General features: G+C 51.0%; 1 protein-coding gene across 2 annotated transcripts; it reads left to right on the forward strand.

Moving 5' to 3' along the window:
- Positions 1-9,375: 9,375 nt before the first annotated feature.
- Positions 9,376-52,811, forward strand: MNT (MAX network transcriptional repressor; the record flags this gene model as incomplete). Of its 2 annotated transcripts, none has more annotated exons than XM_082008499.1 (6): positions 9,376-9,448; positions 24,966-25,536; positions 28,554-28,595; positions 29,304-29,415; positions 50,189-50,381; positions 51,993-52,811. In XM_082008499.1, the coding sequence occupies 6 exons, from the start codon at positions 9,376-9,378 to the stop codon at positions 52,706-52,708; spliced, it is 1,707 nt and encodes a 568-aa protein (XP_081864625.1). In that variant the 3' UTR covers positions 52,709-52,811. The 2 variants fall into 2 exon arrangements, with proteins under 2 accessions (XP_081864625.1, XP_081864626.1); XM_082008500.1 differs by having other exon boundaries at positions 9,376-9,445.
- Positions 52,812-65,371: the final 12,560 nt, after the last annotated feature.

Raw genomic sequence — 65,371 nt, forward strand, 5'->3', positions numbered from 1 at the left:
ACTTGCAGGGAGCAGCAAATATTTTTCCTCGCATTCTCTCTAGACCAGTTTCTGCGTCCCTCAGAGGTCACAGACTCCCCAGAGAGGAGCCTGATGTCTGAGAAACGCTACTTTGAACAAGTCCAAACGCCACTATTCAGCAACACTCTAATAATCTCACCTAAATACACCAGCTTCCATCCATCAATGATTGGCCCTCCGTATGAAAACCCCTCGGTGATTGTAGTCACACAATGCCGGCTAGCGAACTGGCCTTTACCAAGACGGTGCATTATCCTTACACAATAAGTTAGTGACACCGTGTCTGAGGCTGACATTTACAGTGGGGACACTGACAGTGATTGTTGAGCACTGGACATCGATGGCTGCTCACGGCGCTTTGCATCCTGCCCCGATCACGCCTGCTTACCCTTAGCTTTACCATCAACACAGCGACAGAGACCACTCCCTGGGCAGGAATCGCACGACTGGGGCAGCGGCTGGGGCTCTGCAGGGAAGGACCTGAAGCAGAGGTCAGCTTCTTTGTTGTGTGTGGAAAACAGAGGGCGGCCTCTCCAGCGGCAGCATGGGCTCTCTGCGTACCGATACCTCCTCGCTCAGTTAAATCCAGGCCTCTCTTACACGACGCATCCCTCTCTGTCGCCCGAGTGGATAAGGTTCACTCGCCCGAGCTCTCGCATCCTCCTTTCTTGGCTGTTTCACCAGCATATTCTCTTCCGGTCGGTTTGGTTGTATTTTAGTTGTAGACTTACGCAGCTTTTAGTGGCTTTGCATGAAAGACAAGGACTAACGTGATGTATACAGATCTCTCAAACGCGATGTATTAATTTAGCAGTCTCAGATAGAAACTGTCCCCCCTATGTTACTGTAGAAAGTTAAGTACAGTGCCATAAACGATTACCTGATTGGCTGATCAGTCTGTAAACGTCTGCAGAATTGAAATAATATCAGCATGCAGGAGTGCTGACGTTATGATGGCTTTGAAATAGAAAATTAGGGAAAACCTTTATTTCATTGCACTCACTGCCGTTTACCATTAGATTTCGAAGCTAGTCATTGCCTACCAGGCAGGCTCCGAGTGTAATAGCGCGTGTGTAAAAAGCTCAGCAAGCCCCGGCCCGGGGGGTCGCAGCGGGCCCGCGGCCGAGCGGCCGGAGCGGGCCCCGGCCCGGGGGGTCGCAGCGGGCCCGCGGCCGAGCGGCCGGAGCGGGCCCCGGCCCGGGGGGTCGCAGCGGGCCCCGGGCCGCTCACGCTGCTGCTGCCTGCAGCGGCTGCCGCCACGCCCCCAGCGCGCGGCGGTGCGCGGGAGCGGCGCGCGGAGCCGGTGCGGCGGCGGGGGGCTCCACCTGGCGGCGGCTGCGCGGCACTGCCGGCCCCGGGGCGGGCCCGGCGCCACGGCCGCGGTGGGCCGCGGAGGGACGAGAAGCGTGGAAGGCGGCGCGGCGGAGCAGGGGGGCTCCCCGGGGCTCCCCAAGGCTGCCCCGGCCTTTGCCGTCTCGCCACGGAAGCACCTTTGCACCAGGGAGGTTCGGCAAGTATGTCGTTAACCCTTTTCTTCGGGTTTCGGGGTTCACTCTCGCAGGAGAGCACGGTTGGGCTTGGTGGGTCAAAACCGCCCCGCACCTTTCTGCTCCGGAATCCTTTTATTTGGCACAGCTTTTAACACAGTTAGGAGGCGACTCGAAGCAACGTAGAGAAAAACCCCAGTTCTCCCAGGAGAATCCTCGGATCTCTCCGCGTACTTCGTGGATGAAGGTCTGTGGTAGGTGCGTTACCACAGACAATAGTTTGCAGCGGACTGGGGAGATGTGTCCAGCGTTCAGTTCTTAGCTGTTGCTCCCCAAACCCCGCAGACCTTAGCATGCGGTCTGTGGATCTTGAGTCGACCTTCCCCCCCCGTTTACCAACAATTCCAGCAGCATTTTCTGCAGCTGACCGCACTCTTGCCGTTTCCTCCTTCTCCTGCAAACCACGGAAGGTCAGGGTTTTACCTGCTGAGAACTCTCCGGAGCTACTACCAACAGCCTCGCGCTTTAGCACAGACAGCCTCGCGCTTTAGCACAGACAGCATCACATTCTGAGGATGGGTTTGTGTAAGGAGAAGCTGTTTGCTGCACAGGCGGAAAGGAAATAAGCAGAATAACAGGAAGAAGGAGATTGCTGAGTCTTTAGCAGTTATGCAGACCTGAACGGACGCTCAGATTGCACAAGTGAAGACTACAGGATTTAGCAGCGTGCCCCAAAAAGCCAACACTGAGTGTGAACACTGGGAGCCCAAGAGGTACTTCTGAATGCCAGAACGACTTTTCGGTTCGGTTTAGCTGAAGCAGTCTCTCTCAGGCACTTCTGTAGCAGCGTATGCCAGATATTTTAGAAATACTACAAACGGCGTTAGGGAGAAGGTAGCCAGGAAGAAACGCACAGTAATGGTGACGGACCTGTCACGCTGCTGCAGGCCCTACACGTAGTTGCCTGAGTAGCTAAGGCTGGTTTGGCAGTAATAGAGATTTTACAAATGTATATTGTACTGCTGTGACTGACACTAAGGCTCTACAGAGCTCTGGTGTCCACAAGAGTGACTGAAAAATGAGGAGTGAAGAAAAACTTCCTGTAATGTTTCGGGGGGGTTAATGTTAATACACCTTACAGTCAGAAACTTGGAACAACTAGGTTTGTTTGGCTTACCCAAAAGATGGAAAGACAATTGCATTACAAAATACAAGCAGTCTTCTGGGAGGAAACACAAGGTACTGATCAGTTCCTTAAGCCAGCAGAGAAAGCTGTAACGAGGCCGAGTGGCTGGAAGCTGCATTCAGGCTGCTTCAAAGGAAAAACTAAGCACTGTTTTTTACTGGAGTGTAGTCAGCCACTGGGACAAATTGCCTGTGGATGTGCTGACTTCTCCTGCTCGTGGTATTTCCAGAGCACAACTAGGTATTTTTCAGCAGATACACCTTAGAATAATACAAGCTGTCCTTACGTCATGCCAAAATGCTGAACCACTATGGAGATTACTGGGTAAAACCAGGAGGAATCTGGAGAGTGTCGGCACTTCCCGGTGCTGCCCAAGGGTGGGTGTTGGGTGCTGCTGCGGGGAGGAGCAGGGAAGTTTTCAGCTGTATCTGCAGATCCATGTGAGACCCATTCATCGCACAAGTCCTGCCTAACCACTCTTTATGATTAAATATTTACAATAAGAATGTATTCATCATTAAAGCCATAATAAAAGGATTACAGAGAAAGTCAGAATGGTTCAGTCAGGAAAGAACACTAATTATATTCCCCCTTGTGGGTTTTTCTGCATTCAATACTTGAATTTCAAAATGAAAATATTGAGATAAACTCCCGCTTTCATGTGAGTACAGTTAATGTAATTTCTTATTCAGTGTGAAGCCTGAAAAAGAAGAATAAACACTCGTCTAATCATTTACGTTCAGTCATAATTTGGGCCCTGAGCAATGAGGTATTTAAGCAGCCGATAAAACTTTAGGCAGTCAAGTATTCCCACTGACTCCAGAAGGATTATTCAGAGGCCCGAAGTGAAAAGTTGTTTATTCAGAGTAGGGGAAGAGCAGAACAGAGCATTCCGTGTGCTCTGGAAGCTGAGCTGTGGTGCCTGAGCTGGGGAGGCGGATGATGAGAGCTTACGGTCTGGGGAGCAGAAAGCAGAGCTCAGTCCCCGCACAGCCACCGGCGTGCAGGGGGTGATTCCGTGCCTAGCAGGGATTTGTATGATCTAGGAAAAGTCACATCGCTTTGACTAGTACTTCCCCAGTGATGCAACCTGATGCAAGTGAGTGTGAGAGTGTGGCACAAAATCCACAGCAACCCGGGTTGCTCATCCAATTTTTATTTGAACTTTTATAAATAGTATGAAGAGTGAAAATCATTTAACTTTAGAAAGTAATATAGCTGGGGTTCTAAAAGATATTTGATGAGCTTACGTTACCCAAGGTGCTCTAAAACCAACTGTAGTTCGAATTAAATACAAATAATTTTGTCTGGGATGTAACCATTTATCTTGCTATCAAAAAGCTCCCATTTAGGCGTTATTTTTTCTACCAACAGGCACAACTAGGAAGTGATATTCCATAAAAGCTCCTTCCTGATGAGAAAAAAATGGGAAAACAGGTAACTGCTCCATGCACATCAGACACTGCTGCACAGGGGGACTGTCCACAAGCAGCAGCTGAGCGGCGAGGGCCAGGGGCAAGAGCGTCGGACAGAGATGCAGAGACCAGGCTGCTCCCCAGCTGCAGTGTGCAGGCAACGTGGTTCCTCCAGGGCTGTACCACGAGTTTTAAAGAACATCCGCATGCCAACAGTGTCAACACCCAACAGCTGCTCCTCGGCAGCCTCAAACCACCTCCTGCTCCCAGCACCTCCCGCCAGGAAATGAACGTGAGTAATTTCTGAACTGGGGGGAAAGTCTCAGTGATGAATATTGCCAGAAAGCTAAGCTTACTGATGGCCACGTGATGCAAAAATTCTGAGGATGGGTTTGTGTAAGGAGAAGCTGTTTGCTGCACAGGCGGAAAGGAAATAAGCAGAATAACAGGAAGAAGGAGATTGCTGAGTCTTTAGCAGTTATGCAGTTATTCTTCCAAATTTGCACAGCTGAAGTTGGTTTTCTTTAAACATCCATCACATTCGCAGTATAGGATATGATGTTTAGGATTTTAGGTGATCCTTGTGGCATTTCGTGTATAGGTGGCATGGTAAGGTAGTGTCTGTCATCCTCAAAATGGCAGTTTTTCATCTCCTTTGAAGTCTTGTCTTTTTCTTTTTTCTCTCTTTTTTTGTGGAAGGGCAGATATAAGGAAAGATAATGGGACCTATAACCGCTGCTTGTTTTCCCTGCGCTATCAATATATGAATATCATGATCATAATTATATCTAAATAAATCTAAACCCATTCAAACTTCATATAATGCCATCAATAACCCTGAAAATAAAGAAATGCATTTTACTGAGTACAGTAAGACTTTGTATTTGTTGTGCTATTCAAAATGCTTAAATGTTTTTTCACAACCCAGCTTCACGTTTAAGATACTATCCAAATTCGCTACTCATAGTGCATGGGAGCAATTTCATTCATGCTCAACTCCATTGATTTTAAACTTACTACAGCCAGAATATAGTACAGATTAAAATCTGTACCATCTGGATATCATCCAGTATCATCTAAAGGATGGACTGAACAGGCAAGAAAGAAGTTAAAATGCCCTCAGCCTTCCCTCAAAACAGGTAAAAAGACACACTTCTGAACCTATATAGGCTGGTAAAGGAAATAAAAGCTTTAAATTCTCGTAAGTTACATCTAATCTTTGGAGAAGATGAAAAAACATTAGTCAAAGGATTTGACTGAAAGTTTCACATCCACAGATGGAGTGGAGGGTCCTCCTGCCCGCCGCAGAGACGGGCTCCAGACGCGTCCCAGAGGAAGCAGCAGTGCCGCCAGCTGCGCAGCAGAAGCCGCAGGAGCCCTCTCCCCCTGGGAAGGCTGCTCCAGCCTGCAAGAGATTCCTGACGGTGGGTTGTTGTCAGGAGTAGCCCAGACACCAGATAAGGAAGAGCGCCGTAACCCGGAGCAGAGTCCAGGAGGCTGGGCGGCCTGAGGGGAAGGATGGCTCTGACTTCAGACCAAGCTGAAGCTGAAGCTGCTTCTCAGTGTCCTCAGCCCCCAAAGTGTTTGCGTTTGGCTGCGTGGTAGATAGCCCAGCGTCTGCTCTTCACAAGCGTGGGGCATCACAGGGTAGACATTGGACCTCTTTTTACTTTTAGCACGTATGCAAAGTTTTAAAAACTCTCCTTAAGTGTTCACAAAGTCGATCCAAACAATGTAAGTGTTCTGGTTTATTGCTGTCCCTAGTAACAGGGTCAAATGATTCAGCGAAAACCTTTCTTAGCATAATCCTCCAGAGGTAGATGAATACGTAGTTGATGGATTTTGGGTGTGTTCCCAAGCTGCTGCATCGGCTGGGTCCAAAATCTCACAATAAATGAATTTAATCAGGAAACATTGCCCTGATATGAATGTTTAATGGCACTGATTTATACTTTCAGCTGCCAAACTCAGGAGCTAGCTTAGCATTTGAGAGCCCACAGAGCTCAAGATTTTAGAACAAACAACTCTCTTTGGAAATTAAAGTGTTGCAAGAGATGTTACTAGGCAGGCAGAAAGAAAGTTTTGCCTCCCACTAAAGCAGTTAACCCAGCACAGGACTAAACTATTCAAATGTATCTGAAAATGTTTCTTTTAAAAGCTGTGTTCTAACGAGCGTACTCCTTTAGACCACTGGCTGTTGTAATTTTCAGTAAGTTCCTCTACTGATTCATTTTTGTTGTCTTGGATTTTTTACCTCACCTGCTAAAAACGGAGAGTTTGTAGCACTTGTGGGAGCGCCGAGCCAGCAGCTGGTCTCCGAGCTGAACTGTAAAGCCGCAGGCAGGTACTGCGGCTCTCTGCAAGGGCGCAAGTTCTGTGGTTAAGAGGTATTGTTTGTAAAGCGAGTTCGATCGCAGAGTAGCTATTCCTTCTTAAAACTGGGGCCATCTAGAAGAACACTCTGTAAACCTGCGTGGTTTGTAGGTTTACGCATAGTGTGAAAGACAAGAGAGGGGCGGTTGCAGAAAGAATCTGTGGTCTACTGCACTTACACACATAGACCTGGTCTACAAAACTGCTGCCCACACCACCAACTTAGACTGCAACAAACGTTTGTCCCAGCTGTGGATTTCATCCCTTGTTCCTCTCTGACAGACAGACAAAGTCACTTTGTTGTTGTTGTTATCTGTTGTCTGAATGCACTGCTTTTTGACGCACCACATTGACCAGTCTGACATCTGATGTCTGATAGTCCTGTCATACACACGGCCAAAATAGCATGAGTTGCAGGCTGTCCTACCCAAAGCTCTGCTGGTGTTCTTCAGGTTTGGTTTGCAAGGTGCCGTTCGATCCTTGGCTCCTCTGCTATGATCAGACAAATCTGATTTTTTGAAGGAGCATATACAACACGTGCAAAATATATCTAAATATGTCCAGGTTACAATGGGAAGGACGTAGAAAACGTAGGATTAAGTTTGCCCTAGAGTAGCTTTTACTTTTTATCCTTAAGGATATATGCATCGTCTGACTGACTTACATTAGTAATCATACTATTTTTATAAAGGCCTCCTGATGAGTTCAGTACGCTGCCTGGACGTCTGCTCTGAAGAATCGGGGCTGGATGATGAAAGCCATCCCTGTTGTTAAAACTCTTTCATTTGTTGCAGGAGTTGTGAGGAGTGGGTTGAGGTGGTTTGCAGGAAGAGGACAGATGACTGAAGAACGGCCGAGAAGCTCGTTGAAAAACGAAGCTAATGGAGTCCCTCTATTAGCTACAACTGCCGATGGTACCCGGTGAGTTACTTCAGCCAGGCTTTCACAGTCATTATTGACAGCTTCCACTCGTAAGTGATGACGATACATTCATTAATGTTGTGAGGTATTCAGATAACACAAGAGGCATAATACAGATAACACAGGTTCATGGCAAAGCCCAGGAAGAAATTACTACTTCCAGCTGCAGAAAAAAGATCTGATGAGTGTGCAGTAAGTAGGGCCACCAGCCACGTGCTGAGTGAGGGGGACAAGACAACGTCCAACAACCTGCTGGTGCAGGTGGTGTGGAATAGCTGCATCCTTGGAAGCCAGTCCCAGGCTCCACAACCCAGTACGGCCCAGCTCACGAGAGCTTGGTTTTGCCACCTTCAGTGGCCATTCCTCAGTGTAGGTTTTGGTCTGTGAATTCCTTAATTTTTTTAAATAGAATGAAAGTTCTCACATGAAAATATTTTTTTTCAACCCCATTCCTTCTGTGAGAAGCGTTACTTCTTCTAATCAGTTTCTTTTTTCTTTACTTCAGTATCTTTTTCCCAGACTAAAAACCAAAGTCAATCAGAGGCAGATACTTAGCCTGGAAAACTTCAGTGTGGATAATTAAAGTTTAGTTTGGTTTAGTAAGCTACCGAAAAAAGGGCATCCCAAAGGAAAACGTTAGCTGGCGTTAACTGTAGGAAGCGCTTTCAGCTCCCCTGAGAGGCACTGCCAAAAGAGCAGGCAGCACTCGCGATGACTTTCTGTAGACGCTTTTCAAAAGGCTCCCTCGTTCTTTGCTTCTGCCCGACAAAAAGGGCTTGGCTCTCGCTCTGCGTGCGGCCACCCCACCGGGCACGGGCCGGGGAGGCCGACACGCCACAGCCCTTCGTCGCGCGCGCAGGGAGCCTGCGGCCGAGACCAGCCGGGGAAAAGTTCTGCTGAAACAGCGCCGAGGCCAGAGCTTGGGAAAAAATCTGCCCGAGAAAAACTGCGCGGAGAGCCCAGCCCCGGGCGCCCGCAGTCGTGGCATTTCAGGTGGGGTCCGGATTCCGCGCTGGCGAGCCGAGCGCATGAAGGGCGCGCATGGAGGAATAATAATTTTATTTTCTTGGCTCCGGGGTAGCCGGGGGCAAGTCCGCCCGCTGGAGGTAGGGAATACAAGGCAGACACGCCGCCCACGCCTCTGACGCGCGTGGGCGTGCACGCGTGTTCTGTGCTGGCGCCGAGCCCCGCCGGGGAGCGGAGCCCGACGGCGCTGCGGCGAGCGGCCGTGCCCCCACGGCCCGCGGCGGGGCGGCGCCTCGGCCGGGCCGGGATGACGGCCGCGCGCCGGCAGCCGCGCGCCCTGCGGGCACTTACGCGGAAAGCGAGTTTCGGTGAACCGCTGCTCCCGGGCCCTGCGGCGGCCGGCGGCGGGGCGCAGGGCCGCGACCCGCGGGGCGCCGGCGGGTGGGGCACCGTGCGGCCCCTTTAAGGCGCGCGGCGGCGGCGCGGGGCGCCCATGTGGAGGTGCTCCATGCCTTGTTGTCCTCCGCGCCCATTGGCCCGCGCAGCGGTGACATATTGTAATGGACCGCGAGCGCACTGCGGGGGGAGGGTCGCCGGGAAAACCCGGCGACCGGAGCGCTGCGCCGCCGGCCCGGCCTGGTCCCGGCCGCGCCCGCCGACCTCCCGCGCCCAGCGCCCGCCCCGGTGCGAGCCGGCCTTGGCCACCGCCCCGTGCGGCCGTCGGGGCCGTCGGGCCGCCCCCGCGTGGCGGCGGGCCGGAGAGGCCGCCCCGTCCCGTCCCGCCCCGTCCCGTCCGGGCGGCGCTGCACGCTCCGCGCCGCGTCTTGCCGCCGCCCGCCGCGTAGTAGCGGGGCCGCGCCAGCGCCCGCCTGTTGTGTTTCTGTTGCCGCCCGCCATCTTGTCGCCAGCGCTGCTGCCGTCGGGGCGAGCCGCGGGGCGGCGCGGCGCCTGCGGCCGGGCCCGCGCGACCGGGGAGGCGGCGGCGGCGGCGGCCGGGGCCCGCGCCATGAGCATCGAGACGCTGCTGGAGGCGGCGCGGTTCCTGGAGTGGCAGGCGCAGCAGCAGCAGACCGCACGTGGTAAGGGGCCGGCCGCGCCGCGCCGGGGCCGCCGCCTGACAGCCCGCGGCCGGCCGAGGCGGCGCGGGGACGGGGGCGGGGGCGGCGCTGGCCCGGCCGCGGCGGCAGCTCGGGGGGCGCGGGCGGAGCCGCGGCGCTGCCGGTGCGAGGCGCCGCCGCCGGGGCCGGGGGGCGGCGGCGGGGGAAGCCCGCGGCGGGCGGGCGGCTGCCGCCGCTCGGGGAAGTGACAGTGCGAGGGGGGAGGGGGAGCGCGGCACCGCCCCGGCGGGGGCTCCGCGCGGGCGGGGCGGCCCCGAGCGCGCCGGGCCCCGGTCCTCGGGCCGCGCCGGTGGGCGCCGGCCGCCCCCGCCCCTCCCGCGGGCGCGCCGCCGCCGCGCGCTGCGTGTCCCCGCGCCGCGGGCGGGGCGGGGGCGGGACCGCGCCGCGTGACGCGCCAGGCACCGCCCGCCACCACGTGCACGCGGCCCCGCCCCGCCCGCGCGCGGTGAGCGGCGCCCGCCCCGGCCGGGAGCTCCGCCCCCCGCCCCGCCCCGCCGGCGTCCGTCCCCCCGGCCCGGCCCGGCCGTGCCCTGCCCGGGCTCCCGCCCGCCGCGGGGCCGCGCTGGGGAAGCCGCGCGGCCGCTGCCCCGTCCCGCCGCGCCGTGGCCGCTCCCCCGGCGCGGCAGCGCTGCCTGCCCTGCTCCTCTCCCGGCCGGCCCTCGGCGGCGCGGCCCCGCGGTACCGCCGCCTGCTCTCGCGGAACGGCCCCTGCCCGCGCCGCTGTCGGATCGTCTCGTCCCTCCCGCCTGCCCGCGGCGGTGGGGCCGGGATGCAGCGTTCGCTCGGTGAGACGAGCGTGCACCTGCGGCAGGAGCGGGCGGGAACAGCTCTTTGTGTGTCGCTGCCGGCTGTCGCTGCAGCCCATTGTTGCGGTGATGAGTCATGCAGGAGATAGTAGATGTGATGGAGCGAGACAGCTCGGAGCCGGGCAGGGGCGAGCGGCTTCCTGAGTAAGAAACAAAACCGTGGGTTACAGCAGTCCTCGTCCCCTCGCCTGGCACCCGCACCCAGGCGAGGTGGGTGCTGGCCCCGAGCAGGGTGGATGACAGGGCTCCCTGCGCCTGTTTTTTGAGCCTGTGGCAATTTCATCACCTTTCTCGTCAGACGTGCTCAATGGCTGTTAATATTCGCAGCTTTCCGGCTCACAGATGGGGATTGTGCTCTGGGTATAGCAGAGGTTAAACATTGGAGAACCGGTATTAAGCTGGGTTGTTCATTACATCTGCTGCTGCTGGAAAAGATTTTAATTATTATCCAGCTACCCCACATTACGAGAACGTTTTGTAAACGGGTGCAACAAGTGAGGATCTGGGATCCGCAGGAAGAAGTATCGACTGCAGGGCAGGAGGGGCAGAAGTGACTTAGCTGCAGCGTGTTGGGTGACCTCTGAAGGCAGAGATAATTTCTAAGCGGGACATGGGCAAGGCAACGCACCAAAAAAACAGAAATTGGGTGGGCTTTCTAGTTACAAGGAGCAGAACGCAAGGGTGTGCAGAAGTGCTGTTTTGTACCAAAGCCTACTCCAGGTAGGACCTCCTGGGTGGGTTGCATGGCACCCAGCGCAGCCCTGCCTCGGCTGTGACCCGGTGCTGTGTGTTCTGCTGTGGTACGCACAGTTACCCTTTTTGCTGCAACAGACGTGTCGGGGCTGAACTGGCTGGTGGAGTGGCAGCGTCAGTGCAAACGTGGCTACTTCAGGGAAGTCGTGAGCACCAGGAAGACGTGTGGCATGAGAGGGAGGAGCCCGTCGTTTGAACTTTGGGTAACAGGAAGATGTCAGGGGAACGCAGAAGCAGAGAAATAGCTGGGAAAGACTGCTTGGGCAACAATAAAGTATTCTAGATTGGCTTCCTTCCCTCGCTGCCTTCTTCCTCCCCTCCTTTAGATGTGTGTTCAGAGAAGTTTTTTGATCTGCATTACACCCACGGTTACACTGTGCAACTGGGGGTCCAGTCTGGCCTTAAAATCAATCCAATTTGGGAACAGAGTTAAAAAATCTAAAATAAAACTGATGTAAGGCTGCTGGGTCGAAAGCTGACAGCAGTGCGGCAGAGTGCCAGGCCTTGGGAAGGGAGCAGGCCGGGAACCTGCTGGGGAGTCCCTGCTAGCATGAGGGTGAGCGTGGTCTGTGGTCATTCCCTGTGGGTCTGCTGAGCAGCTGTCCAGGCCCTCCAACAACCAGATGGTAAAATACCATAAATACTTAAGCTGTTGCTTTTTCAGACCTGGGGATAAAGGAGGAAAAAGTCTTCCATTCAGCCAGGTGTTCATCATCCTGTCTTTATGAGGAAGAAAACTGGTAGAAGGAAAAACCAGAAAGCTTTAGGAGAAACGAGGGCAGAAGGGCTTTAGGAGGGATGAGGGTTAAGGTATGGCCGGTCCCCTTCATGGGCGTTCCCAGAGGCGTGGAGTGCTGCAGCACTTGCACATGAAAACGCAGCGTGTGAGGCACGGCCCCTCGTTCCGCCTGCATGGAGAACGCTGCGGCCGCTTCCCAGCGGGACAGAGGTGGTGGAGGACTGTCTGTGTGCGGTTTGCGACTGAGGAGGAGAGCTTTCTGAAAAGAGGAGGTGCAGAAGGATTCCTTGAAAGCAGACAGCGCTTGGGTCTTCATGTTCTCCTTGGACTCGCTGGGAGGTCAGGCCAGCAGCTCTTGCTGCTGCTTTGTACTTCGTTTTGTGGTTGGTAGTTACTGGGGTGCAGCTGGAATAACCTCCAGCACTGGGGAGTGGTGCAGGGTACAGCTGCTGGGAGAGCTCCATGGACTCACCTGAAATGAAATCACGTTCATCAGCGGGGAGAGCGGCGGCTGCAAAGCTGTGAGATTGGCGCCTACCCCAACACCTGCGCTCTCCTTCCACTTCGTGCGCGTAGCGCGCGCCGCTCTGCCTGACACCGGAGACCCCTGAAGCGCCAGGAGACGGCCAGGGGCGCAGGCAGGGCGGTGGTGTCCCTGGGCACCCGCGTGCCGCGTTTCGCGGGTCTGCGAATAAAGCAGCGCTCAACTTTGGAGTCTGGTCCCGCTGTATTCTTCGAGGTGCTGATTTCCATGAGCACACGCGTGGCGTCCAGCCGCTTCTAAACCTGACACAAGCGCCACAGAACGTCCCGTTTCCCCAGCTGTAACCGATGCCTTTGCTCGGGCCTGGTTCGTTTTCTGGCAGGTACACACGAGGCTCCTTCGGCCTCTTCCACCAGCGGAAAATTAGACCACATAAGGCTTTGCTTTTCTTAATATACAGCCAGAGCAAGTCTTGCCCTGTGCCTTCAGCTGTCTGAGGGCCGTTTATTGCTTTGGGGCGTTGTTTGCGACACTCTCTGGGTTTGCATGTGTGGCTGGGCTGGAGCCCTGTCGTGGGCCACTCTGACCCACCACGGGGACCCCAGGCGGCTTTTAGTGTGGAGCCTGCGCTGCGCCAGCCTGTACGCAGCCGTGTCACTCCTGGTGTCCCTCCTGGTGTCCCTAGGTGACCAGGCACTGCCTACAGTATGGTTCAAACTGTGTTCGCAAGATGTTTACCCAAAAGCCCGTTGAATATTACATTTTATATGTATTAATATTTCAGAGAGCATTATTTCATATTGCTGAAAAAAGCAGGTTCTAAATACATCAGCCTGAGACGTACCCATACGAGTAACAGCTTGATAGAGTGTAGTGACGTGGTACAGTCATGATTGGGACCTCGGGGGCAAAAGAGGCACCAGTGCTATGGGGATCCTTGAGTTGTGCCGCCCGTTAATAAAGCGGAGTTCAGGCTTTGCTAAAACATGTACTGGAATTCGAAGGGCGCAGCACAAGTGTTCGGTTGTTATCTCCAATAAGTACGCTGGGAGCAAATGGAATGCAAGTAACGGACTTAAATTAGAGGGAATTGTATGCTTATTAATTAAACAACTACCCAGGTACATCTAATGATTTTTACATCTATAGAGTCCTCTTGATGACACTGCCACAACATAAACATTTCTGCTATTTACTGACTTAAAGGAGCATTTTTTGGAGGCTCTTTTGATTGCGTGCTCATTGCACATCCCAGTGTGATCCTGCAAGTATGCTTGGGTTTTGTGCTGGGCTTGTATGACTCGGAGTTAGTTTCTTACAAATGCATATGATGGGCTTATGTAGATGTGCAGAGACATGTACCAAAAATGAAACTTCAGTGCTTTGGCTCGTCACCCGTGCTCGTGTTTGTACGCTCAGCAGACCTGTTCTCGTATGTGACGACAAATGTAAATTATGTAAATGATGGTACTAGTAATAATTTTATTTGGATATTATTAATTTATGGGGAGAAAAACAGATTTGGGAGAGGCAAGGGGGATACTTGATGTTATGCATTTCTTCTTATAACATTAATGCCACAGGAATGCAAACAATAACAGACACACCCTGGACGTCCACCATGTTGGCCATGTACTTCAGCGTTTCTCATTGGTTTGGGAGTCAGGATTTCGAAGCGCTCTTGTCTCTTCCACGTCTGTGCTTTCAGGCTTCATAATGTTGCTGCTGATAACCCTTTTTCCTGTAAACAAGAGGCTCACACGCATGTAAATACATATGTTTACACATGCACAAACCCGCAAACTGAGATCCTTTTTCTGTCTGTTATTTGCAAACTCCAGAGACATTTGACTTGAATTAGGGGGTAGCTGATTTCTTTGAATTTAGGTTAATCCAAGAATGTTTCATGATCTAAGGAAACAAATTTATTTATAATTGCAAGTAACTAATATTTGTTTTCGTAGGGTCTTTCCCATAGATACTCGTTTACGCCCCGCTCGGCTTGTGCGCTCTCCTTCGCATGATGCTGCTCAATTACGTTTATAAGCCTTTCATTTTTTTGAACGTTGCCAGCAAGGGTGGTGACCGAACAGTAAGCATGGTTCTGGTCTTCTCCCATCTCGTCTGACTGCCATTTTGGCACACGTCTTAATTGCATGGGATTGCTAACAAGATATGTGGTGACCAGAAGGATTTCCTTTGGCTGTAGTACCACCCACCTGGTGCTGATGGGGGAGGAAGAGGAGCAGCTCACACCCAGCATCTGTGTTTTGGCAACGGCTTGGTGCTGCGCTCGCTGTGGTCCTCCTCCAGTGTCTCTCAGCAGGTCTCGTCAGCATGATGTTGAGATGCATCTCCAGAAACCCCGTGGGCTTTTAGGCCAGAGCTGCCTTGTGCCTGGCCAGCGCAGGATGCGCGCAGGTCCTGGGCGTCTCCGTGTGCGTGTGCCCGTGTCCTCGGTCATTGTTGGTGTGCGGCAGGCAGCACGTCTGCCTGGATTTCTTTCAGGAGAAGTTAAAGTGCCTCCTGACAAATAGGTGTTTATCTTTTTTTTTTTTTTTAATTAAAAAAAAGTCTTCCAGGTACATGAGGGCTGTGCTGCAGCCCTGGAGGATGCCAGTGCCACAGTGGCAGGTGGAAATAGCTCTGCTAGACGTGAACACAAGCGTCACTTTCTGGAGTCTGCATAGGCCTGCTGAAACCACAGAATAAACTGACAGCAGCAGACTGGCTTCTGGAAAATAATTGCCTCACGTAATCCTAACCTATCATGTTACTCAAGTGCTAGGTTAGCTGCTGTGCTCACCTTTTCTTTTTTTTTCCCCTTTCTTTTTTTTCTTGTTTTTGTTTTTTCCCCCTTTATGATGAGTGCAAACCTGGTGTAGGCAGTCAGGCCTGGTGGTGGAGGGTAAGGGAGTCATGCTGGCTGCAGCAGAGGACCCCTTCCAAACCTGATGTTGTCTGCACAATTCATATCTCCTGATGCACTGAAGTAACTTTTTTATCTGACTGTTGTGCGAAGCAGCACTGGTCGTAGGTCAGCAGCAGGGCTGCAAGTTGGCTTTCCTTAGCCCCGCTGGTGCCTTTTTCTGTACTGTGGGGCACGTCAGTTGAATTTTGTCTATAAAATGCTGAACTTCCCAAAGCCTGACAAAGGTATGTAAACATCAAGACTTTTTTTTTTCTTTTTAAATTGAAGAGAGCTCTGATCCTCTCAGTGGCATCTTGTGTCCGTGAGTCCCACACTGTAATCATATTCAAGATGTGAAAGGGCTTCTTCGTTTTTAACTTGTTGCTTTTCAAGTGTTTGAGATACGTAGTGTGGGGGAGCACGCTGGCTGCCCACCCTGCATGCTGGTCCAGGGGCTGCAGTTCAGGGCAGAGCCACGTGTGCAGCTGCAGTCTGAGGGAAGAAGTAAAACTGCGCATAAGTTGTCCTTCATTTCCCATCTTCACCCACTCCTGTCTCCTCTACACATACAGGCATACAGGTATGCTTAGAAAGGGAATGATAATACAAATACAAAATACGTCATATAGAGTTTGCCAGGAAAAAAAAAAAAAGCAAAGTTCCCTTCCACTTGCTGATAAATTGTACGTTTCACCAAGGGACCTCAAACCATTTTATAGTCCTTAGTTGAATTTTGCCGCAGTGACTTCTGAAGGTCACTGATGGAAGTGCTGAGGTGCAGGGCTGTGAAATGCCTTACCTAAACTTGATAAGGCAAGAAGTAAAGTTGAGCTTTCTGCTTCCCCGTCTCCTGCCTAGCTGGATGTGGAGGTTGGAGTATAGAAAGCCCCAGACTCACTGAATATTACAACATCTCCTGACTGGAAGCTGCCTGTGTCATGTTGTAGAGGACGGGACAGAGATGAATAAGGAGCGTTTCTTACTGAAATCAGGTCTGTCTTATTGCAGAGGGTACAATTCACTCTACTTGCAAGTTAAAGATTCCCTTGGGCTTTCCCTGTCCTTCCCTCAGCCACTGATCTTTTTCATAGCATATCTGATAAAGTAAGTTGTTTCCTCTGTGTTTCTGTGCTCAGCGTTCTACATAAGAAGCACGATGCGTATCTGGTGGTAGCTCAGGAGAGCCTATAGGGTGGCGATAGCGCTGCAGATGTGCCACGTGTTAGCACATGTCTTATGCCTGGTGCATATCACAGATAGTGCAACGAGGAACTGTACCTACGTGCGGTTGCTAGTAATGAGTTTCCCAGTGTGTTTGTGTTTCTGTATGTAGAAGAGGCAAGGGCCAGAGAGAAACTGGCTGGAGTGACCTCAGCAAGGTACATGGGAGCTGGTTCTGCATAGGCTAGTGAGCCTGGGCTAGTGAGAGATGCTGGGAAAGAGATCAAACTCCTTTTCCCTCTGTAGTGCTCTCTCCCACCTTTCCAAAATCATCTGGTATGAACAGGACCATCTGAGTTTGATGTCCGCTGTATGAAATTTTGGTCACATTCTTGACTCCGTTTCCTTCATATACCCATTTAGCTTGTTAGAAGTGCATCCTTGCTCATGAAGTCTCCAGACCAATCTCTGAGTATTTATGTGGCTCAGAATATACCCGGTACAAAATACACTGCAGCACAAAATACTCCCTGGCTCAGCTGACCCCTCACATCACCGCAAGAGAAGGTTTGAGAGGACTTGGCAGCACCTCATGTAGATCAGTTGATGATCTGGGTGCTGTCAGACAGTCAGGCAGAGCAGGTATCTCCTGCTGGAGAATCTCCTGCTACCAGCTGACAGCTTGAAGCATTCAAACAAGTTTGTCACTCTGGTTTTGATTAGCTTTGTTCTCTCTGATTAAAATTGCAATGGTGAAATAGCAGGATCTTGCTAGTGGGGACATGCTGTAGTTTTAGGTGTGATGGAAATTGAGCTCTTATCCGTTTGCAGTAAGCCGAGCCAACAAAGACCATACCAAGTATTTTCGACGAGGAGCACACGTCTAGTGTGTGCCTGGACCCTCGGCAGGGGATGCTGTAGGTTCAAGGTTTTTGTTGTGAAGGTGGGCAGAATTGCGGTGATGCTGTAATGTGTGCTGGAGGAGGATGTGGCTGCTCTGAGGACCTGCTTTTCCTCTCGGGGTACCAGCACGCTGACGGGGTTAGACATTACCTTGGGGAAGAGCCTTGCTCTGTGACCGAGAGCAGTGTCTGTGTGAATTCAGAGATGGCAGGGATAGCTGCCCTGGTGCTGCCAATGCGGGTGATCGAGGAAAGCTTCTGACTCCTGTGCACATGTGGTGTGCTTTCATGGGCAGATACCCTTGGATTCTTATCTCTTTTCTTTTTCAAGTAAGGAGACAGGATGCTGATGGGTAATCGGCACATTTCCGTTCAGGTCCTTGAGAAGAGAGCTGACTAGTGTGAGCAGCCTGCGAAAACCCTTGGCACAGCCCTTGAGATGAAGGTGCAGCAGTGGGCTGTTGTTCTCATCATGGGGATCGAGCAATATTACATGAACTAGTGTCAAGCAAATATGCTTAGCTAACAGGCTGGTAATTAACCGACAGATCCGGTTTTGCCGTGACTCAGTGTGTGACATGAAGTCATTTAACCTGTCTTTGCTTCAGTTTCTAGCATGTGTAAAATACAAGCAGTGTGTTGTCTGACTTAAAACAAATGTGCAGACTGCTTGCATGCTGAGGGTCTGAGACCCGTTTGCAAGTGGTGGATGAAGTGGGGTCTTGGAGTCTCTTCTGTGGGAACGTCAGGTGTCTGGCCTTTTTGTTTTGTTTAAGAGTAGATAGTTTGTTTATAATACGTTTTATTAAGTCAGCTCATGTTTAGCATTCTCTTCCAATCAGTACGTTTAAAGTGCATCATCGCTCGCCGTGTTTCTGCAGACTTCAGCGTGCCCCACTGTCCCAGGGCCAGAAGGGGAGAGAGCGGATTCCTCGTCTGCGTTGGAGCAGGTGGCGTTGGATCCTGCCTGTCGTCAGTGCCGCTTTTTGCTCTGAACAGTGACACAGAAGCTCTTCAACTTTTAAATAACTACTTATCAGAACACATTGCTTTGTGTCCCTATTTCTTAAAAATGCCAATGGCCAACGGAAAAGCACTGCGGCAGCATCGCATATAGGAACAGCTCTGCTGGTTGTCTGCCCAGGTGAAGCTCCTTAGATGATGGAGCAGAGTCAGTAGTCAGTCGTGTGCTGTTGGTGCCCACTCTGCCTGCCAGAGCCAGGGCTTTTCTGCACTTTATCCTGAATTCCACAGAAAGGTGCAAGAGTTTTACATCAGTCCAGCCTGCCAAGCTTCCGTGCTGCAGCAGAGCCGGTGTGCAGCGTGCTCTGCACTTTTACGACTTGAAGGCACTGGGGTGGTCTGTGTATATATAAGGCTGTCCACAGTGGTTTTATTTTTTTAGCAGTCTTGATCTGTTTTCTTTTCCTTTGTAGTACTGCTAAATCCTGACGCTGTATTTCTTTCTTCTGTCCACTAAGAGTTAGTTGTAACTAAAATGCAGCTAAAATTACTATCTGGAGCTGATTCAGGGTTCCAGTTAAGCACTGGAATAGCAAATTAAAGCACAGTATAAATTATCCATAGAGATTTGAGAAGATGTTGCTTTGAGAAACTTCTGCCAGGTATTATTTAGTTATGGTTGATTCTCCTTTGGTGCTTGGGAGATGAACTGCAAGATTTCTTGAGGGTATTTCCAACCTTCCGTTTTGCATTCCGGGAGCTGCAATGGTTTTGTTGAAGGGAATACTCACTTTCTTGTGAGCCATCTGTCTCCATAAAGTAGGAATAAAGCGTGTCTGCTCCCTAGATTTTATCAGGCAAGGGGATCATCTTGTCATTTTTCTAATTTATTTCAGGTTTGGATACTGAGGTCACTTTGTTTTCTAGGAGTTACAGGGAAGCCCATCATGCTGAAACCGCTAATGGTCTGTGTTGGTTGATGCTAAGGAGGGATAGTTTACATGAAGGCTGATTTGCCTTTGCTTTTAGATATGACATAAATGTGTCATCATCCTCTGGCTGAGAAAATGGAGATTTAAGTATTTTTGTTGTTAATAGTGAATGGTGGCATCGTCTGCGGATAAGGTATGAAGCATGTGCAGTGTGCCGATGTAATGAGGATAGCTCAGCAGAGGGAGTATCAGGTAGGAGTTAGGGTCCCTAAGCCCCCGAAATTGAAGTCCCAGGAGAGCTGGCTTAGCTCTCACTTCTCCGGAGTGTATCACAAGCTTCCGATTTCTAATTGTGCAGTGTTTCAGTGTCCTTTGTGAATAGCATGCCTTTAAAACGCGTTTAGTCTTTCTTGAAGAATACGACGTTTGTGGCCTCGGCTGTGTTAACAGGAAGGAAAATGGGACGTTTCGGTAGGAGGCTGAAATCCGAACACAGCACCTAGATGAGCAGCAGCAAGTGAGCGGTCTCCTTGAAGAGTCGTCGGGTACCTGGCAGATGCTCTTTCCTGGGGTCTCGCTGGTGGGGGCCTGCTGCAGCCATGGGTGCAGCGGGACCCCGGAAGGTTTTGGGGAGAAGTGCTGCGTCTCAGGGCTGCCACCTTACTGATGGAGAAGCGTCAATGTGAAGGGATGGGTGCTAAACAGTGGTTTTGGCAAAGGTGGGAGTGAAAAGTTGTGCTTGTGTTGTGCCGTTGTCAACCGAAATTCACAGGGGCTCAGAGAAAGGGGTTACCATCGTAAAGGGGTCTCAGTGCTCCAGCGTGTTTCTCAGCACTTGAAAGTGCCAGTGGCTGTTTGCTGGCCTAGCCTCTTGTGTCAGCAGCCTTAGTTATGACTCAGAGTTAGCCTGGCTCAGGCTGAGCATTACTGGTCTCCAGTACTGCTGAGTCGGTTCTTATCTTCCCTTTCCTGGCTCTCCCCTGTGAGGTCTGGGACCGGCAGAAACAGAAACCAACCTTCAGGCTCCAGCCTGCCCTTCCTCTCAGTGTGGCGGTCCCCCTCCCCGAGTGCTGCCAGGCCAGCCTGGGAGATGGAAAATATCTGGGGACTCTTTCTGTGCCCAGCACTCTCCTGGTATGAACCAGGAGTGACTGCTGTGGGTGATGCTGCTGTAGAGCCGGCGTAGTGAAATCCAGGGCACTCTTCTCCGGGTCTGTAGTGGTTCACGGTGTGCAGTATAAGCTCCCAGAAGCATTGAATGATTCAGAGAAACACTTCAAACTATTCATAAAATTGCACCACAGAACTGCCGGTGCCTAACTGTTCATGGAGTTAAGTAATATACTCTGTCTATACTGAGGAAGGACCTTTAAGCATATGTAGAGGTAAAATGCTTGATTTTGCAAAGGCACTTGCTATTCTGAGTACTGATAGTGTCCCTAGTACAAAGTAGGAGCATTAAAAAGGGCGTTAAAGTTCCTTAAAGGCACGCTCCTGCGGTGCGTGCCGGAGGCTCAGTGACGTACCCTGGCTGCTGCCGGGCCACGCTGCTGGCCCAGGAGGCACGTGTGGTTCTGCCTGCACGGCTGCTCCCTTTGCTGGCAGCGCTTGCTGTTACAGATGGGTGGCCTTTCCAGGGCAGGCAAAAGGGAGGAGATAAATTTAACCCTGGCAGATTATTAGGTAACAAAGTTAAGAGTGCCTGGCACTGTGTATTCCTGGACCAGCAGGGCCCTAAAATAGCACCAGTCCACCGGTCAGGAACGCTGGCCCTGTTTCTGTGTCCTCCTGTGACAAGGTTTGCTGTTCCGTCCTGTTGCTGCTGGCATTGCTGTCATCCTCCTTCACGGTGTACCGCCTCGGTGGCTTGGCCGGGAAGCTGAGGTCCTCAGCTCTCGCGACGTGGGCCTGTTGGCAGGCAGTGTGGTGTGGGCAGGGTAGGGTTCCGTGTCCCCTCGTGCCTCCGTTGTGGTTCTGACTCCCTGAGGGTTTGCAGGGTGGGTTCGCTCCCTTGCTTTCTTCAGTCCTCAGTCCCTTGGATGAGAGTGTCAAGAATGAGTTGAAATTAAACATAATTTTGGTGTGCACCTTCTGGTTCAGCTGTCCCTCTGAGCCCAAGAAAATGCCCGAAGCCTTGCGTGCATTTTCCATGCTGGGCTTGGCAGAAGCTCATGTACCAAAGCCTGCGTCTGAGCGCACGGCGCGCTAGTTACCATTCATTGTTTTTAACTGTGTCTGTAAAGGAATGCGGGTGAGCTTACTTCATGTGGAAAAATAAAGAGCTCTAGGGGGGCTTCTTAAAAGCGTGTCTTTAGTTTGTTTGCAAGGTGTGAGTACAAAGTGAGCAAGAGGCAGAGTTCTTCACAGCTCTGTGGAAGTGCTTCTGTCCTGAAGTGGGGTGTGTGTGAGGAAGAGATGGCTTAGAGACCCTTCAATCCTCTCAGTGGCCGGAAGGGTCGATAGCGTGGTTCCTTTTTGCCTGTGGATGAATCAGACAGAGAGGATGGTGGCTCACTGGTGTCAGATTTTGTCTAAAAAAATCCTTTAAATAAACTCTTTAGCTCAGGGGAGCTCAAGATCTGCAACACCAAGGGCCTTGTTGGCAGCTTGGCAGCAGCCCCAGGGCTGCACCTGCTTCGCAGAGACATTTACATAAGCATTTCTGGTCAGTAATGTACGCTTGTATCATTACTTTCCTGTTCTCTCAGCATCCCCGATGAATAAAAATTTCTTGTAGGAGTTTCACTGCCGACTCCTCCTTGTGCACTGGAAAGCATTGCCATCCATGCAGACCTCGGCTGCAGGTCTCCTTTCTGGATCCTCTCCTCTGCTATCGCGACGTTACTGCCAGAAACCAGTGCAGGAGTGAATTCAGCATGGGCAGGTTCTGCTGTCCTCACCGGACTTCGAGCAGTGCCAGGAGTTTCCATTAATTGACTAATTTGCTGCTACCCTCCTGTCCGGCACGGTGCAGTTTTACGCCTGGGTGGAAGCTGTGTGGTCTTTCCTCCGGCGTGTGCCCGGCAGGGGCTGGTGCCGGCTCGGCCCCCGGGACGCTCTGCCTCTCCTGGAGGCCAGCTACCTGTGCCGCCCCAGCGCTGGCTGCGCGGCCAAACACGCACGTAGAAAACACGATTAGTCAGCAGGTCACCGGGGTTGAATTTCCTTGTGCGTCCTGTGCCAGGGCCATCGCATTGGCTCTGGCTGCAAACCAAGCAGCAAAGTAGAGCAAAAGAATTGCAGACAAAGGGCTTTTATTTATTAGTTATTAACACTGTTGAATTGAAGCAGTCTGAAATTATCGGTAGCTAAGATTTATGTTGTTTACATCAGGGGATTCCTGCTGGGGTTTTTGCCACCCTGCCCTGCTTTACTTCTTCCTTTAAAGAAATGTTGATAATTATATTTTCTCAAAATACTTCATGGTAGAGAAATACTGCATTCAGACTGTGACCTTCTGTTTAAACAAGCTCACATTTTGGAGTCAGTCAGATCTTGAGCTCACTTACCCTCCTACTTGGTGCTACAAGGAGTTGAATTAAAATTTTGGATTTGAGTTTCGGGCAACCATGGGAAAAGCACTCTTTGGATGTGAAACCCTTCCAGGTCCCTGAATTTCACACGGCGCCTTCCCAAGTGCCGCAGTGTCAGAGCCTGGAGATGCAGCCTTGGTGCTGGAGCTCAGTCCGGGTGCTGCTTTCTTAGTGCTGGGTGCTTGGCCCTGTCCTTGGCCTCTGTGTTCGGGCTGGTGCTGCAGCTGAGTGGTGAACTAGGACTGCTAAGGCTTGTAAGGAGCAGCTGCCACTGAAGGTCCTCTCCTTCCCCCCTCGCCAGCAGGTCCAGTGCCGGGCTGCCCTCCCTGGAGCTCATGCTGCATGTCTCTGGGTGCTTCTCCTCCGCCCGGGGGTCTCGGATGCCCCACTGCAGGCCTGGTGTGGGTCCGGACAGAGTTGTTCCGGCGAGCAGTGAGCAGAATTGGGCCAAAGGGCTGTAATGAAGGTTGGAGGAAACTCGATGTATGCTGTAGAAATCCTGGGCTGAAGGAGACTTCAGGAAATCGCATTTTCTGTGAATCGGGGACAGTGACGCTGTGCGGTTACATGTACCAAAGAATCCAGAATCAGGAATAAAAGTTTTGTTCCCGTAGAGCTTCCTCTGGATTACCTGATACCGTCCACTGTATAAGACAGGATACCAGACTTTATGCAACATTTCTCTGATCCCTTGCTCGATGAAGTAAGGGTTTCTTTTCCAAATATTTGTATATTACTATGAAGAAGTCATAGCTCTTAGCGTGCTGTTGGTGCACCATTTTGTCTTGCAACTCCTTGGAGGTTGCTGGGAATGGGATCCACTGAGCTTCATGGACAGTGAGTTTGGAGATATTTGATTAAGGCTGTGAGATGTCTAGATGCCAGGGCCACTGGCGCCACAGGACTTGTGTAAATAAATTTCATTTGTGCTGTGTTCACACAATTGAAGCCAGAGACCTGGATCACATTTAATGAGGTTTATTTTGCTAGTCAGGTCACACAGATTTCATTTACTGTGTCTAGTGTTCTAAAAACATATAGGAACATACGCATATCAAAGCTAAATTTAAGAGCTTGAATAACATCCACAGCAGTAAAGATGTGCCCTGACGGGTTTGTATCGGTGTGAAGTCCATTGAGCGAAGTTTTACACTCGATAGTATAAAATACAGGGTGTTTTAACCTAAGGAGCCTGCCCTGCCCTGCATGGGTGGTTGGTTATGACCAGCTGCAGTCCTGCGGCTGCTGTTTGTCTCTTGGCCGTTGGGTGTCCTGGGTCAGTGCTGGGAGAACTGGGAGCAGAGAATGCCTGGCTCACAAGGTTTCCCTGTCTCCCACACACAGACTCAAGTTTAGGAGGCGATCCTGAAAGGCACAGCTTTTTCTTGGACTGCTGTTAGGCAGGGCTGTTCTCTGGGCTTGTCCTTCCCTTCCTGGAAGTGAACAGTGGCTTTGTCCCGGGGCTGTCACAGAGCCAGGGCGGGCTCCTTGCTAAAGTGCTCAGTAGCTCTTTGCCAATTTAAAAATGTCCTTCCAGAAAAGGAAGAATGGAAAGTGTTCTGTTCTGGATTGATTTCGTCTGCTATACAGTAGAGCGCTGTGATGCGTTTACATATGGACACAAGCAGGGAGGGCTCCGGGAAGGTGCTGTAGAAGTTAGCATTGCTCGGGGTGCTGAGTCCATCGCTGCGGGCTTGCACAAGGGCAAGTGGGCACTGATCCTACACTGGATCCCTGTGAGGAGCTGGCATAGGCTCCCGGCTGGGAGCCACAGCCACAGGTCCATTAATTGGTTCAGCTCGGTAATTTTTCCCCTTGGCAGAAGGGCTTTGCCATTTGTGAGTTTGGACCTTGGGAGTGGGAAGTGACTGGATCGGACCGTTTCTTGCCCCGCGGTGCTGGGATGGCAGAGAAGGAGATTGGTCGGGTGGCATCTTGCTTTTCATCTGCTGCTGTGATCGTGGCATCCCCGGAGACGCCAGGGTTGCTGCAAACGGTGGAGGAGCCAGGAGTCACCTGGCAGCTTGCTCTCAAGGGCTTGGTGTGGGGGCAGCATGTGTTTTATGTTTAAACAGTCCGTGCTGGAGTGAAAGGGGAAGGTGCAGCATGGCTGGGACACGGATGGATCTCCAGGGGCGCGGGTCCTGCCGTGGGCTCTGGGCGTGCCGGTGGGCCGGGACATGTTAACCCGAGGTCTCCAGTTCCTCTCAGTCACCAGCCGGGTTAGGGGCCTGTGGATGGGGAACGTCAGGGAAGAGCTGTTAATCACTGCTGGTGTCTCGTTTCTCTTTCAGAGGAGAATGAGAAGCACGAGAAGCTCCGCCTGGAGAGGGAGCAGGAGCAGAAGAAGGCCGGCAAGGCCAGCGTGCCGCGGGCAAACAGTGCCGTTCCCCCGGAGGAGCCCCGGAGCGAACTGCTGGTGCCAATCTCCCCTCCGGCCCCCCCACCGCCCCCGCCCCTGGCAGCCCCCATTTCGGTCATTCCCATCCCTGTTGTCACCAGCCCCCCCCAGCAAGCAGTCCAGACCACCCTGTCCCCGCCGCTCGTCCAACGCCACCAGCCCCTCGTAAGCACTCCCAGTATCACTAAGGAAGCGTCTTCAGTCGCACCGGTCATCCAGAGGCCACCGGGCCCACTTCTGTCGGACGGGAAAGCTGCTACACCTCCATCGGGCAGCCCGAAGCAGCTCCAGCATTACGCAGCACCGGTCCTGGCCATCTCCCAGCACCATGTGGTTCAGCAGCCCATCCAGCCCCAGCCTCACCAGCCCCTGCAGCACCCGGGAGCACCCCCGCAGCTCGGTGCTCTGAAGCTGGCTCCAGCAGAAGACACCAAACCAAATGAGCAGAAGAAGAGACCTGGAGGGTGAGTGCACCTTGTGTGTGGAGGCTTCTGAGAGGGACCAGACAGAAATGATAACAAAAGCTGCATTGACCTGGAGCAGCTGCTGCTTTTGCAAAGGATTGTCAGATCAGACCAAGATCCGTGGATGTTTGGATGTCTATTTGTTTTTTTGATAGCAGGGTTTCTTAGCTTGATGGTTTTTACCCGCCCCCGCCCTCCGACTACACACTGTAGGATTCTGTACAAGGGTTTCTTTTTCCAAGCCAGAACTGTATTAGGAAGCGAGTCCCAGCACTGCCTATCTCAGGTGACATCTGGTATTATGCTTGGCAAAAGATCTCTGCTTACACTGGTCAGGGAAATCGTGCAGTAATGCTGCTTGCAGGAACTTTCTTGAAAACTGGGATGTGATCTGGGAGGTTTTATTTCCCAGGACAGAGATCACCTTAGCTGCTGTTTCAGTTTCTTAGTGCTGTAAGTGCTAAGGGCCTCCTGCTTGTTCAAAACTCCTGCAGCTGGAAGGGACTGAAGGCTGTTTAATCTGTCCCCGCCCTCGGACAGGACTTGTGACTGATGTTGCTCCAGGTTAGTGTTTGTCTAACTTACTCTTAAGGACTTTGGCTGGTGGAAACTCTGTCTTCTCCTTAGGCAGCTGTTTCCAGACCACAGCATCTTAATACATAGTCTGCTATTATTTCTTGTGGACTGGGAGAACAAATCATTCCCTTCTTTGCAGCAAGCTCTTACCTGTTTCCCTTGGCCCCTCAGTCTTCCTGCAGGATAAATGACCTGGATCTGTTCAGTCTTTCTTCCTGGGCCATGCTGTCTGGACCTCTGACCATTCTCCCCGCCGCCGGCAGCTGGCAAATTAACTCATTGCAGTGGTGTGTAAGATGGTATGCTGCTCCCGCGGAGGCTGGGCAGAAAGTCACTCTGTGTGTCTGGCCTGTTCAGTGCAATAAGGCAAATGTACCCCCGGTTTCAGGGCAGGGGTGGGGGTCTGGTCAGGAGTTCAGAGGAGACGCTGCTAGGCAAAACGCCAGCGGGACTCCCCCTCTTGCTGTGCAGTGTAGCAGCGGCAGTCTTACCCTGCTCCAGTATGGCTCAGGCTGCCGTGCCGAGACAGACCCGGCAGAGCTGCAGGCCCTGCTAGTCGCTCCATGCCACGCAGCCTGAACAAGTGCCAGCAGAAGTGATGGACAAAATGCAGTCCTTTCGGGGGCAGGGACTGGCTCGGGAGAAGCGTTTCAGCCAGGGCAAAATCTGGCCTTGCCTTTTGCTCCCTCCTGGATGGAGCTCAGTATTTTGAATATATTGGAAGGTCAGGACGTGGCAGTTCACTTTCTTTTCCCCAGGTCCTCTGGTCCTTACGGCACTTGCTCTGAGCTGTAAAGCAGAACCGCTGTAACCCAGTTGTGAGAGGAGCACGAGCGCGGGGCTGTGAATTGGTACCGACCTTCCCTGGGGACGGCCTCCGTGCAACGAGGGGTAGTTTCAGTATCGTCTTGTGGGAGCAGGAGGAGATGCAAGATGTAGTGGACAAAAAAGGGGTTCATAGTGTCCTTTGGGATGCATATCCCAAAATGCATAGAGGAAACAGCAAAAGTAATGTAGATAAGAATTTGTAAAGATAATGACCTTTGTAAAATGCCAATATAATTCCTCTAAGATAGATTGTGATCTTTAGAGCTTGTCTATAAAACACTCAGCTGCAGAAATGATAAGTATATTTGTGCTTTGATCAAGCGAACCTGTCACTGATGTTGTTTTGTGGGTTCAGGTGGGTGTAGAGGGGCTTTCCGGTGGCACGGGGGTACCGGTGAAGGCTGTGGGGAGCTTTGCTGTCCTGGCAGCGGGCGGTGGGATGGCTGCGGGTGCACCAGCAAACTGCTCCTGTGCCGTCACGCCGAGGGATGCCCTTCCCTCCTGGGAAGCTGGGAGGGCTGTTGTCCCTGTGCAAAGCGCAGCGTCACCGCTGTGTCTGTGCCGTAATCAGAGCATTTTACCACGCAGGATTTCTAGAGCTCTTGGCTTAGGCATACCAGGAAAATGCCTGTCTGATGCTGAGCGAGTTGAAGAGGTTTCCTGAAATGCATTTTGATGGGCTACCCCAAGGTGCAAGCTCCTTGTCTCCCCAGAATTACTCCTGTAGACATAAGCACAGAAAAGATGTCTTTTTCAGCTTGTAAATGTTTTGTGGGAAAAGGCTGTCAAATATTTGTTTTTAAATACCTGAGTATTTATTAAATATTAATATACCTCCTGAAATGCTCACCTCAATGTTGGTGTGTTTTCAGCCAAAGGCAAATAATTACTTTGCACAGTGTATGGAAGATATTTGAAATCTCCACGTGTCTACTCATGTACTTTTATCACCACTGTAGCTGAAAAACTAAGATAACATGAACTTGTTGGCTTTTCCTGAAAGTATTCCTCTGATTCGGAGGGTGGGGACAGACTAGAATCCCAAAAACCAGAAGCTCACCCCGGTGCTTCCTTTAGCAGTGATTGGAGGATTCCTGGATTACTTCATTCCATATTTATGTTCAGCTGTGTTATTTCAGGCACAGTAAAAAACTAAAGCGGTTTGAAATATGTCTGCCAAGTCCCATACACTTTAATTTTAAATCTTACCCCACTGGAGTGTAGGTGTAGTTCAGAAATGGGTCGGAATCTGGTCTATCTAGTACTGTATAAATACATACAATTCATACTCTGTCTTTCCCTGTTGTTGCTAGTAGAGGTATCTGTGTGTATATACACACATTATACTCCTGCCTGTTTGTATCTTGTGTGCAGTATATGCATAATGCTTATCCCATCTAATATGCATGTAAAGTATGGATTTTATCTTGATACAGTATAGTTAGAAATATGTCTGGAACTAGCATTAAAACAGTGATATCTGAACACCTCTATTGCTCTTCAGTATTTACCTCTATATCCTAGACACAGACACACACTGCTGAAAGTACAGGTTGAATGGCAATAGTTTTAAACTTGACACTGAGTTTATCTTTGTTCTGTTTGGGTTACAGGGTTGGGACCAGGGAAGTACATAATAAATTGGAGAAGAACAGGTGCGTAGAAAGCCAGGGGTTTGGTTTTTTATTGTAATTCCCCTTCCCCTCCCCCTTTTTTTTTTGCCTGTAATCTGTCAATATTTGTTTGGCCTTGGTGTTTTTTTGTTTGATTTTTAACAAATTACTGGAGAAAAATTCTTAATGACTTCTAATGAATCTTGCAGTATTGCTTTGCTTTCTTCTGGCTCGATTCTGCCTCTCTTGCTTCTCAGTATGTTTTACTTAACTGCGTAATTGCATTATGATAACCCTGCAAAACCCTGATCCTGCAAAGTAAATCCCCACGTGCATAACGGTGTAACTTCTCTTTTGATTTAAAGTAATAAACTAGCCAAGGTCAGGGCCAGTGTACAGTGTGCATATAGAATAAAGCCAGGTCCTGATCCAAAACTCTCATGAGTCTTAACTAGCTGAATCGGAAATATGGTAAAAGCGGAAACAACAGCACAGGGAGATGAGCTGTTTCATTTAAGATCACACAATGGTTTCCTAACAAAGCTAGGACTAGAATTAAGGCATATAACCCCATCGTCTTTCTGCTGCACTGAGCTGGTTCGGTTGTAAGCATGCAGGTAGTCTTGGTGATTGCTATGCACATGTGTAAGTGCTTTGCTGGATTAAGGCCCCAATTAAGCTCTAGCCCTCTGCTGAATTGATTTCTGGTGTGTGTTCCCCAAGCTGACAAACCGCCTTTGTTTTCTTTAGACGCGCACATTTGAAAGAGTGCTTTGAGACATTAAAACGCAACATCCCCAACGTAGACGACAAGAAGACCTCAAACCTCAGTGTCCTAAGGAGTGCCTTGCGATACATACAGGTATGTATAGTGTGCGGGTGACTGTTGGCTGTCATTGTATAGGACTTTACCTACTGAAACCAGAGAACAGTGCTGTCTCTGCTTATACCAAGTTATTTATCTTCTTCCTGTAGTGCAAAGGAAAAAGGGGAAAGAAAAACCTCCCATTCCTCCTTCTCCCCCTTTGTGAGTGTAGTCATTTATAAACCCCAGATTTCCAGAACATTTGGGTCTTCTAGGAACACTTGCTTCATGCAATCTCCTCATACTAGAAGTTCCTGGTTAACTGCAAGTCATCCGTACCAGCGATGGTGATGGGCTTAAGGTGACTCGCACTTCAGCGAACAGATAATTCACATGTTCTTAAAGAGGGACATCCAGGCTGTATATACTTAAGCTGCTCTTTTTTGGGCTAAGGTGAATTTTAATCCCTGTGTTTTGGGTAGGTTTTCTGTTTGCTTAACCAAAACAGACAGACTTCCATGAAGGTTTTGAACATCTCAAATTTTTGGTGAGGTGGAGATGTAAGTACAGGTGACTTGCGTGGAGGCAGGGAAAGACTGGAATTTGGGGTTGCAGCATGAAGCTCTAGGTGCATGGGGTACCAAGAATGAGTCTGGGAGAAAGTAAAGATAAAATTCAGTTGTAGTGTTTGCAGGTTGAGTGAAGTAAGTGTTTTCTTATTGTTGTTTATCTCATATTTGATACTGTCAGCAGTTTTGTCAACTTTGTGCATTGATTTGTTCTTACCCAGCATGTTTTATGTATTTAATATTTGTAAAAGTGTTTAATTGGTAGCACAAAAGAAGTTCTTAGAGATGTCCGCTGCGACTGTGAAATCAATAGCATGTAATGCAATTAAAATTCATCTGGAAAATGGAAGCGTTGCTAAATTTATAGTGCAGATGAAGAGCCAATAGACCTCACATACTTTGGCTGGAATAAAGGGTGCTGAGGACTGTTCACAATGGGCTTTTCCACAGTAAAGCGTCATCTTTTTTCCTTGCCTTCTTCTCATTTTCCTCAGTCTCTCTCAAATGCCATTTCATTCCTGTGTTCAGAAGTATTGCGCACTGACTACTTGCATCAACTTTACTTTGCAGAGTCAGAAATTACTCGTGACCTTTCAGAATTAGACAAACTCAGTCCTCCTCACTAGCCTTCACCGGGGACTTCCCTTGCAGACCCTTTGGTTGGGGCAAACTCTAACGGTACCCAGCCACTGGAGGACGGCAAACAAAAGGAAAAAAAAATCTATGCTGCTTAAAAAGGTCACTTTGGGAGATGTGGTTGTGTTGCAGCCTAATGGGTGTTAGGAAAGACAGGAGCCTTTCATTTCATTTCAGGCAGGCTGGTGTCGGTAGAGATGACCCTCCATGAGCAGTAAGGGAGACGGAGTGATCTGATCGCCCGCTCTCACGTTCGGAAGTCGAGTCCGGAGTCAGGGCGTCGCGAACGGAGCTGTTTCTGGGGTGGTAGCTGGTGTTCTGTGAATATTGATGCAGGTGCAGACCTATCCATGAGCAGACTCTGCTCTCTGGCAGCGTTTTTATTCTGTGTTTTTGGAAGATAGCTTAAAATTCTCTTTGAGGGTGTCGGTGGGGATGGCCGGCTCTTCCTCTCCCTCTTCTCTGTATCTGTTGTGAAATGCTTTGAGGCTTAGACGCAGTGCAGTTTTGTGCTACCTACAAGCATGTGTACCAACATCTCCATAAATTGCTAGGAATTAAACTCCAGTCACGTCATCTTAGGAAGCGTAAACCACTTTTATGATGGTCCAGAAGGTATTCACAGATTCAGAACCGCGTTTTGTTTCCTGTAGGTTTCTGTCACGCAGTGTCCATGTCAGCGCCGCCTCTGAATTGCTCTTCCCCGCACGGATCCAGCCTGTTTTACTTGACTGGGGTCGGGTCTGTCGAGCTGACTAGTCCGGTGTGTCCGTGCTGTTCTGTGTGCCCACCATCTGGGGCTGAAGGAGGTCTCGGGGGGAGTCTGACTGCAGTGTATTTAATCATTCGGTGAAGTGAAAATACAGAAGTTCTGATGGTGAACGTCGCAGTATTTGCGTCCTGATGTTGGTGACTGTCGTGCTGTAGGTGGCTGTATCCGCACAGCTCTGGTTTACCTGCCGTGCTGCCCGCGCGTGCCACAGGCGGCGTGGCTTGCAGGAGAAGTTGCTGAGGAAGCGCCTCTTGGGTGCGTGGTGCCGGTGTCTCGGAAGGTCCCCGATTCCCACGTTCTGGGGAGCGCGCAGGCAGCAGCCCTTGGCCTCTCCTACCAGTTTCAGTGCAGGGAATGGAACTCTTGCCCAAGCGTCTCTCCAGCTTCCCGCTCGCGGGCGGCCTTGCGGGTAGTGGAGCCGCTTTTGCGGTGGGCACGCGGGGCCGGGGGGCACTGGAAGTGCATGCGGGAGCAAGGCCCGACCGCGGCCCCGAGGCCGGGGGCTGCGGGCGCAGCGCAGGCTCCCCTGCCAGCAGTCTGCCCGGCGTGCGGCAGAGGAGCGCTGCCCCGTCGCCCGTGATGGCCCGCGGGTGGCCGCAGCGCTGGCGCGGGGCTGGCCTGCGTGCTGCTGCTTCGGTCTGTCGGCGCGGCGGAGGGGTGGAGGCGGCTTGGCAGTGGCCTCCGCGGGGCTGTGCGCCCGAGCCATGGCCTGCGGTCGCGCGGAAAGTTGGAGCTCTCTGTTTACGTGGCCGAAAAACAGTTTGCTGGAAATCTGATCTGAATTTTCAGAGTGCAAGAGTAAAAACGAATATTTTTCATAATTCAGTTTGAATTTAGCTTCGATCTGGCTCAACAAAAGTACTGTGCGTCAGTGCGGGGATGGGCTGAACTGCTGCAGCTGACGCTCGCCTCTCCCAGGGGTTACAGAGAGCAGTGGGGCTGTGGCCTGGGCTGGGCAGCCTCTTACCAGCCCAGGTGGGGTGAGGTGAGCCCAGCCTAACCTGCAGACAGGAGCACAGAGCTGGTCCTGATTACGAGAAATGCCAAAACCATTGCCCTCTTGGCAGCGAGTCGCACGCCAGACTCGGCGTGTTTCACTCGGCAGGCTTGGTGCTTACCTCTCTCCTTTGAAAAGAGAAGAGGGGGATTGTACAAAGGAGATTTAAAAGTAAAACCTCTTATTCTCAACATAGCAAAGTAGTTCTTCAATACAGGGAAAAAAAGCACACCAAAAAACCAAACGCAAATGAGTCTTGCAGAGGAGGAGTGCAGCATGCCGGCCCTGAAGCTCTGCTTAGCTGATGATCTGTGCCCGCAAGGAGTATGACAGAGCACTAACTGTTGCAGCCTCTCTTCCTGCAAAATCCTTTTTCCCCATTCCAGCTGGAACTTCTTAGAAACAGGCTGTTTGTTTCCTTGGCTGGATTGAAATATTTCTATCATCTGCATCAAATCAGATAAGTTGGAAAGTTAAATTCCGAACTTCCCATGGAGCTGTCATTTTAATTTATCCTTCGAGTTGGGCTTGTGCTCTGCAACAGTAAATTAGAATCTCTGCAATTAAACACACTGTTGCACAAAGGAAATTAGGCTGAACGCAGCTGGAAGTTAATAATCCTTTTAAATGGTGATTCAGTTTTGGGCGGTGTAGGCTGTTGTGCTGTGGCCCTTGGCTGAGGGAGTTGTCTCGGGGGGTCACGGCAGCAGCGTGGGCTCCGGTCCCGCACGGCGGAGCCCGTGATGAAGCATATTTGTTAGACAGGCCGCCTTGCCCTTCGTTCTTTGCCTTCCTCCCTGCAAAACATGAGTGAAAATGTTGGAGGCCTCCAGGAAATTTCTAAGGTGCGTAAAGCGACGTGGAAAAAAACACAGTGGGGAGAAAATACTGCTTGCTTTGAGAGAGCAGAGCCCCATCCCCTCGTCTGGGGCAGGCCAGCACCCGCCGCTGAAGCGACATCCCCCAGCAGAGAGCAAGCAGGACAAGCCCGTCATCCCACCGAAGAGCCATGCTGCGAGAGGGAATGGCACCGCGCTTCGCTTCTGCTGGAGAAGGAGCTGCTGGGGCGGCCAGGGAGCGGAGCCCTGCGCAGCAGACGTCAGACACAGTTCCTAGCCAGGACGTCTGTGCAGCTGGGTGTTTTGATTTGATTCTCTTTGAAGGATTCCTTGCCCCCTAGGAAATGTTGTAATTATCTTAGTTGGAAGCTAATTGAAGCCCTTAAGCAAGACTGTTTTCTCTTCTGTGTTCCCAGACTGTGTCTGTCACTATGGTACCTGAACCCCTTCCCGTTTCAGGGGTTATTTTCTATTGCATCTTTAGTGTAGGACGACATCCAGGTGATTTGCTCACCGGGTGACGTCGGGGCAGCCAAACGAGACAGCTCACGAGCGGCACCGCCACAGCCCGGCAGATGTCGGATCATGCCGCAAGTCCTGCTTGTTTGCCAGTTTCCCCACTGCAGCCAGAGTCAAAGGCTGAGTAAATAATAATGTGCTTACAAAATGTTAGACACAGCTGAGCTTCCCAGGGTGCGCAAGAGGCGAAGAGTAAAATCCTTTGAAGATGGCGAAGCGTGGCACTATGATCCAGGTTATGGCACGTGCTGCTCAGATGCTTCCAGAAGTATCACGGGGGGAAGTGCTGTGATGATAGATGCTGGGCCTTGGTGCTACCAGAGGAGTATTTGCTCTGGTTAAGAAATGGACTTTGCTTACAAATTCACAGAACTCATCTACCAGTCCTGCTTGCTACTTGTAGTATTAGAGAAAGAAAATAGCTGTGATGAACTCATGGTTTATAATACGACCGGTTTGTTCTTTATGGCCTCAGGAAGGGTAGGACTTCTTCCTGCCCCAGGACCTGGGGTTGGCATTGCACCCCGCGTCCCGCTGACATGGTGGGTATTGGAGCAAGGCCGCTGGCTGGCACTAGCTGAAAACTTGCCTCTTGGGCCATGCCTGTATTCTTCCCAGGAATCACCCAGATAAATTTTTGTTGCAAACCAGTCTTTTGGTTGTTCTAGTTATATGCGCTTAGAGAAATGTATAAATGAGTGGCAAAGCCATTTACAAGTCAGAAGGCTGCTTGTGTGAACAGGCTGCAGGCCTCTGGCCGTCGCTTGAACTGCAGACCAGCTAGCCAGAGAAGTATTTTACCAAAGTGAAATAGTCTCCATCTTTATGATGGAAACCTTCCCCTTCCAAACCCAGCAGAGGCTGGGGCAGGTGCTGGGCTGCAGCTCCTTCCCCACTCCTCACAGTGAGTGGGAGCGGCACCTTACAGTTTCCGTGGTCTGATTCCCTCCTCAGGAACTAAAAAAAAAAAAGTTCACGCTAAAAAAAAAAAAAAATTATGGTGTACTGGACTCAAGGTAATTGACATCTCCTTAGATTCCCAAGTAAATGACTGCATTGTTCATTTTGGGGGAAGTGTGCCTAATTTCCTCATCTGATTACAAATTGCAACCCCAGCGGGCTTCCTCAGCTGAACTGGCTTCACACGGCCGTCCTGTGGCCTCAGCCGACCTGCTGGCTAGGTCACTGCTGTCCGGATCGATGTTATTTTCCTTTGTCCTATGTAACTGCTTTAGACTGAAGTTAAAGCAAGGACAAAAGCTCATAGGTCTCTGGTCGTTGTCAGATGGAAAGAAAAATAGTAGTTCAGCAAACTCAAACCATGGGCGCGAGTGTGAAATAGGCGTTAAGGGAGGATTATCCTGGGCAGGAGAATGGACTCTATCCCTTCGTAAACAAAAAACCATAGCGCTGCGGTGGGAGGATGTGTCAACATCAGCCATTGTACATCGATGCAGGAGACTCTCGGTTCGTCACCGTTAGCGCGTTGATTACTTTGACTATCCGGGTGCCTGCTTCCTCCTTCGTCACTGCCGTTTGCTTCGTGCGCTCTTCTGCCAGCTCCCCTCTCCGTGCAGTATGTTCTCAACAGTCACCCACCAAGCTGAGAGCACAGGATGCTGTGTAAGACAAACAACAAATTGCAGAGCTGATTCCTCACCTCCTGCCAGGACTAGAAATCCATCATGAACTGACTTACCTGTGCTCATCAGTAATGCTAATTGTTTATATGAGATGTTGAAATTGTTTATCCTCACCTAGTCTCTTTTGGCTTTTCGGACTGCCTGAAGCAACACCCTGTGCACCTAAAAACAGTGCAGCTTCCCTTCGATGCCAGCAATAAACAACAGAATTGACTCCCTGAAGGGCAGAATGTGTACACAGTACCGTCCAAGGATGTCTAAATAGCGCATGTAAAAACACTTTTTTGTGCTGTCCTTTTTAAGCTGATCTTGTGAAAATGTGAACAGACCAGTTACTGTTTCACATTTGTTAAGTTTTCCTGTTAATAACCTCTTCTTTTGGTTTGATTTTATTTATTGGTTCGTCAGTGCCTGAACACAGTAGTTCACCCCTGTCTAGTGTAGAAGACCAGAACAAGACCAGTGGATTTTTGAAGTCCCATGGTAATCCTTGAGTGAGGGTTTAGGTGTAACATAGGTAAAGGGGCACACTGCAAACGTGCTGGTTCCTGAGGTAGGGAGATGCCGTACCACAGACGGAAAACCCACACATCTGACCTTGGCATTTGGTCATGTATAAAGAATGGAGCTCACTTACATTCAGGCACTGCAGTAGCTGGATTATTGATCAAAATGCATAAGCCAAACTATGATCCTGAACCCAGTTAAGTTCCCCACCTTCAAAAGTGTAGCTGTAACTTATTTTTTTATTCTATGCCAGCTACTAGGTGAATGTACTTATCTTCTATAAAACTTGCCTAGTAAGACCGGACCCATGAGTACTTTCAGTGCCTCCTTCATGTGAACAGCACTCACGTGCCAAGCAGTGCTTCTTCCTGTTGTTTACCTGACCCGATCAATTGAGTCTATCTTGTCTAATTAGCCTGAATTTCATTGCCAATAATAAGGGCTTCCAGCAACAATAGGCTGTGGTCATACAACATGGTATCACCCGTAGATTTCAGAAAGTGATGAGAAATAAGACCTTTAAAAAAATAGTGTTTAATAAAGTAAAGCAAGTTGGAACCTGCTTACAAATGTAAAACAGGTAAGAATTAGGGTGCAGGGCTGATCTTCCACAGGAATCAGTGGGAGCTGCTCATGCACAGCAAGTGCAGGGTCTAGTTCCTGCCCTTAACAGAGTCATTGAAGGATTGATTTTAGCTTCAGAGGCATGATATGGGGCTACATCGATCTGGGAGATGGGGTGCTTGACCTGAGAAGCCAGGGGGTGCTCGGAGAGCTTCCAGTCCCTTGGCACTCAGCGTGCCAGCTGAGCCAGGCAGACAGAGTTGCCACTGCCAGACGTGTTTTAATAGCTTCCAGCGTGTAGCCTGGGACTGGGCGTAGCACGCAGTAGCACCGACACCGTTTTCCCTTTGGGTGACTCCTGCGGTCATTGAGTAGAATAAACATGGGATTCCCACCTTGAATCAGACGGTTCCAATCAGTTTGGTACTCGAGCGGGCACGTCCACCAAAACTGATGTGGGCTCCCAGGCAACTGCGGGCGTCTGAAATCAAATCCTGTGGCGTGCCTCCCCTGCTGCAGCGCGGGCTGCCTGAAGGGAGGCTCCATTCGGAGAGCAGTCAGTGGGTTTTTATTTGCAGGAGCGGCCACAAAATGTGTCATGCAACAGAGTGTTTAAAAATGCCCAGTGTTTAAAAATGCCCAGTGTTTGAACCTTGTTGAGTGGAAGCTGTTTCTTAACCTCTGCCAAAAGGGATGGTGTGTTTCTGTTTTTTGTAAATGTCTTGTGACTCATATACGAGAGTTTGGAAAGGGCAAACAGAATTATAAATCTTGTACGTGTTTTTTTGTTAGAGAATCTACATCTATCGTACTGCTGTCGTTTAAGTAGTAGTTTAAAGAAGGACTCAAGTTGTAAAAACCAAAACAACCTGTAAGAGGAGCACAGCACAGGGTTTCGAAATGATGGTTTTGTCAGTTTAGGTGCTGTTGCTCATACTGGTTGTCATCTGGTGTCAGAGAGCCGGCACGGGAGAGAAGACGGTGCACGTGACATGACGAAAGCCATGATAATTACAGCTGGGTTGCATGGGCTTTATTTTACGTGTAATATTGCAGAAGTCACCTACCTTTAAAACAAGGCAAAACCCCCAAACTAACAAAAAACCTCACTGTCATCGTTAACTGGTTGGTTTGTTTTGTGTTTTTGCTCTTCCCTGAGAGCCTGGTAGGGAAGAGGTCAGGGGTGCCGTGGCACAAGCTCCAAGGGTAGTTTGGATCCCTGTTCTTGTTAGCAGTAGCAAAGGTGTGTGCTGATGCTCTTCAAAATTACAGTGCAGTGGTTACTGACCGATTAAGATTACAAACAAATAGTTGCAAGAAAATGATAATCATTGCACGTGCCCAAGTGCAGCAGAGCTCAGGCCACGTTACACAAAGCTTTGCAGTCGCAGATGTCGGCGGCAACCTTGCTAGACATTGTCAACTACAAAATAATAAATGGGGGAGGCTTTGAAACTGTCTGTCATACAGCAAGCAGGAAGATGGTACCAGCTTAATCTCCTGTTGTCATGTCGATGTTACTCTGATGTGATAGAAATACTGATAAAACATGCTTGGGAGGCTGTGAAGATACGAGTAAGATTTTTACAAGGCTCCCTGTCTCAGTTGTTATTTATCAAAAATTAATCGTGACTCTGGTCCTGCCAGTGCCTTGGACTTGCCCTGCAAATTCGTGTGGTTTTATCCAAGCGCTTTTCTGTGTGCAGCTGTGACTTCTTTTTTGTCTCTCTCTTCACTGCCGCTGCGGGGAGGACCCGCGCAGGCCATGGGAAGCTGGGCGACCTGGTGAAACAGCGAAGCTGCTTCTGCACAGGATGTTAACACGTGCATCAGATAAATCAGAATAAGCGGATTAATTTTTTTTCCCAAATTTATTTTTCTTCTGTCTTACCCATCTTTGACGTCATGATGAATAAACCTTTATCAAGTTTAGGTTTAGAACATCCCTCTCACTGTGGACTTCTTACTGTTTTATTAAATCCCTCTTGGTGACAAACTGTTCGTTCTGGACAGCTGGTATCGCACACATAGGAGAAAATACAGTTCACAGCCTGATTATGAGGGTGTCAAACAGGGACTGTTGGTCCTGTGCTGAGATATATCTTGAACTGAATAACCAGGCTGCGCAGGTCAGCTTGAGACAGCATTTAGGGAAAATTATGTCTTTGAAAATTATGACTTTGGTGACAAGAGGAAGGTAGATGGCAGGTGACGTGTTGTCCTGTACAAAGTAGGTGCGAGTTGGGTGCTATCTGTTGGGCAGATACCTGATGATTCACTGTATTTTGGGAAAACGGGAACTGGCTCCCTGATAGTGGATGTGCATTTTCCTGCAGCATTAGAAAGAACAAGTTTTATTTTCCTCTTCTTCCCAAAAAGCCTGAGGTCTCTGAGTGGAAAGTATCTCTAAAAGAAGATTGATTTCATTCTGCAAACATTCTGCAGTGATGTTGGTGTTGCACAGGTTGTGTGGGTTTGCAGAAAGCTGGTCGATTCTTGCTATGTTCTGCTCTGCTCTTCAGAGCAGTGCGTGTCGTGATTCAGAGCTCATCGTCCCCAGCAGCTGGCACCTTCCTATCACTTTGTATATAAGGATTTCATGGGGCTTTACTTACTCTCAGCCCGGTGGGGTGTGCTGTACTGTGCAGAGGAGCTTCAGCCTTGGGATCACCTTCACAAGCAACAGTGGGAGTACTGGCGGTGTGCAAGCATGGTGGGCACAGCCGGCACTTGCAGCCCTCAGCCCTTCAGGATGGAGGCAGAGACTTTCACTCGGGTGCACTGCTTTGGTTCGTGGCCTTGCACGGGTGCCAGAGGCGGTTTGTGTTTAACAACTGGGTTTTGCGTCCTCCCGCTGCTGCTGTGGCCGTAACAATAGGGGAGGTAGGTCGAGAGAAATCCAGTGGTGACCCAGATCTGCTCCAAGGGCCGTAGGTAGAGTCATCGGGATGTGAGTAGCTGGCACTGACCTCCTTCCGAGGATGGAGAGGCAGGGAGGAGAGGTGGTGTGGGAGGATGGCATGCTTTTCTGAGTTATCAGGACTTCAGCTTCCCAGACCCGCTGCCACAGTGCGTGTGCGGTGGGGTGGTGGTCCTCTTCTGCTGGGGATGGTGGTTCTCTCGGAGCTCGTGGTTGTTGGGACTGCCATCACCTGCCAAAACTGTGTTTTGGGAGGTGTGCTCCTCTCCCAGGCAAAACCTCACCTCCCTGCTCCCCTGGGCAGCCCCTCAAGGCCCTGGCAGTGTTGAGCTGCTGATGCACAGCTCGCTGGTGCATCTTGCCCATCGGCTGAGCCAGGTTCGTAGGAATACGAACAAAGGGAGCGCTGTACCCGGGACCTGTCCAAAACTCTGCTTTGTCTCCCCCAGCAGCCGCTGTGAGGTGCCTCCAAGAAAAATACAAGAATACTGCAGCAAGTAGATGTAGCGATAATGTGTCTGCACATTAATCTCCTCCTGATCTCTAGCAGTAAGAGGTCTGGCTGTAGCTCTAAAGTGTCACTGCTTTTTGCCCTCCGGAACTGCTGTCTGTACATCGTCACGTCGGCTCAGGAAACGCCTGCGAGGGTCCCGCATCCAGCAGTTGTCGTTAATAATCATCACTCACTGAAATGCAGCACGCTTTATTTTTGCTTGCAGAAAATAATTACAGTTATACCAGAGATACATTTCCCACACCAAATGAAAATAATTTGTTTGGGATAATTTTCCGAATAACAAACACCACAGTATTTTGGGGTATTTGGGCATCCAGAATCCATTAGCATCATTGAAAATGTCTCACATTTCCTGAATGATAGCGATTTTAAAAAAAAAAAAAAAAAAAAAGGAAAACACACAATCAAACTTAACAACTACTCATTGCAGATAATACTTTTTTTTTTTTAACATTGGCTTTCCCTTAACCTTGAAAGTCGCATCAAGGAGTAAAACAGATCTGCTGAACTGGTAGAAGCCAGCATGGTTTTGGTGATTGGCCCTGGACGTGGCTGTGCCTTTCCCTGGCTCATGTTTGTACTGTGTGTTCCAGTCATTTGCTGCTTGCTTTTGTCTTTTTCTGAATTTATTCTTTGGCTTCCTGATTTGGATTCTTCCTACCCTCTACCCTAGTAACTGGTTTGTACTTTGTCCAGAGCGCGGTGCTTCAGGAGGCTGGGTCCTCTTCTGCAAGGCCCCTGCAAATAGCCATGCTTCAGATGTATTTTTGTTCCAGAGATTATGTCCCAATGTCTTTTTTTTTTTTTTAATCAGGAGTCTGAAGCGCTAACAATGCAAATAATAAATGTAAATAACAATCCATGTTCTCATTTTGCCATGATTTCTCTGCTCCAGGCAGATTTCCCATTCCGTGAAGTACTTCCAGCTAGGTATTCATCTCTTCCCTTGCAGCTAGACTGAGCGGTGGTGGGTGCACAGAAGGGTGGTGATGACGAGCCCCTGCCCAGCGCTCTTCTCCTGTACTTGCAGAAGGGCCGGTGCAGCCTCTGCAGCAAACGACTTGCTGGTTCGCTGACGTCGCCCTGCTCGCCGCGTGCGTGCGAGGGTGACATCGCTTCCCAGAACGCCGCAGCGCGCTCCGGCTGCCTTCCGGGCCGGGGGCTGAACGCGCGGAAGGGCCGGGTCACGAGGCTGCTGGCAAATGACCCGTCGCGGCTGTGTGTCTGCGGGCAGACCTGCGCCCAGGGCTTCCCCCCGCGCTGCAGGTGGCCTCGGCCCCTTTGAAGGCTCTGCAGGGTAGCAGCCGTGCCCACGAGCGCGTCGGCCTGCTGCAGGGCGCTGGGGGCGAGACCCGCGAGGGCTGTGGGATGGTCTCTGTTTCACCTCGCGAGTTTTATTTTGGTTTTAGTGCTCCTGTAGAGTGTTAGCTTTGAGAGCTGAGGAGGCTGAAACCGGTGCACAAACGGTGGTAGCCCAAGTCCTTGTCCTGCTCTCCCCCTCCCTCAACGCACAAGCTGACGCTTCTCCGCCGAGAACTGGTCACCGTGGGGCCCTTCCCCACACTTCCCCCGGTGCCGAGCACTTTGCGGTAACATCTCGGAACCTTGGGTCGAGCCCGTCGTGATTTTACGTCGTATCTGGGGAAAGCGAGACTGTCATAGCGAGCAAAAGCTCTCGGGAAAACCCGCGGGGAAACTGCCGTAGTACAGACGGTCTGGCTGTAGCTGCACGTGGGTGAGTTCAGTGGGGCGGCAGCGGTGCCGCAGCGACGTCAGCTGCGGCGGTGGTACTGTGTGCCGCGACCTGTATTTTCCAGTCGGTGATACCAGGCTAGCGCACCCGGCACCGCTGCGGGATTTCGTCTCCAAGAGCCAGCCGAATGAAGCAGTTACCATGGAAACCAGGGCTTTGGTTCCCGTGGCAACCGGCCGGGGTTTCACACAAGCAGAAGGAGAGGTACCACTGTTAGCTCTGCCGATGGCCCGATCCTGGCCGGTGCTGCTTTCTGCAGACTGAGGGGCTGTTGGCATCGGCGGGAGCTCAGGTCCCGGAGGTCCCGGGCGCAGGAGCGGGTCCTTTGCAGGCAGGCTCTGGTGGGTGCCGTCACCCTTGCTGGCGCAGGCAGCCGCCGCTGGTGTCCGCGCTCGCTGCGGAGGCTGGAGACACCGGCCTGATGCCGTGGGGGGAACCAGCTCGCGGTTTCCTTGCTTTTCTGGGCTCGCCTTCATTGCAGCAGGTGGGGTTGAGTTGGGGCGAGCGATTCTCTAGATGCTGGGCTTTAAACAAACTGCTCGTCGCACCTGAAGAACTTCATCGAAAATGTAGCGCGATTCAAAGTAGGAATACCTGAAGTTGATATAACTAATGCAAAACCCCAAAGTACTCAGGTGAGCGTGGCATCTCTGCCAACAGAGTCTTGGGGGCTGGGGCTCTTTGGGGGCTGCAGGTTCCTCAGCATCCCTCTGTCTTCTGATGTTTCTGGTTGCAACATTTGTGGGAACAGGCTGGTGGGCTACTTGTGCTGTAGATCTGTTGCACTGTGGCAGTCCCTGCAAGGATAAGTTCCTTTCCTTAGGATTTAGCTTTTTTCCCACTATATGTAGGAATCGGCACTCTTTACAGCAGCGGAAAGCCCGACTGGCTGGGTCAGGTCTGTTCCGAATCGCGTGGAGGTCCTGCAGGTGGGATTGCTGCTCAGGGACCTCCCCTGGCCCAGCAGCTTCTGGTTTGCCGCAGCGGCTGCGATCCCAGTAGTAAAGAGTTGAAGAATCTGGTTCAAAATGGCAAATCACCTTCATTATTGCTCATTGATGAGGAATTTCTAATCAGTAATAGATTACAGTAATCATGTAATAGAACACAACAACTGAAGTACACTTTTGGAAAAGCTCATAATTGAAAGTGTGTTTTTTAAATTGCTAGTATAATGTTTATAAGGGGAGCTTTTTAATAAGACCTTTTAAACCTCACTAATGCCAACTACAAGGCTAGCATTATTCTTGAGGCAAGAGAAAGCATTGGGGGCATTATTTTCAATCTTGACATAAGAATAGGCAATTTAATTACAGCCAGCTATAAAATGGAAAATTCTTTACAGTGACAAAGGGCTGGTGCTGCGTAGTGACAACAGCAGTTTGTGTCTGGTTTGTTTACCAAATAATGGCATCTGGGATGCACGCAAGGACCAAATAGCAGCTCTGAAACAGCGAGAAGAGCGGGCCCAAAGGAGCAAAACGTTACAACTGGTGTTGCATCGGGCGTTTGCTGCCACTGCAGTTGTGCTGATCTGGCTTCGATAATCCATGTGGGTAAAGGCTGCTTTGAAGCCGACGGCTACATGTAAAGGAGGAGAATCAGATATGGGGAGCGAAAGCAAACCCACATACGGATTTTAATTTGGTCACTGCAGTTTAAATAGAAGACGAAAGGACTGTTCACCACTGCCCTTGCTTCCTTGTCACCGTTTTCACCCACATATGGTAGCAGCAGCCGCTCCGCGCAGTGCGGGTGGTGACTGCGCTGGAGGGGGTTACGGTCAGAGCCGGGTCCCAGGCCCTTGGTCCTCTGCAGGCGTTGCTGAGCAAAGGACTTGCTCTCTGCTTCACACTCAGGCGTGTGTCCTGTGGGACCCCTCTGGTATTACACACTCACTGACGTGTCTGGCTATGTGGTTGAAGTACCTTTTAAATACAGCTTTCACGTTCAAAATTGTTCTTGCAGGGAGGCTGATCCCTGCAGGAAACGGTTAGCGTGCGCTTTATTTGGCCTCAGCTCCCTATTTCACGTGTGGTTAGGTTAAACTGCAAGTTAAACTGTAAATGTGCGGAGTGAAATGATCAACTCGTTTTCAACAGAGCCAGCAGCTGATTTGCAAAAGCCCTGGATGGATTCACATGAAAATGAGGAAACCCATGATTTCTTCCTGGGGTAGATCAGTTTCCCCCACATCAGGATCAGGGTTTATTGGCTCTGGTAGGTGATGCTCTTGTGGAATTTTTTTAAGTGCATAAAAGTGAAAAATAAATCCATTTTAAAGTTGCAGCTTCTATAGCTTCCTTACGCTGTGGAGTAAAAGTTGCCTGGGCAACCAAGGCTTCCAATTTCTTAACATTAAAAAAAGAAATCCTACAATCATCGCTGCACAAACATAAGGAGAAGGGTCTGTGCTGAAGCGTGTTGCTTGGAAAAGAGCAGTCTTGGGGCAGGGAGCGTGTCTGTTGAGCTGGTGGAGACCATGCTGCCGCCTTTGGTACTCGTGGATTGCGCTCAGATAAGTCTCGGCGGCTTTGGGTTGCGAGAGCCCCGCTGCTTTGTACAGAACTGGGAACCAAAACTGTGGATGGCTACACCTGGCCTTCTTCAGCAGTTTGCAGCTCCCAGTGCCCGTCGGTCCTTGCCACCCTGAGGAAGTGGGAAAACAGGAATGCAGAGAACTTCAGTGACTTTTCCACTGTGAAGAAACAGGATCAGTATTTCATGAACCAGGTTAAGTGAAGGATTTTGCACCAGGCAGCTGCAGGCGTGATCCTGTCTCTGTGCTGCTTCTCTGGTTAAACACGGACGTGTGGGGTGGCAGCGGTGCTGGCTGGGTGCAGAAGAAGGAAAGGGCACTGGGTCTGCTCTGACCGGCTCCGTGAGATCGGCGTAGGCTTCCCAAACTGCGGCGTGGCACTGCGTGCAGGGAGGGACCAGTGCACGGTGAGAGCCCGGGCAGTGGCTGCCCACGCAGCAGGCTTTCCCTTAGCCCTTTCTCTGGATGTGCACAGGTCCTCACCCTCGCCAGGGACTAAATCCATGACAAAACGTGAATCTAGGCTAAGCAGAAAACTCAGGAAGCACAGAACTGCCTATCTGGAGGAAACTTGTCTGGATTTTTTTTTTTTTTAACTGTTTCTTATTCAGATAATTTTAAGTCAGGTAAACTTTGAAATCACACAGACTTTCATCTCTCCTAGTATCTCTCAGCCTAAAGCTGCAGTAGATACAGAAGGGAAGGGGGGCAGAGGGTTTTAACAACAATTATTGAAGTCTAGCTGCAAGATCAGCGCTGCAACAGGGACTCCAAGCCTGGACACAGGGTTTGCTAACCATGGGCTTGTGCTAGACCTCAGCTGTCCGTGAGCCCATATTGTCTCTGCAAGTGAAGGGACTGCTGTGATGAGAGAGGAGTCTGCTGCCGGTCCTGCGATGCCCGGGTGCTTGTTGAGCTGCTTGGTATGTGGCAGGAATTTTTGGTCAATTGCTTACAATTACGAGGTTGGGATAGTTTGGTTTTTTAATACTGTAGTGTTCCAGATGCAGCTTAACCTTGGGAGGAGGGACTCCAGCTACCTTGGTTACAGCTGCCAATATCTGCAATGGCAAAGGCGCGTGCTGGTGAGTCCTCTTGCCTGCTAAGCTGGTTTCCTCCTCTGACAGGCAACGCCATTCGGTTTGAACTCTCCTCAGGATTTCTCACCTTTTGGTGCCACCATCCTTAAAGTAGTGACTTCAGGAGTCTGGGGGACTCCAGACGTGTCCCCTGCTGTGGGGACCATGTCCTGAGAGAGACAGCAAAACAGTGCAAAGGCAAACAGCATCTGCTGGGCAGGGAATTCAGGAACAAGGGTTTGAGTCTTCAGGCCAAGGTGAAACCTGGGCAAGTGTATCCGTCAGGATCTTGGCAGGCAGCTTAATTGTTATCCCAGGTACCAGCACCTTACCAGAGCCCTTGCCATTGCCATTCCCAGCGGCCTGGGAAGCGGGTCGGATGGCAGTTACTGACCTGCAGCTGCCCCAGACACACGTGCCTCTGCTTGAGGGAAATTTCGGATCCTGAAAGACAGGTGGTCAGGCGTTTGTATTAATTCCTTTTATTGAAATTCCATTCTTAATCAGCTATTTTGCTGTATGTAGCTTCAGGGTCCCCTCTGTCCATTTCGGTTCTAGCCTTACATGCCAATTCTGCTGGAAGATCCCAAAGGTTTGGGTTTGGTGAAAGGAGTGTCTGTGTGGCTGCTGCTTCTTTTAAAACTGGTGTGGCTTTTTTTTTTTGTTCATTGCGTAGGATCTGTTGTGATACTGCTGATGTTGTAAGAAATCCCTGTTTTGGAAAAAATGTACTAGAGACCAGTGTGTGTCTCTAAAGGTGTTTTGTGTTTGGGAGTAGGTAGGTGAGCAAAGTCGGAATGACTAAGGTTTGTCTGTTGCTGTGGACTTTCTGGCACCTGACGTGGGCAGGATGATTTGCAGAAAATAACCTGTCGGTGGGCAGATGCCAGATAGCCGTCTGTCTGAGGGGCTGCTGGTGATGCTGGTCAGAGGGGACACAGGGAGACGTGCGCCCACCCTCTTCCATACCTGTCACTGGTGGGAAGAAGTACGAAGGCAGGAGGGTGGCTACTCCTTGTGCCCTCTCCGCAGGTTCCTGTGGCTGCTGCACAGAGGCCGGCGGGTCAAGGTCAGGTCTGTTCCTGCTCCCAGGCTCAGCTTCAGATGCAGGGCACGCACACAGCCCCTGCAGAGCCTGGCGGGGTCTGTGCCCTGCAAGGCCAGGTCCCACAGACAGCGGGGCAGTGCTTGCAGGGGAGCTGCAAGGCTCCGGTTAATCACACCGAGTTCATTATTAGGCCAAGTAGCAGCTCAGCCGGGAGATCCGTCTTTACCAAGCGAGCCACAGTGAATTGCATCCTAGAATAGTTTTTGAAAGATTACCGGTGCCAGCAGAGGCTCCAGCCCATCTGCTCCTCCAGCCGCCCTAGCGCTCCCCTGGGAGAGCACCCAGCCTGCCAGCACCCCGGCTGGGGGGGCTGTTTGCAGGAGCCCCGGGAGGAGAGTGCGGTCGCGGCAGGGAGAGTGGCTGCCGGGAGCTGGCACCCCGTCAAGCCGTTCCCCAGCGCGGGGAGGGCTGGGGCTGCCGGCAGCGCAGAGGGAGGCAGAGCCGGTGGGGGCCAGGCTTGGAGCGGCGCTGGGATGGGAGCAGTGCCACGTCCTGAAGCCTGTGTTGGAGGAGTGGAGCACCCGGAGAGCGAGCTCCCTGACCCTGCTCGCTGGGAGACTCGTCCTGGTGCTTGCTAAGGGTTTGCCTGCCTTTTCGGTAATTAAAACATTTGTAACTAATTACCAGCTGCCCTCCCATACCTCATAGTCGTGCTTTCCCCTGGTGCTGGGAGTCTTCTCTCGCAGCAGGGAAGGAAGCCAAATCTGCTTGAATATGCTTGTGCTGCACACGATATGGGTGCTGAGGCTGTGTGGATTTCTTTCTTACGCTTCCTGGAAAGCTGTGTTACTGTATTCTGTCCTTCCGTTCTCGTGCCCTGTGAGTAACCACATGGAGAACGTGCTTGGAGAGAAATGCTGCAGAGAGGGGCCGGGCTCCTGTCTGTATGCAGTGATTTTAGTCTCGGGCTTTCTCCTACTTGCTTCTTTCCTGATGAGACAGTAAAGAGGAGGACATTCAGACGAGTTCTTTTCTTGCATATTTAAACCTGAGCACAGGAGTGTGCACCTTCCTCGTTGCCTCAGCTTTGCCCTCTCCCACGCACATCCCGTCGGCTGCAAGGAGATCAAAGCACACATGGAGCATTACTGCGTTTTCTGGGTCAGGCAAAACGCTTCGGCCGCCCTCAGTAGGATAACAGACATTAACTAGCATATGGCTTTTGGCTTCAGCCACATACGGATCTAAACACCGTCTCCAGGCTAGAAGTCAGCGCTGGTGCAGAGCTGGGCGTCCCGGGAGTCCCCGTGCCTGCTTACGTGCATCTCCTGCACCAAAAGACCTTCCCTGCTGCAGACACCCTGCTGTCCCAGGAACTCCTCTCACTGCTGTAGGCTACAGGTCTGCCGGGCTTTCCCAGTATAAAACCTTGGTATTGAGGACTTGGCATATCTGCTGCCTGCTTATGGTTTAAAAAGTAGCGAGAGAGGCAGAACTGCCCCCTTTGCCTGAAAACTGTCCGTTTCGAGAGGCTTTTAGCTGAGCTAAAGCCAGCTGTGCCAGGAGGCAAAGCATAAGCCCTGTTGAGAGGAGTTGTCTCCATTTACACATCCAGAATGATTGTGCCCTGCTAAAATGCCTTGCTTGGCCATTTTAAAAATACTTCCTTTTTTGTTATTATCAGGACAAAGGTACTTTTTCTTTTTCATTTTACTTTTCTGTAAGAAGGCAGGAGTTATTCTAGTCGTCCTGTTGCCCTAGGCTGAATTAAAGGCCGGGCTGAACAGGCTTTAAAGTTATTCCTGGCTAACTTTTGAGATAAAAGACCAGCAGAACTGTTGAAACGCATGAGCTTGAGGTCAGCTTCTGACTGCAGTTGTCCTGGAGCACTTGAGAGGGGAGTAAAGAGCACATATTCAGAAGATCATGAGTCTGATCCTCTGCCGCTTTGCTAAGTATAAAGTTTGTTTTTAAATTTGATGCCTGCCAGCAGTGAGTGAAAAAGAGCATTTGTGCAGGCTCTGTGGAGGTCTGTATAGCTGGTATTTTCAGAAGTGTGTATGTGATTCACATTCCCAATGGTGAAACCCAACTTCAGAAAATAGACAGGCTGTACACGGTTCTGCAGATTTCACTTGTTTTGTCTCTTAAATGCTTATAGTAAGTGCTGACTTGGGCGGAGGGGAACAGGTTCTCTATCCTGTTACTATTCAGTGCTACACTACTGGCTATTGTTCTGCTGCTGCACTGCTCAGTAATTGAGCCCCATCAGATCTATGAGGTTTATATTTCCCAGGAATAGTATTGGGTAGCGTTTGGCATTTTTGTGTACTGTGCTGACTGATGCAGCATCTCCTCCCTTCCCTGCCAATGAACATACCAGATTTGCAGCGCTGGGTGGGCATTAGCAGAAGAGGAGGACATATACTGTTCCTTCGCATTTGACTTCAGGATTTCCCCCGTGACGCAGGGTGTTGTCAGCTCTTAGCCATCTCTGGTAGGTCAGGAGCTCTTGGCGTGGTGAGTGTTGCTCAGAAGCTAATTAGTACTTGTGCTTTTTCTTTTCTTCTGGCCATGTAAAAGTTCCCCCTCTCTCCATGATTTATGTGCTCGTTCCAGGAATGTGCCGTGATTTTGTGTAGACCTACTTGGGCTTGTGCGCCCGAAGCTTGTCTTTTTTCCCCAGCTACTGTCAGTTGGTTTAGTAAAAGATTCTATCTCTTCCTATGCACCTTGTCTTTGAAATACTTCAATACGCCTGTGGTGTTATCTTCCTGCGTAAGAGCAGAGTTTTCTGCACATGGTTTCTATCTTTGTGCCGGGATGTGGGGTTTCTTCCACCTTTCTCAAGCTGTGGGCCAGCAGTCCGTTGCTGTGCAGGAGCACTGCTCTCTGTGTAGATGCTTCCTTGCCTTAGGGATGCTTGGAAACGGGTGTATGTAGTAAAAACTCCATAGCCCCACTCTCCGAGTGGCTGACGGTGGTCTCGTCCTCTCGCCTGACGATCAGAGGGGACTGCACCCGTTTCCCTCCCCTTTGCACCTTCCCACCGGTCTGCGATAAGCCTTAATCCTCTTCAAATATTTCACAAGGCAGGTGAGGCCGATGTTGGGAACTGAGTACTGACCCTGTCGCTCTAAACAGATGTTGAAGTCCAACAAGGAGCTTCCTTGGGCTGAAACAGAAGAGAGGAGTGAACAGAGGGTCCCAGTTTATGTTGCTGCTCCTCCAACAAATACCTGTCTGGGACCTCGGACAGTCTGCTTCGTGGTCCACAAGTGCTCTGCATCCCTGAGTCATTTGTTGGTGTCCTTACAGAGGTTCTTTCTGGCCAGTGTTTGCACACACGTACCGTCGATGTCCTGTGTTTAGCTTAGAAAGTGAGCAGGGTGGAAGTGCTGTACTGGGAAGGGTCTGGCTTCCACATTACAGATATGAGTCCTAGTCATAGTTCAGCACTCTTGGTTCTTATTTTTTTAGTTTTGTTGGGGAGGTTAGAGCAAAAGAGAAGAAAGCAGGAAGAAGATTTCATTTTCTGTCTTTAGAATGGCAGAAATACTTTTTTTTTTTTTTTTTTTTGGAGAGAAAGCCTTACAGCTTTTCCTGAGGAATTCTAGGCTTTAAATTTACCCCTGGAGCCCACGGGACTCACACCTGATCTGGTTAAGCATTTCAGTTTTGGAAGTTCATCAGTTTTCCTTCAGAAAGTGGTTGGCCAAAGTAACCCTTTAGATTTTTGTGGCCAGCTCTTGTCCTTTCCCTTTCTGCCCAAATTTGAAGGGCATAACTATATCTGAACATGTTTTACACCAGCATAACTGGTAATAAAATAAAAAAACCCCGAGCTGGTCATGGGAGTGACCAGGTTAGTGTAGATTATACTTGTCTTTGTTGTCCTTATATTTCTTTGTCTTCCCTCTGTCTTTAGACTTTGAAGCGAAAGGAAAAAGAATATGAACATGAGATGGAGCGGCTGGCAAGAGAGAAGATTGCTACCCAGCAGCGACTGGCCGAATTGAAGAATGAGCTGAGCCAGTGGATGGACATCTTGGAGATTGACAGAATTATTCGACAGACAGTTCAGCCAGAGGATGACCAGGCATCTACCTCGACAGCATCAGGTACCCGTAATTATTCTCTTCTTGTAATAATCACTGTATGTCACTGACACACTTATATCATCGTGGTGGTGATCTTCATTTAGCACCATCAAGGTTTCTTTGAGTTCAGAATAACGTAAAATGTTTCCAAGTGGTTTGTAATCATTGACGTTGGCCTAATCATACACTACCGCTTGTGTAAAGTAAACTGAAAATCGTGCATCAACATTAGGTAGACACGAAGTGCAGATTTGCACAGTCAATCTGCTGATACCTCACGTGGAGATCCCTGCTTTCAAAACTGAGTTTTCCTCTTGCACAGCTATGCATCCCTGCGCGTTAGAACTGAGTGGCGCGTGAGCATCCTGATGTATTTGTGCGCGGATGTGGGAGGGTGTTCAGCCACGTAGAGAAGAAGGAATTGGTACAGGAAGGATCGGCAGAGCATTTGAACAACTTAATGAGCTTTCACGTTGCGTGAAAAGGATTTGCAGTGGAGATGAAATACTAACGACTATCTGACGTGCTGTTCCCATTAAGAAGTTTTGGTGAGATAGGAGAGTGCATGCTTTTCTTCATACCAGTGATCTGCAGCAGGAAGAATAGGCAGTCCGTGGACATACAGTGCTTTCCTTTCCAGAGATGAGGAGGCTGTAGCAGTATGTAACCATTTGCAGCAGTTCCTTCAAATTCTGACAACGTTTGCTCTTGGCACTCCAGGCAGATGATACAGCGCGTTCCAGGAAGGGAAAACCTGAGTTTTCTGGTTTGCTCAGGCTTGTATTGGGCTCATCACCTTTGAACATACTCGCAGACTCCAAGTGTAGGCTGGTGGAAGTTGAGAGTAGGAGTGCTTTGTCAATAGGAGCGTCAGCCGTTCACCTCTCCAGCTGGCTTCTGCTGAAAATGATCGCTTCAAGCTACTACTAACCACAGAGCTTGCAAAAGGGAAGTGTCTTCCCTGGTTTTCCTCCTGCTTCTGTATCTTCTGAGATTTTTAATCTCCACTGCATGGCTCGTCTTGCTGATCTCCGCAGGGTCAGCATGTTCCTGCATTGCTTCGTTAGTTCCTGGACTGGATGAGAGTCCATTTTCCAGAACCAGATGAGGAGCTTGCTGCCATGTTTCTCCATGGCTGTTTCCTTCCTGCTCTGGGAGCAGAAGGGGTGGTACCGATCGGTGGAACAACTGGACAGGAAAGGAAGCCCCGATCCTCTTCCCAGAAGGAGCCCTCTTCAGCCCAGACGGAGTTCAGCGCAGGTGCTCTCTGTCTGCCTCTGCTCACTTTGCTTCCCTTGCCCACTGAGCGAGATCTCTCAGCCCCGAGCGAGCTCTCTCAGCCTGTTGTGAGCACCCCTCTTTAGCTGGGGCTTCGAGCTAGTCATGCCGGCCTGGTTCCAGGTCCTTGGCCCCCAGGCAGGGAGGAGAGGGGTGTGCTGCCCCACTGGGGCGCGGTGGAGCGTGCTGTGCCGTGCTGTGCCGTGCTGTGCCGTGCCGTGCTGCCTGCCCATAGCTCAGTGACTCCTCCTGCTGTTGTCTCTTCCACCTGCGCTGCCTTTTAGGGAGGCTGGTTAGTCCAGTTCGTGCTCTGCTTTCTTTTTTATGGGAGTTTCTTCCTTTCATTTTTTCCAGAGGGTGAAGACAACATGGATGAAGACATGGAAGATGACAGGCCAGTGAACTCATTACCAAAACTAACCCAGCGCCAGCACCCAGAGCTCCTGAAAGCCGTCCCTTCAAACGCTGCTTCTCACCACCCGGCAGTTCTGCCTCAGCACCTGTCCATCCAGCAGAAGCAAACCCCAGCCCACACGCAGCCTCCCATCCAGACACAAGCACTGGTCCAGCCGCAGGCGATCGTCCCTGCACAGACTCACATCGTGGCGGCTTCGACAGTGCAATCGACTGTTATTGCCCACACCGCCACTACCCACGCTTCGGTCATTCAGACTGTCAACCACGTGATTCAGGGTCCACAGACCAAGCACATTGCTCACATTGCACCTTCCACGTCCAGCCCTGTGCAACTTACCACTGCTGCTCAGCCTATCGGCCACATCACTGTGCACCCAGCCACCATCAACCACATGGCCCACCTCGGCCAGCAGCTGCCCATCTACCCTCAGCCCGTGGCTGTCAGCCAGCCCGTGGTGAGCCACATCGCTCACACGATCTCGCACCAGCAAGTGAACGGAACCACAAACCTTGGCCAGCCAGCGGTGATGGCCAAGCCTGCTGTAGGAACCCAAGTTGTCCATCACCCGCAGTTAGTTGGGCAAACGGTCCTAAATCCGGTGACTATGGTAACCATGCCATCATTCCCAGTGAGCACACTGAAGCTGGCCTAGAGGGGATCGTCCGACAGCGAGGTCTTTGTTGGGAACCTTTCCTAAACTCCATACATTCCAACCACGTCTGACTCCACGGGAGGGAAGTACAGAAAATGCCGACTGGCGGGATGCGGGGCTGGGCTGCCCTCAGCCGCCCAGTAACCAGCCTGCCGCTGGCAGCGAGAGACGGGGCCTCTCTGCACTTGAATTCTGCTAATCTGAGAAAACTTCAAAGACAGTTGTTCATGGTGATTTTTTTTCCTTTTATGTGTAATCAGTGAAATATGGATATGATGTTCTTAAGACTTTAATTTTCCCCTTTTATGTGTTGCTTCTTTGTAGAATAAAAATTGCTGATCTCTTCATTGAGACATTGCGTAGAATGGGAAAAAAAAATCATAGAAGTCTATATTTATATATATGTGTGTATGTGTGTGTATATATATGTATATACATATATATATAAATATAACATTTGAAGAAGGCCTTTTGTAAGGTTGATTATTTTGCAGGATTATAAGACAAAATTCATTTTTGGAGGAAGAAGACAGAGTGTCCTCTCTAAACAAGAAACTTTAAGATAGATGGTTTGGTGGACCAGGGTACACATACAGTGACAAAAAAAAAAAAAGTTAAACCATGTTAAAGGTATTTCCCATCAATATATTACATTTCAAAAAAACATCTAAAATCACTGTGACTTGTTATGGCATTTTAAGGAAATTCTCTGTCCTGTCTAATAAAAGGAAAAAGAATACACAACTGGACTTCTTTGTTGCAGTCTTATAAATGACTTGATTTTTATAGCTATGTCAAAAAAATAATGTTTTTTATTATTTTAATGGTTGACAATGTTCTGTTTGGACGTTTTTTGGGGGGGGTTGTTTTTTCTTTTGGCTTGGTTTTGCTGATGCAATAACTGATTTTGCAGATCTCTGTGCATGGCACTCCTCCTTTCAGGATTCCTTCCGCCAGTCCCAAGCCTCCAGGTTTCTTGGGTTCAGTTTTGTTTTGCAGAGACAGATATTTTGTGCTGGCAACTTGCAATATCTTTATCTGGCCTGATAGAGTGGAACCTGGGACAGGATGACCAACAGAAATTATGTAGATTTGCTGCATGGGTTAATTTTCTTTGTTAGTTTGTTCCTGAACTGACCATGTTTTAGTGTGGGAGTCGATGGATTAGAAAAGGGATAAATGTGGGTGTGGTATCTTCCAAAGTGCAAGCAGTTTTGACATCTTTCTTTCTTTGGGAGAAAAAACCTAAATCTAGTCTTGTACAGGATAACGGTATACTCCAGGAGATCAGTATGTATAACTTGTGTCTTACAGACTACGGTGAGACGTGCACCAAAGAACAACCCCTCATCCTAAGTGACCCTCTTGTTCATCCTTTCCGGTGGTTAGGTCAGCTCTCACTGAAGTCAGTGGCAAACTCCCGTGGAGTCACGGGAGGAGGGATATTGTTTGGCTCTGCCGGTACCTGCCAGCCTGCCTGGGAGGTTGCTTAGGATGTATTTCATTGCTGACTGAATATTCTGGTCCTTGCATGGTTTTCTGTGTAGTACTACTATTAATGATATCTTTTCTGTCTTCCTCTCTTTTTAAAAACAAATACTCCGCAGTCCTTAATGCAGGCAAAATTCCTGCTGTCGCCAGCGGACGTTTCCTTGGGGCAGGATGGAGGATGGTCCCTGCTAGCATCTGACCAGGTACTCTCTAGAAGTGACACCCGTTCAGAGGAGGAGGTAAGGTGGGGCTGAGCAGTCCCACCTTCACTGTGCTGGCTGGCTACGTTTAGTTTTGGGTCGAGATCTTCCACAGGAAAACATCATCCATAGGCTGCCCAAAATGCCTGTTGCCTCCAGTGGGACTTTTGCCTGGTTGTGGACTGCTGTAAACAGCGGCAGAGGTTTAATTAAGAACAGTTGCCAGTTCCATACCATCCATGCTATGGTTGAAACTGTGCTGGAGGCAGGAGTAGCTATGGCAAACAGAGATCAAGCGTGATTGTGCCTTCTGAGCAGGCATGGCTGAGAATTGCATTAAATCTCTTTATAAAGCCCTGGGTTGCTCTGTAGTTAACACTTTTTTTTTTTTTTTTTTCTTTCTTGCATCCTTGAGTCTAGGAAGCTCTTGCCCGTGTTGCTAGCAGTTTCTACAGCAGAATAGACAAATCTTTAAGGATTCCGTATCCTTAAGCCACATTTAAACAGATTGATTGTTCTCACTTCTAGTGCACCATTAACACCGTGGGCGAAGCAGAACTGCTAGGGCTTTATCGGCTCCTGGTGCATGCGGGTGCTTTCCCAAGGACGTTGCGTTTTGTGCACCAGTATTTCCGAGATCAGCGTTTGATATCAGGACAGTTGCTCCTTATCAGAAACCTTTGAAGACAGTATTTGCAACAGGGTCATCTCCCTTCTTGGGAGGAAGCATCTTTCTGCCTTCCTTCACTGTTCCAACTTATACAATAATAAAATCGAGGCAGGAAGCCTCATTTCTAGTCAAGAGTGGCTGAGCTTATTGAAGGAGAAAAAGCCTGGATTGGGAAGTGGGGCTTGGCACACGAGCGTTGGCCGAGAGCCCCTCCGTGCCCCCGACGTCGTTCCCTGTGTGCCAGCATTGGCAGGAGCGGTGGGATCAGCCCGCCCCGGTTGGTCCTGCTCTTCTTACATGGCATTTTGCGCAACAGCTTACTTTCTGCTTTGAAAACTGCTCCCACCTCAAGCCCGCTGGCTTCTTGTCCCGATAGATGCTGGTAACTAGCATACAGCTGCTCTGTGTTCTCCACAGTAAAAAGTGTAGGGGATGGAGAGGAGAGTTCCCATTTTATTTGGTACAGGCGAATGAGCTTTCTGGGGAATTACTGAATGGCCTTTACTGCATGGACGGGTGATGCTGCTGACCTCCTCATCTTTTACTCCCTTATGGTTTCAAGGTAACAGTGTCAGTACCCTGCTCACGTACAAGTCCCACATCTTTGCCAGTTTTCTTCTCCCCCTTGGAGTTCTGCAGTGCCGTTCTGCCTGAACCCCTTCATCGGTGTTGGCCTCCACTTGAAGAACGGCTTGTCCCTCTCGGCCAGCCTGGGAGCTAGTCCAGACGTCTTGGGTCCCCCCGTTCTCATCTGCCTTTTCCACGGCTACCAGAAACATTTCTTTGGGGGTTTTCTGTTTGTTTTTTAAAGTCGGCAAACTTCTTTCTGTTCTGTGGGGAAAAGAGCAAACCGCAGCCCTTCTTTCCCCATGTCTGTCATTCCTGCTCAGAAACTTCGGATTTACGCTAATGCTCTTAGAAATCATGTTCAGTACTGTATAACAAGGGGCACTTTAGAAATGTCTCTCCTCCTTTGATATATGTGTTTTCCCTATGGAGAAAGCTATATATAAATATATATATGTACACTTTGGGATTCAGAAGATCTAATTTGTCCCAAAAAAATCAATAAATATGAAGTTTACAAGAAATCTCTTCTGTTGTTGAATAATATTAGTTATTGGTAACTGTACCACAGAAAAAGTAGCAAATGGGGTTTCTGTATAGTAGTTTTGAGATGAAGCTTCTGTCCCGTCAAGCCTGACTTGGAGCCTGTAGGTTAGTGGAGATGCTTCCACCGAGGGCAGGCTCTGGGTCCGTCACCTGCAGCCCTGGGCTTCCTGACCTCACAGCCTGCGTGCTCCCCACAGTTTGTGTCCTGCTACCACCAGCAGAAACATGCTCAAAAGCTTGATCTGTGCTTAAAACCTCATCCAACGCAGTTGTGTGTGTTTGCAATGGACACCAGCAGGTCTGTGTGAGGAAAAACCCTCGGACAGCTTTGGTCACATGGGAAAATACTCTCTTGCTTTCACAGCTTACCCAGGCTGGGGAGCTGGATCGCACTGTCCCAGCAGAGGAGCGGTTTTGCTCCTCTGAGCCAAGCCTGCCCGAGGGAGCGCTCGTGGCTGCCCCGGCACGGCAGAGCCGGGTCGGCTGCCGAGGAGAAGCGGGCTGGCGGCCGGGCACGTCCACTGCTTTGCTTCAGGCCAGGCTCCACTCTCCCCTGCCAAAGTGCAGGCAGAGAGGAGTAAACCCAAACTGCTACGTTAAAATTATCCTGAGAAGAGTTCTTACAGCTGACACTTTAGATATGGGGATGAATTCCTGACCTCACCAATAAAAATTAGCTAGAACCCCTTAGTTTAGTTTAGGAAGGGAAATGACCCGATTTCCCATGTTCTCCGCAGTCTCTCGAAGGGGGTCTGAGGGGCAGTGGGTCGGGCATCCCTGTGCATGTGTGTGTCGGTGTGCGCGGTTGATGCCGTCTGTGTGCGCTTTGCTCGCTCGCAGCAGGAGTTGGAAACAAGGTGTGTGTGAGGCTGTTCCCTCTGAGCTCCGCGGTCTGGGGACAGCAGTGGCACCAGCCACTCGCCGCCTCTTGCTGCCCGGTGTTTGCGGTGGTCCCGGCTGGAGCCGCCGCTGTCCTTTGCTCATCCTCTGATCGCTCACGATTTCTAAAAGCTATCAAAGCAAAACAGGTGGGGAGAGAGAGGGAAGACTTTAACAAAGGCAGACGAATTACCAGAAGTAATTATACCCATTTTTTGCATGGTGTCAGGTGGACAAGCGGTAGGAATTTTTGAACTCCCAGTTCATGAACTCTCAATTCATTCTGTATTTCAAAGCCCTCCTAATGTAACCTTTACGGTTATGTTCCCGTCCTAGTACAGGGTGAGGGATTGTCTTGGCTGCTGAAACCTTGGTATTATTCAGAGTACCGACAGTCTCAGCCCTGCCACTGCTGTTGGGGACGCGGTGACTCCTGCCCAGGCGGAGCGGCTCCCCCGGGGCACCTGCTGTGGGCATTCGAGCTCGGCCGGTGCACCGCAGCGGCGGCAGCTGCCAAGGGCCACGTCGTCAAGCCTTGACTCATACCTTTCTCAGGCAAAACCCACGCTGATCTCAGGAAAGACTGAGGAGAGACTTGAGGACGCCGGCCCCTGCCGCCGGCAGCTGCTGCCCGCTTCAGAGTGGGGCACGGGGTGTGCAGTGCATCGCGTGCAACCCCACTCCCAAAGTTGAAAATGTGCAATTTGTATCATTCTGTAAAACAAATCATTTTTATTTGAGGCTAGACCACTGCCTTCAGCCTTCCTTTCGAACGAGGCCGTTTTTCTGCTGGCGTTTGATTTGCAAAGAGCGAGAGAGGGACGGACACGTAGCAGCTGCTGGTGCTTGGGGCAGCGCGGTTTTGCCTAGCACCAGTATTATCGGTGGGTTTGAGAGCTAGTTTTTGATTAAAAAAAAGTCTTGTTCATTTTTCTTTTATGAAGAGGACCCACAGAGAAGGAGTCACATCCTTTGTCTGTGGTCTGCGTTCAGGAGCGGTGCACCCTGAGGGGTTGAGCAGTGAGAGGTTTGCCTGGGGAGGAGCAGGGGCTGCACTTCGCCGGTGGGCGAGGCAGGCGAGCAGCCCCCGTTTGCTCACGCCTGGGCTGTTCAGGGCCATGCAGACCGGCTGAACCGGAGGGGCGCGGGACGGTGGCTGTAGGAGGGTTTTCCCACCCCAACCACCCCGTGTTGCTGGGGTCGGTTCGCGGGCTGTCCCCCGGACCGGTGCCGGGGTGCGTGCACAGCCCTGCCAGACGAGCGGGACCGTGCTCTGCCTGCCCGGGTGGCAGCGGCCGTGTGCGGCTCCCGGGGCGGGGGCCAGCCAGCGACCCACCTCTCATGCCGGGAAAATGGGGACGAAGCCAAACGGCTGCCGTTGAGCGTCTTTTTCTGCATGTGTGCGTGGGGGGCTGCGTGTGTCCATCCGTGCTGGGGTTGAATACTGGGTGTCGAAGGCAAGGAGGGCCCCGGGTGTCATGGCTGGGCAGCCCCCGCCCCGGCAGGATCGGGTTTTGTTTTCTTGAGCCGAGTCCCTTCTGCACTTTTAAAATCATACGCAATTTAGCCAGGTAGGAAATGCACCACCAACCAGCCGGCGTTCAGCGTATTACCGTGCAGGTGCAAAGACTGGCCAGGCTGCTGCCTGCTGGTGTCGGACTATTTGTCTCTATTTCTTTGTTTTAATTAAAAGTGGCCTTCTGTAACAAAAGAATAAAAGAAACAAAAAAAACGTAAAATGCCTTTGAGTGGTTTAGGTGGAGGTGAGACTATTGCTGCTTGTGTCGGTATTGGTGTGATTGTCCGTATGCACGCCTGTTTATATACGTATAGACATTCAATGCAAGACTTTATCGTGTCTCCGATTTTTGTATGTATGTAGCCTGTGTCTCTTTTGGACTGGTTTGCATCCTGAGTGACTTTTTTGCATTAAAAAAAAAAAGTGTGAAAATTGTTTTGGGCTGGGTGGGGATGAGGGGCGTTCGGAGACCTCCCTTGTGCGCCTGGGGAGGGCAGCGGGAGGGCCGGGGGAGAAGACGTAATTTGCCCGGTGTGACGACGCAGTCGGTGCTTGTTTGGCCCCTTTGTTTTCTGTGATGTGTATTGAAGTGTCCCCGGCGAAGGTGAGCGGTCTTGGCCAGATAAATCAGCTGACCTCTGCTTACCTGAGCAGCACGCTGGCTCGCTCCCGTTGACTTTAGGGCACATGCTTAAGCTTAATTAGACGTGCAGCTGTGCTGAGCTGGGACCTGACTGCCTTAACGCCGCTGGAGGTGGCGTGGAGGTGGGCAGCGGCTGAGCACCTCACAGGTGAGGCTCTTCTTTGCACTTGGGTTTTCCTGAGTGAACAGTTGTTCATTCCAGTCTTATTTTAATTCTAAAAGATGCTGGAATGAGGAACGGAAAACTCTCATGCTTCTGGCCTATTTTCCATCCCTTAGTATCATTTTGAACAGATTAAAATTGATTGTAACACTATTTTGAGATTATTTTCTTCCTTAGTCAAACATCAGTTGTTAGGAACAGATGTTTAGTGTTAAGGAAAATGGGTTGTGGATAGGGTCAGTCACAGCATCTTTCTCTTCCTGTTATATACAGCTTAAAAATAATAACCCAAACCTTGAATTATCAAAATACCAGCACAAGTACAGCATTGGATAGGCGCAGCCTTGGCGAACGTTGTGCTTCACTCTTTCCATGCCAAGTCGCTGGGCCAGCACTCCTCGTCGGGGAGCCACAAACACGAAGGCCCCGCTCTCCTTTATTCCCTGCTTCCCTGTGTGGCCAGTGCGCGGGGCAGTGCTGTTCTGCACTGGGAATTTATATTCTTGCTGACCGTGGGATGCTGTTTTGCTCCCTCAATGGCATTGCACGGCTCTGCTGTAGATCAGGGTGAGGCCCATTAATTTGCACCCTTCCTTTGTGCTGTGAAGATGAATTTGAGTGTGGAGGAGCACTGGTGGCAGGACGCAGAGCCGTCCACGGCTTGCCGGGGGTGGAGGCTCGGCTGGGTCAGCTCTTGCTTCCAGGGAAGCACCCCAGACTCCCTTCCCATCTCCGTACTGGGCTGGAAGCCCTTGCTGGCCGACAACCCACGCAGGGCTGTACGCTTCCAGATGAGAAATCCTGGTATGAATGCCTTACGGATTTGCCTTAACAATCTGATCCAAAAGAGTGTTTCCTGACGGAGAGAGAAATCAAGTACTAATTGCATCCACCCAACAATTTATTTGCATCTGGTCAAGCAGCAGCCTAGGCATCGCTGGGTGAGGAGCTGCGGTCCCCCTGCGTCCCTTGCTGCGTGTAACCACCCTCACGGCTAAAAGCATTTCCCTTTATCCTCGCTGCGCTCTTTGCATTAGGAATGTTTCACTGAAGATGCTGATTGTAAGCGCAGAGCTGCTGCCAATGCTGGCCACTGAGTCACAGCCCTGGAAACCTGTCTGCCTCCCCGGGCACATCACAGGAAAGCCAACGCATCGGCACGCACCAACACTGGGCAAATGCAGTCTTTGTTTACAGTGAGGACGTGTCACTGTGTTACCAATTTATTGAAATACTAAATATTGAAAAACCTAGACTGTAAATATTTTTATGTGTTTGGATACATCTGCTATGTGAAAAAACAACTAATTTTGTACATATTGTATTTTTACTATTCAGCTGTACTATACTGGCTCCTCATGCTCCAGAATTTAGGTATCCAACATGAATAATATCCATGTAATAAGTACTTGCCTGAAATAAATATACAACTGAAATAAACATGCACTGAAATCTGAAACAGGATTCCGCATTTTCCTCCTTGTGCTTCGCATGCAGATATCTATCTTCGTCTGTAATTTTCCAGTCACAAGCGCAATGCTGTCTCTGCGTACGTAGCCGTAGCTGCCCCTCCAGATGTGTGTTACTCATTAGCAGGTCTGGACCTCTCCCTGGCCACGCCGGAGCCTCTCCCGTGTGCGTGTCCGGATCAGGCAACGCCGCGCTGCAGCGAAGCAAGCGCTCTTTCCAGCCTCCAGGATTCATGAAAACCTGGAAAAAGAACACGAGTCGCTGTCCGTCGGCAAGGCAGCTGTAAGATGCCTGTCGAAAGCGCGCACAGGGGAGGTCGGCCGTCGCTGCCACAGCTTTGCAGCGTGCCGACCCGCCGTCGGCCGCGGGGCTGGCTGCTGCTGAGCCAGACGGGCTCTTGTTGTGGTCACGTCCCCATGGTCCCCACTGTCAATGTTCGGCTTCGCTTGGGCACAGGCCTGTGACGCGGTTGTCGAAATCAAGGCCTGTGTCTGCACTGCTACGTCAGGGGTTTGTGCCAGCAGGAGGCCGCGGGCCTGTGGCTCTCCCTCACCTGTGCAGGGTTTGGGGTCCTTTCCGGGCTGCACCCCGCAGCTGTGACGGCCCGGGGCCCGGGCCTGCTCCCAGCCGGGGCCCGGGGCTGCGGGCTGCTTACGGTCGGACGGGGGCTCGCGGGCAGTCGTTCTGACACGTCGTAGCAACATTGCTTAGCGCTGTTAGCAGTTTAATTTTAATTAGCAGTTGAAAGACTCGATACAACAGTCTCGATGCTGTGTAGCGCTTGTTCTTCCCGTTTGCTGGGCAGGGCAGGGCGTCGCACGGAGCCGCTGCCCCGGAACCGCCCTTCGCTCCGCTCGGCCGGGCGGACTCGGGCCGGGGCCCTGCGGGAGCCCCCAGCCCAGCTGCGAGGGGTCCCGCAAGGCCCCGGCCCCCAGGTGAGGCTCCGTCCCCGCCGGAGAAGGGTGCTGGGCCCCGCCGCCGTCGGACCCTCCCGTCGGGACACCCCTCCTCGGCCGTGGGCGTTTGCCGCGCCCGCGCCTGTGCGGTGCGGGGCGGGCAGTGCAGCCCGGCTCGGCCTCCCCCAGCTAACCCACGTTTCGGCGTCTCTCCTGCAGGTGATGCAGCCGGAGCCCCCGGTTCCCCCGGCTTCCTCGCCCGCGGTGCCCGGGCCCGGACCCGCGGTGCCCGGGCCCGGACCCGCCGAGCCCGAGCGCAGGCCTTCGGCTCCGGCGCGGCCCTCGGCCGGGCCCCCGGCGGGCCCAGCGCCCCCGGCCCCGCCGCCCCGGGGCCCGCCCGCCGAGAGGGGCTGAGGCGGTGGCAGCGCCGGGCCCTGCGGCTGCTCCTCGCTTCCGTTCCGCGGCGCTGGGGAGCCGCGGCCCGTCGGCGAAGCCGGTGAGTGCGGGGAGGCGGCCGCGGGCACGAGCGAGTCCCCAACGGCCGCGGGGTGCGGGAGCCGGAGGGGGCCCCGGCTGCAACGGGGGCTCGCGGCGGGGCTATGAGGGGGCTCTGTGGGCTCAGGGGGGCTCTGTGGAGGCTCGCGGGGGGGCTATGGGAGGTATGAGTGGGCTCGGGGAGACGGGGGGCTCGGCGGGGGCTCAGGGGGACTGAGGGAGCTCGGGGGGCTCAGGGAGGCTGTGGGGGGGCTGAGGGGGGCTCTGCGGATGCTTCAGGGACCCGGGGGTCCTTGCCCCAGCCGGTGCCCAGGTTAAGGCTGAGGCACGGACTGGTCTTGCAGCGCTTTGCAAGGTTTAACAGTTTTATGCGCGGCTTCCCGCTGCCCCGGCCCCTCTTAACTACGCCCAGTTTGATTTCCAAACAAACACAGCCTCTTTGCTGAAACATTGCGACACGATTTTTAAGCTGCCCTGTCAGCCCCGGGAGGTGCCTGCATTGGGTTTGCTTCATTAGATGAGACGAAATAGCCCATGTAGTCTGTAACTCGCTGTCGTTGGTATGGAAGTGGCCTGTCCTCTCTTTTGTCCACTCTCTTGACACACAAGATGCTGCTCTTCAGAATGTTTATGATCTGCTCTCTAGCCAAACCTTACAGTGGGTCCGAACAAATTGTGTTCTGAAGGCTTTTTGGGGTGAAAGAGCAAAATCAGTCGGCCTCAAACTCGGCTACTGCCGATGACGCTCAGCTGGGCGGGCTGGTGCTGCCTCGGTGGCACCTGGGCACACACGGACCCGCGAAGCAGCAGAGGGGCTGAATTGCCCAGCTGCAGGACACCTGAGCAGAGGCACCTGGGGCAGGAATTGTCAGCTTTCTGCCTTACTCAGTTATTTTGGCTTCTCCACCCCCATCAGAGGTTGCTGGTCGTACCTAATGGCTGATGAGCTGCTGTAGGCGTTAGCAAACTTGGATGAATGGATTAAGGGGGAACTTTTCAGGCTGAGACATAGAAAGCATGTTTTGCTGTGACTGTTGCGTGGGGGAAGTACAATGCAAACTCTTAAGTAGTGAGGTGGCAGAACCTGGGTCTTGACAGGAGAAAAATAAAAAAAATTGTTGCAGGTCTGCTGAGGTGGTTAAAAGAGTTGCTGAACTGTAGCAAATGTTGGCCTAAGCACGCAGCAAGAAAAGTCCCAAACAGAAAAATAGAATCCAGAGCGTGCGTGCATACGAGCCTGCTAGGCAAGGCAAAGCACCAGCTCGTCCATCACTGCCTGGTTCAGAACTGGTTTTTCTCAACGTCCAGAAAGTTCAAAAAGAACAAGATGTGGCAGGGAAGTGTTAACTACAAAAGTGCTTGACTGTGGCTTGGGGCTTTTAGCATTTTCCGTGTGTTCCTGCTGACTTGCTGGGGCATGGTGATGTGCCAGGCTGCTGCTGTGAGCCAGATCAAGCCCGTTGTCCGAGGGGGTGAAAGGCACCGGGGCTTTCCAAGGGCAGAGTTCAGAAAGAGTCGTGAGGCAGAAATCACCGTGGTGCCTTTGAACAGCCCCGCCACCCCCCCCAAACTGTCAGCTTTCCCAGACAGCGGGGGAACTCCGTCATATGCACACCGAGACCGGGGGCTGGGGGAAAGCGGCCACCGCCCCGGCTGTCCCCGGGCTGTTGGCCTCGTCTGATGGCAGCTGCCAGCACAGGCTGTCCCCGAGGCCCCAGAGCAATGGGCTGCCAGGGCCAGGGAGGGCTCGTGTGGGACTTGCTGCAATGTTGGACAATACCCAGAACAAAGAGGAATGCGGAACGTTAGGCCAGCGCTGGCACTACAGGGACGAGGCTTTAGGAAGCACCGTTCCAAGCTCGGCAAGGGTGAAGCCTTGCCTACCAAACCCAGCACTGTTCATGTGCTTGCATGGGGTTGGCTTTGTGGGTTTGGTTTGGTTTTTTATTGTATTCTGTATATCCTGTAAGATGTGGCACTAAACTGTAAGGGCCAAAGTTGCTGTGTTTGGCAAAAGTAGTGGTAGAGTGGAGAAAGCAGCTGGAACCTCACCAGGCTGCCAGCACTGGCCCCGGGTTACAGAAAAGGGGCAGGAATCGGGGGAGATTTCTTTTGGTTTGGTTTTCTTCTGGCAGTCAGTAGCAGTGAGACAATGGTGAAACTTCACTGGGATGCTGCATCTTACTGAAATAAATTCCTGTTGCTGCAGGGCTCAGCAGCTTTTGGGGACAACCATCTAAATGCCTACTTTAAAAGTTTCTGAGAATTTGCAAAGAGAATGCTGGGGGGTGCATGTGGTGCAATAAGAAAGAAGGTCCTATAGAAAAGCAAGCAAATGTGTAATCCCAGCTGCAGTACCCACCTCTCCCTGCCCACCCCAAGTCCCACCATGCAAACTCGATGAAGGCAGAGGACACAGTGGCACTGGAAGATTATTTAAGCCAACATGTCATTGGATACACTTCACAAAGGGCTTACCCTCTTTTATAAGGATAAATACGTGATCAACAGCTGTAACAGTCACGAGCAATGGCCGAGGGATGGCTGCGCGCACCCCAGTACAGAGAGGCATTTACTGGGTGTTTTCTACAGTCAGTAGAAGGGGAAACGCTCTGTTACCCCCCAGGGACCCATCTCCAGGCAGAGCTTTCCAGCCTAAAAACTTGGAAGAGCAATCGCTGCAAAAACTGCCAGAAGCAAACCAACCGTCGGGTGAGATGGCAGGTTCTGAAAGAGGGAGAGTCCCCGCCGCAGAGCAGAAGCAGCTGGAGGATTTTTAAGAGGTCTGAAGGGCGCGCTGGGAGCAATGGAGGAGGATCTCTCCTGGAAGCCCAACAGCTCGGTGAGGTTCAGTCCTAGCTGCAGCACGAGCAGGCCTCAAGCGATGGAACTTACTCTTAACACTTGTCGTAGGCCTGCTTCTGCTCCCACGCCTTCCTCGGGGCTGAACTGGCAACAGGCTCGGCCTGTGAGGATACGTGCTCCGAGGCATGCACTGTGTGTAACTTAAATCTACCCTTAAAGTCTTCTCACGGACATTTGCAGTCCATTTGGTGATGACCTACCTACTTACGTACTTAGTACAATAGCCCATGCACGCTCATCATGGAGACGTTAATTATAT

The sequence above is a fragment of the Phaethon aethereus genome (assembly GCF_964289735.1).
Source record: "Phaethon aethereus genome assembly, chromosome: 19".
Lineage (NCBI taxonomy): Eukaryota > Metazoa > Chordata > Aves > Phaethontiformes > Phaethontidae > Phaethon > Phaethon aethereus.